Below are 72,089 nucleotides of genomic sequence, written 5' to 3'. Positions count from 1 at the left end.
CGGTTGTGTGTCCAAGTTCAGCTCAGGTCATCTCATGGCTTGTGAGTTTAAGCCCCATGTCAAGCTCTGTGCTGACAGCTCAAATCCTGGAGACTGCTTCAGATTCTGTGACTCCCCTCTCTCTGCCCCTCCCCACTTGAATTCTGTCTCTCTCTTTCAAAAATAAATATTAAAAAATTTTTTAATTTTTAAATATTTTTGTAGAAATGACAGGGATATAGTAAAGTCAATGAATCTTAAATCTCAATTAACTTGTACATATGCATACACCTTTATAACTCCCCAGAACAAAATCTAGAGTATTTCCAGCTCTCCAGAAGTCTCCTTGTACCCCTTTACGTAAGTATAACCTGAAGGATAACATCATTCTTTTACAGATTTTTAAAGCTCCAAGTAACCCAGACTACCAAACTCTCTGCCTTTTATTTTCTAAAAGGACTAAATTGATCAGACCTAGTTTTCTCTCATTTTGTCTTACCTCCAAATGTTCTGTGCAATGAAACATTTGATAAACTAACCTCTTCTGCAGAAAACCCACCAGCTTACCAGGTGTGCAAACAAGAATCGCTCTCTATGGCTGCCAGGGTCATTTTCCTTGGAAAGACTTCTCATGTTTGGAAGACATGTTGGCAGAACTCCAGTTCACAATCCAGCACATGTCATCAGCCCAGCAATTTCACATTTTTTTGCCAAAAGTTCCCCAATTTTGCCCTTGAACTGCTGTAGCTTCTTAACAGATATGTTACTGAGCAATTTGTGCAAATTAAATTTCGTTATCTTCTTAAAATGCAGTATTTTAACAAGTCCTCAATGTAAATTTTTTAAAAGGAGACTGCAGTTGGAAGGCAAGAATTTAATGGCAAATCTTTATGAAAAATGAGGAAATTTTAAAGTTACTCTTTAACTATCAATATCCTCATATATCCAATTTATTTTTAAGCAAGCTGCACCTATAGTGTGGATGGTAATAAATCATGTTCAGAATCCCAACACATCCCTTTAAAAGGCCAGGAGTGTGTGTTGGGAGAAGCACTTGAAATTTTACTCAAGGTGGTGAAATTTAACGACTCTATTAAATATTGAGAATTTAACCAAAAGAGTTAATGTGGCTAATTACCTGGGCAGACAAAAACTGGCCTGTCTAAAAGTAAATTAAAACTAAATGGTTTGAACTCCCATTTCTGACCAAGATGGAGTATGGGGATCAGATTTATGCTACCACCTGAAACAACCAGAAAACAGATAAGATATACAAAACTTATTTCAAGAAATTGAGTATAAAGGACAGTGAACCCCAAGAGACAGGAAACAAACAAGGTCAGCCCTATGATTGTCTCAGCTAACTGCCTGGAGAGTTTTCAGTCCATGGCACATATCTCTCTTGAGAACACAGGATGAGACCAGCAGATTCTCTGAGTTGAAAAGACAGAGATGAGAGTCTTAGAGACCAATGCAATTGAAGTCCACTGAACAGATGATCAGAGAAGGCAGAACTGAATACAGAGGGAGCCCAAGATAGAGGCAGAAGGTTCCACTTGAGTTTTTAGTTGAGTACTGATCAGTACATATGTGTGAAGAAACACCTAGAGATGAAAGCTACAATGTCTGAGAAGAAAATAACACTGGATGGGATTAACAGCAGATTAGATATGAAGAAAAAAAAACAGTAAACTTGGACACAGCAAAAGAAGTGATGCAAAATGAAATAGAAATAAAAAGAGAACAATGAGGACACCTGGGTCGCTCAGTTGGTTAAGCATCCGACTCTTGATCTTGGCTCAGGTCATGATCTCACGGTTTGTGAGTACAAGCCCCGCATCAGCTTCTGTGCTGACAGTGCAGAGGCTGCTTGGGCTTCTGTCTCTCCTTCTGTCTCTCTGGCCCTCTCCTGCTCACTCTCACTCTTTCAAATAAATAAACTTAAAAAAAAGAACAACGACAGTAAAGCAGAACATCAGTGAGCTGTGCAACATCTTCAAATGGCCTCGTCTATGTGTGAGGCAAATGCCCAGGGAAAGGAGATAAGGGGATACAGAAAAAAAAAATATTCAAATGGTAAAGCTGAAAGTCTCCTAAGTTTGATGAGAAATGGCAGATCTGAGCAGCTCAAAGAACCCAACCCCAGCAAACAAAAGGCAGATGACATCACAGTATATTATAATCAAATTACTCAAAATCACTGAGAAAGAGAAAATGTTAAAGGCATGAGAAAAAAAGAAAAAGAGAAGATATATACAGAGGGACAAAGATAAGGATGATGTAAATGTACAAAAAAGATAGCACAGCCTGACCAAGTAAGGTTTGCTCAGGAATACAAGGTTGGTTTAACATTGAAAAGTCAATGTATGTCACTATATTAGAAAACTAAGAAAAACCATATGTTCATCTTAATAGGTGCAGAGGAAAACATCTGACAAAATCCAACATCTGTCCCACTAAAAACTCCCAATGTAGCAGGAATAGAAGGGGATGTCCTTAACCTAATAAAAGGCATTTATCCAAAACCTACAGCTAATGTCATACTTCGTATTTAAAGACTAAATTCTTTCCACTTAGATATGAAAAAAGGCAAGGACATGTACTCTCATCATTTCTATTCAATATTGCATTTAGAAAATCTGATGAAATCTTTTAAAAATCTACTAAAACTAATAAGTAAGTTTACGAAGACTTTAGGACTTTAGGACATGTACTCTCATCATTTCTATTCAATATTGCATTTAGAAAATCTGATGAAATCTTTTAAAAATCTACTAAAACTAATAAGTAAGTTTACGAAGACTTTACCAAATCCATGTCTGAAAAGGAAGATTAGAAAGGAGGAATTACCAAGAGACATGGCAAAACTTTTGGAAGTGAAGAAGGTGTTCATTATCTTGATGCTGGTGCTGGATTCATGGATTTATACATTTGTCAAAACATTGAATTTCAGTATATGCAATTTATCGTATGTCAGTCATACCTCAATAAAGTTGTTTTTTAAAAAAATAAATTATGTTCCCTTGAGATATTTTCCATCTTCTTTGGGAATTTTGTCTTCAAACTCACTGCCAAACGACATCTATATGAAACAAGAGGTTGTACTCTGAATATAGAAACAGTATATTCAATATTTTATAATTCAGAGAAACACCAAGGCTAATTCTTTTTGTTTTAATTTTTTTTAACGTTTAATTATTTTTGAAAGAGAGAGAGACACGGAGTACAAGCAGGGGAGGGTCAGGGAGAGGGAAATACAGAATCCAAAGCAAGATCCAGGCTCTCAGCTGTTAGCACAGAGCACAATGCGAACTCGTAAACCATGAGATCATGACCTGAGCCGAAGTCAGATGTTCAACCAACTGAGCCATCCAAGTGCCCCTTTTTAAGGGTAATTTTCTATGAGGAAAATAATCGCTTATCCATAGTAGATAAGGAAGTCCTACTCTCTTATTGTGATTGCTCACAAATGTGTTTGTCTAAGAGAATCCATAAAGATTCACCCAATTTCACCAGTGTACTATGTTTTCTAAATGTTCTTGTCACTACATTCAACTGCAGATTACACGGATTACACGGACTTCTACTCTCTGTGTTACTCGAGTCTGGACTAGACCAACCTATTTCATGAGGCCCTAAATAATAATATGAATAAACCACTACTCAATGAAAATACAGATTCAAAGCACCAAAGAATTGTAAGTTTCAACTTCTCTAAACATCTCAGAATCCTACAGAGGTATTTCTGGGCTTCCCAATTCCCTCCTTCAAATGTTCCTTTATGAATATTTTCAAGTCCTTTTATAATGGTTTTTAAAAACCACATCTATTAAAATAGGCTGAATATACTGAGGATTACAAATGTTTTAATTTATGCTTGTGGGCAACTCATTTTTGTGCAATTCTCTAAATAAAAGCCCTCCTGCTGCCTCAGTTTAATTAAAGTGTGTCCTGAGTTTGCAGAGGCTCCCCGTGTACTTGAACTTGGTGTAAATGTGTTGTGGAAATGAAAGGTTGCTGTTCCGCACTGACCTTTTGTGACTTCAGGCCAGTGCACGTCCATCTACTTAAAAATGTACAAGTAAGTTCAAACCTACAGAACAAGGACACTGTGCTCTATTAAATGCTAGTGAGACCCAGGCAAATCAGTTTAGCATACCTTCCTGTTGTGAAATCCCAGCTGGCTGTGCAACAAGAGAATGTATAATATGCTTCATCAGGGTAAAAATATATTATGCAAAATTTTATATTCATTATATTTTAATGTGGTTCTTATCTATTTTATTTTTAATACTTTTTACTGTTCAGGTCAAATGATGGTTATTTAAGTGAGAAATGGATTGCTGATTGTAAACGGACTATTTGAATGAAAATCTGATGATGCAAATGACAAGATCAAAAATGCTCAAGATGAAACTTGGAACAAATCATGTTCTGTTAGCACCAGGTGAATTCTTAAGCTGATGTGAATCACACTGAAAACAGTATGTGAAAACAAACAGGTGCAAAAAAAGTGCTCTCATAGTCACTTGTAAATAAAAAATAATAAAACCATAGTATAGGTAGTATGAATTTATTCCTAAACATTGCAGGGAAGGAACCATTATTTTTTCATTTTTCTAAACTAAATTTCATCTGACTCCAAGCCATGCATAGTGAAATCTGCCATTTTCCCTATTGCTTCTTTGGCCACATTCTGTTGCCCTAAGTGCTGATATCTCTTGAGGTCTGGGCACTCATACTAAGAAGTTGAGCTGTGTCCCAGCTCATCTGCATATGGCCTTGACCAAAGGGGACTCCTAGATTCTGCTCCCAGAATCTGAAGCTTCCTGATAATGGTGCAGGCATGTTCTTGGCAGAACCAGAGATCCCGCCACCTCACAGAGCACTGAATGGCAGCAGGAAGCAAGTTCCCATCATGATGCCAGCCACATCCTTCCCCCTCTTACAGTTTCTCTTCTCCTAATACAGTCTACTCTAGAACCCACTTAGAAAGAGCCAAACTTTCAAAGACAACTGCTAGTTCTCCCTTGGGGCCAGAGAAACTCAGCACCACACAAAGTCTTCCTAGCTGCTACCAGGGTCCAAGTCTCCCATGTTCCGTGTGATGCCTGGGTTTGCTGAGGGAGACTGGAGGGGCTGCAGTGACCAGAATGGGAGGAGAGACTACCTTTCATTCTTTTTCAGATGCCTATGGGAGAAAGCCAGATGATTTTTCCATCCTCCATGTCATTCTCGAATGATAGTTATTTGTTATCAGGGCTCACCTTTAGAATTTTTGCAAAATAACCCTATAGCCATTCCTATCCAGTAAAAATGGAATTTTTAAGCAAAATCGCCTCAGCCTAAAAATAATTATTTAACCTTTACCATAAATCAAACCACTAACCCTTGTCAGAAATTTTATGAAAAAAGACAATAAAATGGTCTTCATTCAATGTAAATGACTGCTTTTCCATTTTTCTACATTTTCATGCATTTAAAAATTGTGTATATCTATTTTTGTAAGTTTTTTTTAATATATTAATTCTTGAGAGAGAGAGAAAGTGAGCCAGTGCATGAGCAGGGGAGGGGCAGAGAGAGAGAGGCAGAGACAGAATCCCAAGCAGGCGCCACTTTCAGTGCAGACCCTGATACAGGGCTCAACTCAAGAACCATGAGATCATGACCTGAGCTAAAATCAAGTTGGACACTTAACCAACTACCCCATATTTTTTAGATATATGAAAAAATAGAAAAATTGAAAGGCAGTAACTTACATAGAATGATATAGATAGATAGATGATAGATAGATAGATAGATAGATAGATAGATAGATAGATAGATAGATAGCTGTGTACATATGTATGTAATTTTCTTTCCTCTTTAGGAAATACAAGTGTTAAAACCAGCATTTTCTTCATAAAGTGTACCTTTTACACTTGGAACACTATCTCTTTCTGTCCTCTTTCACTCCTTTTTCAAATTTAAATTTTTTTTAAAATCTTCTAGTTATGTTTCTGCCCTCATTTTTATAGCCTGTGAATAACGTCATATTCTGTAAATGAATTTAGTCATTTCTGTTTTTCATAAGAGAATTCAGCCTGTTCTCATTTAAAATAACAATTAAGCATTGATTTTATTCTGTTCACCTTTCTTTACATTTTCCTTTTTTCTTTTAACTTCACTTTCTCAACTTGCAATCTTTGTTTCTTTGGACATTGAAGTGTCCTTTCTACTTCCCACAGTGATTATCTTCAAAATGCCAGCAGTCATTAACAAACACACATTTCTCTATTATAGGAAAGCTACTTACCACGTATTTCCCTTCCCAAAAAATTCTCTTCTTGCCATTCCAATAAAATGAGAGCTTCAGACATTTTATTTTTTAAAACCTATTTTAGACGGACTATTTCACATATAGGAAAACACATAGCTCTTTGGTGTACAGTTGCAGGAATTTTACACACGTATGTGGTCTGGGAACCACCACCAGGTCAAGATATTTCCATATTTCAGCAGCCCTGAAATTCCTTCAGGCCCCTTCTTAATCAATACCCACCATGTACCTACCAATGCAGTCACTGTCCTGATGATTCTTGAGCTTTTAATAAAAGCAATCCCATACTGTGTTCCTTTGTGCCTGGCTTCTTTTATTCAGCATTATGATTTTGAGATTCATAAAAACATCTGTCAGGAAATCACTCTTTTTATTATTGAGCATATTTCATTATATGAATAAACCACAATTCATTTATCCTTCTCCCACTGATGGACATTGGGTTGTTTCCAGTTTGAAGTTATTATTAATCACACTGTCACGAACATTCACATATGTGGTTTAGGTAGACACATGCCCTCATTTTTCTTAGGCACATATCTAGGTGTGGGATTTCTGGGTAATAGTGCATATTTAACTTTATTAAAAACTGCCAAATATTATAGTATGCTGTATGCTTATTTTAAAGTACCCAGGAGAGTATATCCTGAAAGTTCTCATTGTGAGAAAAAAAAAAAAAAAATGGTAACTATGTATGGTGTGGACTTACTGTGCTCATCAGTTTTCAATATATACAAATATTAATGCATTACACTGTATACCTGAAACTAATATACGCTATGTCAATTATACCTCAATTTAAAAAAATCTGCCAAGGGGTACCTGGATGCTTCAGTGGGTTAAGCATCAGACTCTTGTTTTCCACTCAGCTCATGAGCTCATGGTCGTGAGATCCAGTCCCGCCAGCTTGGGATTCTCTCTCTCCCTCTCCCTCTGCCCCTCCCCTGCTCACAAATGCTCTCTCTCTCTTAAAAACAACAACACACCTGCCAAAAGATTTTTCCAAAGTAGTTTTACCAATTTGCATGCTTATTAGTAATATATGAGAATTTCCATAATTCTTAATCTATTCCAACACTTGCTATTGATGGTCTCTTTAATTTTGGGCATCCCCATAAGTTTATAGTGACATCTCACTGTGTTTTAATTTGAATTTTCCTGACACTAGTGATGATGAACACCGTATGTTCTTTTATGACACACATTCAACTCTTTTGTCATTTTTAAAAATTAGTGTTTCTGTCTTACTGGGACTTTATGAGGATAAAATATTCATAGTATGTATATCTCTAAGACTGAGTAAAGAGGATACAAAAGAAACTCATTTAAAATCAGTTATAAAATGATTCCATGCAAAATAAAAGGGGAAATTTTTTAACATGCAATTTATAATAGAAATCTGAATAACCCATAAACATGAAAAGATGTTCCACCTTATTGAAAAGTTAGAAAATGCAAATTAAAACATTCATGAACCATCAGGAACTTTAATCAATTGGGCAAAAACCAAAAGTGTGAGAGAACTGAGGGTTAGTTAGGATAGTGAAAATTGGGAACCTTTATAAATTATAAATTGGAACCAATGCCTTGAAGATGCACTGGACAGTATCTAGAAAATATAAACATGCACATCATTAATATTTGACCATTTTGCTTCATGGTATATATACACTACAACACATGTAGAAAAGTGCTCAGTGTAGCCTTGTTTATACAGCGAGAATTTGGGAAAACGTGAATAATCAACAATAGAAAAAGGAACACAGAATTGTTCTAGAGCACTGGGGTAAACTACACATAGATATGTTTCACATGGACAAACCATGGGAATGTGATTTTGAATGAAGACAAGCGATACATGATCATTTACAGAGTGCTTTTATTTTATTTTATTTTATTTTAATTTATTTTATTTTATTTTGAGAGGGAGAGGGAGAGAGGGAAAAGGAGAGAGAGAGAGTGTGAGCACATGCAAGCAGGGAGAGGGACAGAGGGAGAGAGAGAATCCCAAGTAGGCTCACTAAGCGTGGAGACCGAAACAGGGCTCCATCCCACAAACTGTGAGATCACAATCTGAGCCAAAATCAAGTCGGACGTTTAACCAACTGAGCCGCCCAGGTGCCCCACAGAGAGCTTTTTGAAAGCATGATAAATTACACAGTATTGTTTAAAAGTGAGAAATAAGATATACATATTGTTCTAAAAAATCTGGTGCCTACACTAGCAACATCAGCATTTCCTGAAAAATGTTAGAAATGTAAATTCTTGGGGTGCCTGGCTGGCCCAGCCAGGAAAGCATGCAACTCTTGACCTTGGGGCTGTGAGTTCGAGCCCCACATTGGGTATGGCGATTACTTAAAATTAGACATGTAAATTATTGGGACCACCCTCAGACCTACTGAATCAGTATCTCTTGTGGGTGGGGCCAGCAATCTGTTTTAACAAGCCCTGAAGTAGATTCTGAGGCTTGCTGAAGCTTGGGAAATATAGATTATAGAACTACATTTTATTTTATTTTCAATGTTTTTAAGTTTACTTATTCTGAGAGAGAGAGACAGCATATGAACAGGGGAGGGGCAGAGAGAGAGAGAGAGAGAGAGAGAGAGAGAGAGAGAGAGAGAAGGAATCCCAAGCAGGCTCTGTACTGCCAGTGCAGAGCCCGATGCAGGGCTTGACCCAACAAACCAGGAGATCCTGACCTGAGCCAAAATCATGAGTTGGAAGCTTGACTGAGCCACCCAGGTGCACATGGACCTATTTTTTTTTTTTTAACATTTATTCATTTTTGAGAGACAGAGAAAGACAGAGGATGAGTGGGGAAGGGGCAGTGAGAGGGAAACACAGAATCCAAAGCAGGCTCCAGGCTCTGAGCTGTCAGCACAGAGCCCAATGTGGAACTCGAACCTATGGACTATGAGATCATGACCTGAGCTGAAGTCAGACATTTAACTGACCGAGCCACCCAGGTGCCCCAAACCTATATTTTACATAGATACCTATTTACTAAAAATAGTATAGATAGCCAGAGGAAATAAAAATATCCTGCCAGTGGTTGTCTTTGGAGTTGCTCAAATATCTGTAATGTCATGTATATAAATATAAAAATAAATCTGAAGCAAGAAGCATGAAACACTAACATCTGTTACTTATTAGTGGTGTGTATGAGGGTCTTTGTTAAGTTATTCTGCATCCTTCTGATTTTTTTGAACTTTTCAAAATAAAAAGGAGCTACAGAGAGCACAGGGTATGTGGTTACTGAATAGTGCAGGGATTTAATGTGTTAACCGAAACATCTTAGTTCTTTCTCCGTCTTCACATTTAATTAAGAATACCTTGAGATTGCAAGGCAAAATCTTTTAAAAACAAAAGAACCCATGATTTTGTAATCATTTACACTTGTTAAATTTACTGTATCAAACTTTTCGTGATTCTGCGCTCCAAACAAGGTAGAGAAATAAATCAGAAAGCAGAGTGGATACTAAATTATAATTGGCATCTATATAATCTCTATTTTAGCTCTTTAATGTGATCAGAACATTGCTATCATTGATGTAAGAAAAGTTAAAAAAGAAAATTAGAAAATACACTTATTTGAAACAAAATGTTACTTGTATTTGTTTTTATACTGGGATTGTGGAAGACTAGTATAAGCAAGGCTTCTCATTGTTTTTACAATGCTTTGCTTTGTGAGACAGTTTTACTTCTCTTTCTTCCTCCTGGGAGGGCTGCCCCTCAACCCCAGAAGATAGACACAGTGTTACTCAGTACTTCCAAATTTCCCAGCTACTCTTACTGAGGATTTTTCAAGTCTCACAATTCAGATTTTAGGATGTCTCCCTTAATGTTATCTTCTGCTACATGATGTTTCTGAAAAAAGAAAAGCCACTTCCTATCACTTAGAAGATATTTGCCCAAATAACTAAGCTTAGGATGAAATCTACTTCACTCATCAGTAATGGAGGCTAAGCCCATAGAGCCAGGCTACCTTTGGCTCTCTTTCATTCAACAGTGACTCTCTTGGTGTAGCACAAAAGTATAAAAACAGTCCTTGACCACAAAGGCTTAAATTCCAGTCAAGGGTGTAAGAAGTATCCATTTGCAGCATTGTGTACAAAAACAACAACAAAAAATAGCATTCTATATGGCAACCATAAAGTGCTAAATCACTTGGGATGATACTGAACAGACAGGGAATTTTAAGAGAAGTCAAGCAATGGTCGAAGGTATTGGCAGGAAGGTTCTGTGAAAGAAATGAGGTGTAGAAGTTAGACAGAATTGAAGAAAACTGGGCAATAGGAATAGTGGGGGAAGCAGGAGAATAGTGTGGCTGAGGGAAGAAGGCTGTAAGGTCAGCAGGGGGCAATGAATAGCAAAGATTGTTAAGGTGTGGGAGAGAAAGTAGACTCCAGTTATGGAGCTCTGAGAAACTTAAGAGGTGCACAGACTTGATGTACAGAACATCGTATGTTCCCTGATTAATAAAGATTTCATTTTTAAGTGTACTTAACCCACTTCACAAAAAATCTGGGAAATCATGCAGAAAAAGAAGATCGTTCTCCATTTATTATCCTCATCATGAACTAGTATTAATATTTTATTGCCTGTCTTTTTATTTCACAATATCTGTTTCCTTTTCATTTTTTTGAAAGTATAAAAATAATGCATGCTCATTCTAGGAAGTTTGCAAAAATGACCAAAAAATGTGGGAAATACCAGTTGATAGTTATGGATCATCAGCATTTACATTTTTAACTCATGTGAGCCTTGCAACAACCTCAGTATCTGTAATTTACAAAGGGATTAATATAGCACAGAGATGTTAAATAAGTAGTCTAAGATCACCCAGTACATATACAGTGCTGTCACAACTTGACCTCATGAATTATAGTGTCAGAGGCCATGTACCATTCCACTGGGCTCCACTGCCTATCTCTCTTCCAAAAATATGAGTTTGATTTCTGCGTTAGAATCCATGATATATACATACCAAGAATCTTTAAATATTTCCTTATTATAAGATACTGTGTCTAGCTGAAATATTTTCCTCTTGTAAATAATGCAACATTGAATATTTCTACACATAAATGTTTACAGGAGTGTTCAATTATCTCCCCAAGATACATTATTATAAGCCAAACTGCTAAGGCAGACATAGAAAAAAGTTGAGGCTTTTGTGTTGCTAAAATATTCCCCAAAATACCCATCTATGTTACTGGTACCACTCCCAATATGTAAGCAAGAAGAGACTTCTTTATATCTTTTCTATCTCTCAGAATTGTATGTTTAAACTTTTCATTTTGAGATAGTTGTAGATTTACATGCAGTTATAAGAAATAATACAGAAAAATTCCATGTACATTTTCCCCAATTTACTCCAGTGACATCTTGCAAAACTTTAGCACGATGTCACAACCAGGACATTACATTGATAGAGTCAAGATACAGAATGTTTCCATCACCAAAGGATGCCTCGTGTTGCCCCTTTATAGCCACACACACTTTCCTTTGTTCCAACCTCCTCATTTCCAGGTACGACTAACTTCTCCACTTCTATAACTTTGTCATTTAAGAATGTTATTTAAATGGAATCATACAGTATGTAACCTTTTAGACTTACCTCTTTTCAATGAACATAATTCTTTGGAGGTATCCAGTTTGTTGCATGTATCAATAGTTTGTTCATTTGTATTGCTGCTAATAATCCATAGTAACAACGTACTGTGGTTTGTTTAACCATTCACGCCCTGAAGGGAATCGGGGCTGCTTCCGGTTTGGGAGTATCATGAATAAAACTACTAAAAACATTTGCATTCATGTTTTCGTGTAAATATACATTTTCATTTCTCTGGGATAAATGCCCCCGAGAGAGCAACTATTGGGTCATACAGTAGTTATACATGTATTTTTATAAGAAACTGCCAGTTTTCCAGAGTGGCTGTACCACTTTACATGCTTATCGACAATGTATGAGTCATCCAGTTTCTCCTCATCCTCACCAGCATTTCTTAAACTAAGTACTTTTTATTTTAGCCATTCTGTAGGTTTGTTTACTCATTGTGGTATTAGTGAATCATGTGATTTTTTAAAATTTAAGTTAGTTAACATACAGTGTAGTATTGCTTTCAGAGGTAGAATTTAGTGATTCATCACTTACATATAACACCCAGTGCTCATCCCAACAAGTGCCCTCCTTAATGCCCATCACCCATTTAGCCCATCCCCCATCGAACACCGTCCAGCAACCCTCAGTTTGTTCTCTATATTTAAAAGTCTCTTATGGTTTGCCTCCCTGTTTGTGAATTATTTTTCCTTCCCTTCCCCTATTTTCATCTGTTGTGTTTCCTAAATTCCACATATGAGTGAAATCCTATTATATTTGTATTTCTCTGACTGACTTATTTCACTTAGTATATAATACACTCTCGTTCCACCAACGTTGTTACAAATGGCAAGATTTCATTCTTTTTGATCACCAAAAAATATTCCATTGTGTGTGTGTGTATGCACACATACACACACACACACATACATACCACATTTTCTTTATCCATTCATCAGTCGATGGACATTTGGGCTCTTTCCATAACTTTGCTATTATTGATAGTGCTGCTATAACCATTGGAGTACATGTGCCTCTTTGAAACAGCATTTTTGTATCTTTGGATAAATAAGTCATGTGATTTCTAATCTTTACTAACATAATACAAAAATGTGACTTCTCATTGTAATTTGGAGTTCCTTTTTTCCCATCTTCTCAAACTTTTTGACCATTTTTGTTTTTTCTATAAACTATATAGTTCATGTGCTTTTTAAATTTATTTTATGTATTTGTATACTAATCATATGAACCCTCCATTTTCAAATTATTTTCCTGATTTCACTGAAATTACTTGAGGAAGTGTTTTAGTTTTTTTTACAAAATGTATTCACAAACCATAATGACCACTATATTCCCAACAGGGTTTCTAAGTCTGCTTCAAATCTCAGTCAGGTCAGTTGATTAAACTGAATTGAATTGAAGCCTTTTATAATTTTGAATAGAATCTTCCCTGCATATTATGCATAAATTTACTCAATTTCTATTAGTAATACGCTTGGTATATTATTCACTGACACTAACACATTATTTGATACCAATGGGTTATCAGCTCTCTCTAAAACTAGTTGTTTTCTTCTTCCTCTCCTTCTTCTTCTCTTTTTTCTTGTTCTCCTTTTTCCTGTTTAGTATTTTATAGTCCTGAGTCAATTTCATGGTCTTGTAATGCAAGTGTCATACTTGGAAATGCAGCCATTTAAATCCACAAAATGTACATGGATTTCTGAAGAGAATAGGGATTATAGATAAAGTCAAAGGACCAACAGAGCTTGAAAACTGTGTACCTGTGTGTGTTCATTCTGGTTCAGCCATGGACTTCTCATTGACCTCAGAGAAGGCCTTCTCTGTGCCTTTTCCATTTCTTCTTCTGTAATAAGGGATCATATCATTTTCTTCCCTCTGGGTCTGATCCAAGAAAATTCACTGATGAGATAAAGGCAGTGGAAAGGTCAAGACAAAAGATAGCCTTCAGTCAGGAAGATGGTCATTTAAATTATCCACCCAGGAAATACTGGAGTATCAGATGGGAGGGGCAGATGTCGATATCTGAAGCAGAAAGCACAGGAGGCTGGTGCTGCAGGAGGCCCACCCAAGAACCATGGTACGCATTAACAGCCAATTACAATAACTCAGAACACCACCACGAAGGTCAGCCTCAGAAGTCTTAATAAAGCCTGAGATTATTCCAAAGGGTTGCTGTCCATACACACAATCAGCGTGCTCTCTAGATGAAACCAGATGAAAGAACTCCTGTTGACTTACAAAGGTGAAACCATCTAAGGTGGGGCTGTGCACTGAATCTACCGTTTGGAGTCAGAGAAAGGAAAACATTGTCAGGAAAGACCCCCATTCTCTCAGGAAGAAGCAAACACTTCCAGCAGGGTGAGATTCAGTGAAACATCCATCCCTCTGAAACACATTTACTTGTGGAAGGCAAGAATTTACCCATGGAAGACAAGTCCTTTTTCTCGGCTAGTGGAAGCCACCTTCCAGAGTATTCTAAGCAAGCCCAGAATCCTCACACCTCCAGGCTCCTGACATTTTAAGGCTCATGTAGGCCAGAAGTTAGCAAACTAAGGTCCACAAGCCAAAAGCAGCCTACCATGATGTTTTTGTATAGCCTGTGAGCTGAGAATGTCTTTCACATCTTTAAATGGTAGGGAAAAAAATCAAAGGATGAACAATATTCTGTGACACATGAAAATTATATGAAATTAAAATTTCAGTGTCCATTAATAATGTTTTATTAGGTTGCAGGCATTCTTATTCATTTAAATGTTGCCTGTGGCTGCTTTGGGGGTTACAACAGCAAAGTCAAGTAGTTGTAACAAAGACCATTTGGCCCCAAAGTCTCAAATACTTACTATCTGGCCCTAAACAGGAAAAAAAAAAAAGTTGGCTGATCCCTGATCTGGGCCATCCTCCCACACAATCCTTATATAGACCCAATAAACCATCATCTTGCTCTGTGCTTCATGCCTGTCATGGCAGGGAGCTCATCACTTCACAAGCCAGCCTGTAACTTTGACAGCAACAATCATCAAAATTATCATTATTGTGAACTCAAATCTCCAACCCTCTGGACCTAATTGTGCTCTATTAAAATGACCTAGAATAAGTCTACTCCCTTCATGCATGATGACAAAATGAAATGAGAAGAAAATTCTTCCTTGTTAAGGTGTTGTCAGCTGCTCAACAGCAGAAGAGTAAGGGAGGGAAGGAGCCAGTTACCTCAGAGACTCACCAAGTCCCACCAAGCATGCTCCTGGCCTTGGCTGCGCACAGGGGCCAAAGCTGTGGTCCTGAAGGAGCTAAATGAATTTCTTTTTTGTCAATATCAGGTTAGCCCCTGTGGAGCAGTCTGGCTGTGAACCTCGCCCCCTAATTCTCCCAATGGCACGTCTTGGGTAACTGAATCCCTACCATTTAGCCTTCTGTCCCCAGCCTTTTCACTCTTTGGCCTATAAACTTGTCTAAAGGAAGCAAGAAAAAGTATGTTAAGTTATAAGGTAATCTCAGGAATCATCTTGTCCAGTGCTGCTCAAAGAGAGGTCCGTGGACCAGCAATATCAGAATCACCTGAGAGCTTGTTAAAACTGCAGGATCTCGGGGCGCCTGGGTGGCGCAGTCGGTTAAGCGTCCGACTTCAGCCAGGTCACGATCTTGCAGTCGGTGAGTTCGAGCCCCGCGTCTGGCTCTGGGCTGATGGCTCAGAGCCTGGAGCCTGTTTCCGATTCTGTGTCTCCCTCTCTCTCTGCCCCTCCCCCGTTCATGCTCTGTCTCTCTCTGTCCCAAAAATAAATAAACGTTGAAAAAAAAAAACTGCAGGATCTCAGGCTCAATCAGACCTTGTGAATTAGAATCAGCATTTCCACAGGATCTCTAGGTGATTCATACGCATGGCAAAAGTGGAAAAGTATACAGCTAAATCTACAACCATCCTATAAATTGGGGGCCTCAGGTTTAAATTTAGTGCCTCAAATCTTTTGTCTGGTTCTCTTTTGCTCTTCTAAGTAGCATCCACAAATACCCAGGAGAAGTCGTGATCATGCCATCCAGCATGAAGTAACCCAGAAGGCTGCCTCATCCTGATTCTCTCTCTTTATTTAAAACCAGTACTCCTGGTGATCAAATGCTAGTCCATAATTAGCTAGCTCTGAGCTTAATCTCTTCATGTCTAATGTTAGTAAACCATTCAGCTAAAATACATACACATAAATTCTTAAGTAAATGTCTGTCTTTCAATGCCCTTCAAAGGGTGAATGGTTGAACAAATCATGGTACATCCATGCTAATCAAACCACTCAATAATAAAAAGGCACAAATTATTAATAAACAGAAAACCTTGGATAAACCTCAAGCAAGTCATGCTGAATGAAAACAGCCAATCTCAAAAAGATATATACTTCATGATTCAATTTATATAATATTCCTGAAATAACTTAATTAGAGCAATGGAGAACAGGTTAGTGGGTGATAGGGACTGGGTATGAGGGAGAGGCTGGGTATGGCTATAAAAGGATAACATGAGGGAGTCATAAGGGGATAAGAGTTTTTCTGTATTTTGATTATGGTGGTGGTTACATAGAGCTACCCTAGTGAGAAACTGCACAGAGTTAAACACACATATGCGTGTGCACACACACACAAGAACAAGCATTGCTGATGAACTCTGAATAAGCTTTGTGAATTATACCAATATTGATCTCCAGATTTTGATATCACACAACAGTTATGCAAGATGCAAACGCTGGGGAAGGCTGGATGAAGAGTGCACAGAATCTTCCTGTACATTTCTTAGCAACTTCCTGTGAATCTGTGATTACTCCACAATAAAATTAGCTTGAAAAGGGATAATTTCAAAAATGCATTAACAAACAGATGAATGAATGAGCAAATCAACAAAACAGAACATTATCCACAATAGGAGTGAGAGAGGCAGGTCCCTTTCAATTGGGAATGTTTTCTTTTTATTATTATTATTATTACAACATGTTACTAAGACTCCATCAGTTATAAATTCTGTCCTCTAATTTGGCTGGTTCTAACTAAACGTAGTTTTTGCATTTGGATAATGAGGAGACATTTTTAGCCTTCTGATAACTGTACCTAAGATATGATTATATAATAAATCAAATGTCAAAAATCTAGAAACATTTATTAAGGATAAATCTTGTCTTTCTGTAAAGGCACAGAAATACATCATGCCTCACACATTATACTCCTATCGAAGACATTTATTTGGGGCTGAAAGAATTAACAACACATTCATGGGACTATGAGGTCAATATTTTCATATGTAGGCCCTGCCCCCACCTCCTGGATCTCAGATTTTCTTCTTAACAGCCATCTCAGCTAAAATGAAAATGGACTCTGCAGTTGAACATAATAGCCACTTTTGCCCCTGCACATGTAATTGCTTGAATTTTAGTTTTAATTCTCCCTCTCTCTTGCTGTAATTATGAACACAATTAAGTGTCAGAGGTCAGAGCTGCTCAATTTTAAGAAGAGAGGAACAGCCAAGATGAACTCCTTTTCCTGCCTTCAAATACCAATTGCTAAAACACCTACAACTAACATTTTCATAGTGCAACTGATAACACACTTTCACTTAGAAATATCCATTTAGGGGCCAACTCAGACAATATGGAAAATGGTGTTAAAAACTACTAAAGTAGGAACAGAGAACTGCATGTACATTTTCCAATGAATCAGCAAAAGCCTAAGTACAACTGAGTACACTGACTCCAAGGAGAACTGGGACACTCCACCCCTTGCTAAAATCTCTCGTGCTGATGTTTTTGAACTCCTGACCATGGCCACCATCACTCTCCAAGAGAACTTGTATGTGTCCTGAGCTTGGGGAAAGGAAAGAGAGTTAAAGGTATGAACTAAGACTTGAATCTACCAAACAATCGTAAAAGGTAATGGCTTGAATTTGAGCCAGAGTCTACCCAGTGGGGGAGGGTGTCACATTAATTGGCTGCAAGACCTACCCATGGACCAGCCTCTTGGTTCTTTGTGACTCCTAGTTGATAAACTGAGTGCTTATGGAAATCAAACAGGGCAGAGTAGTTCCAAGGGCTCCAGAATCCTCAACAGGTATGTGCTTTGGGAAAAGCAACACTTATTCAAGGCTGCAGCAAAGAATATTGAAATGAGTCCAGAGCCAAACTAGAACCCAAATACAAAATTCAAAAGGACAAGCGGTAGTGTCACTAAATGAGAAGGGGCAAGAAGCAGAAAAAAAGCAAGACTGGGGCACATAGCCCCAAAATCAAGCATCGAGGTGCAGGTGTGTCCACCAGGAATGATTGGGGCATTACCTAGAGCAGATATTGTTTCTTGCAGCTGTCTTTTGTGGACCATGCAGAATGCAGGCAAGCTGGATAAGCTAAAAAGATCAGAAGGAGGGCAGACTGGAGAGATGTGAGTAGAGGGAAGGAAATAAGGTAGTTATTTTCCTCAGGCACCTTATATAGTACAGTGGAAAAGTTAGATGTATTCATCAGTAATTAAAAGACAAGCATATGGGCATATGGGAAGTTTCCTTACTAGAGAAATAAATAGTGGCCCATGGGAATATGGGAAAAAGAAAAGTTGGTTTTGATTCAGGGAATCTTAGAAGGCTTTGCTAGGGAAGAAGCATTTAAACTGGATTTTTATAGGTAGCATTTTAAGAAGCAGAGATGGGGAGAAAAATCCTGAGAGAGGGAAAAGCAAGTTCAAAAACAAGGAAGGTAAGAATATATGAAGTATCTTTGCAATGTATTATTTGAATATAAAGAGAGCAACTGACCTCATAGACCAGTAGGCCCAGAAAGATGAAGGGGAGACCAACTTAGACCACTTTGGGCCTTGCCTGATAGAGAAAGTTACCTACATGGTGGATATTGTGGGAAATGGGGAAGCAGAATGGAGCAGGCAAAAACGTCAATGAGCAGAACGTGTCAGAGAGACATTATGAGGTTCTTGACTAGAGGTATTTAAGAACCTGAAGAAGTGGAGGATGACTGGAGGCAAGTCAGTGGGAAAAGAGTCAGGGATAGTTTTGAGATTTCAAACCAGTATTACTGGAAGATGGTAATGTTGTTAAAAAATATATTGGTGGGGCGCCTGGGTGGCGCAGTCGGTTAAGCGTCTGACTTCAGCCAGGTCACGATCTCGCGGTCCGTGAGTTCGAGCCCCGCATTGGGCTCTGGGCTGATGGCTCAGAGCCTGGAGCCTGTTTCCGATTCTGTGTCTCCCTCTCTCTCTGCCCCTCCCCCGTTCATGCTCTGTCTCTCTCTGTCCCAAAAATAAATAAACGTTGAAAATATATATATATATATATTGGTACTAAGATATTATGAGATGGTTTTAAATATTTTTTTCCTTTGGTACTAGGATATTATGAGATGGTTTTAAATATTTTTTTCTTTTTGTCAAATGATTCATGTCAAAAATATACATTTCTGCCTACTTTGAAAATCATGTATGAGATTGTAACTTTAAAACATTTCTCATATTAATTTAGCTGAGTTCTTTACATTGAATTCAATAAAAGCAGAAACTGAGACAAGAATTTGGGTCCCAAGCACATGATTTACTGAGAGTGCTCTTGGGAGAAATCTGTGAGTAAAAGAAGGAATCAGTGGGATAAGGAAACTAGCTAAGCAAGACTGTGGGTTCTTCTGGAGTTCAACCTCAGGCTTGATCCCATGGGAATCTTTTGAACATGAATCGCATCACAGAGTTGGTCCCAATATTAAACAAAGGGATCAACTTTTTGTACCCCTGAATTCATCAGTCCTCGGCTTCAGAAAGTACTGGGCCAGTGAGATAAGCCTAATATCTTGGGTATGAAGGCTCCTAGTAGCTTAAAGCAATTCTCTAGAGAAGGGAGCAGGTGTGAGCCTTTAGTTAACATTCACAGCAGCTGGGCATGTGTGTACCATCCTAATACAAGGAACCTATGTGGGGTACCATCACTGCCCACTGCCTACAAGTTTGGTTGTCCGCCACAGATAACTAAATATATCCTAGGGTATTACAAATAAAGTATATTTTGATAACTCATTATTTCTTTAAATTTCCCTTGTCTCCCCTAATGAGGATGAGCTAAAAGAGAATACGTTCCAACTCACATCTCTAAGGGGGACATCTTGGACCAAGGTAGCAAGAATACTGCCAAGAGAGTGTCAAGCTCTCTGAAACTTCCTGTTTTTAACCCAACTTCTGTCTTCTCCACAGAGTGTCATGGTCAGAATATACTCTTGTCTGAATCTGAGTCATGATCTTTGTTGCCTGATAACATTTTAGCTTAACCATCCACTGATCTCAAATAACAGGAAGCATCTGAGCCCAGACATAGAATAAGAATTGAATAAGTGCCTAGGCTTTGGTGCTGAAATTCTGAATCAACCCAGACTATCTGTAAGAAGAACTTTTAGATGAGCTCTGTGTGGTTGATAAGCAAGAGTGAATGATTTTCAGGAAAAGTCAGGGTCATAGCTTCCTTGCTTGTAACAAAGAATCAATGAAGGCAGTAGTTGGATTTGATTACTTCACGAATTTGTGAGGTTTTTGGAACATGACCATAGAAAATAGTCTATGCAAGGATTGTTCATTAAATAAGAAAGTTTTAAAAAGTATTCTAAAGGAAAAAATGGGGTTATATCACAAGGACACAGGAACTAGTTTGAAGGAGCACTTGCTGGCCAAATCTAGGACAATTTGAGCACCAAAATATTTACGGAAGGTAATCTTTGAGTCTATACCAAAAATAGCTAGACAAATCAATAAATAAACAGGGGGAAAGGGAGGCTCTTGCTCAAAAAGAATGCTGATTACTGGCTGCAGATGCAGCATATGAACTATAGTTGGAATATCATTATTTTGCAACTATCATAACAAAGACAGGATCAGGCAAGAATTATCAAAGGATGCTAAATTCATGGAGAAATTTTGATGAGGAGCAAGATGGTTGCATGGTCTTAAGCATCTTTGACAAACTGTTTTACTAGTTGCAAATGAAGTATATTGACTATACTGTAAGGAAACTGGGAAACCCCTTGATGAAGAAAAGCTTGGACGATACTTTGGTTGATCAAAATCAACATGACTAATGAGGGGCTAAAGGACATAGTATGCCTCTGAATGTGATGTCTTGACAAGCACACAACATCCTCCATGCAGTATTCCAGCTGAGAATGTATAACCTCAATCTAGGGACAAAGAACTCTCAGAAATCCCCAAATAAAGGGGGATTTTATTTCATTAAAAGGAGGCACTTGAGTTATTCAAAACTGTCAATTTCATAACTGAAAAGACAGGCTGAGGAACAGTTCCAGATTAAGGAAAACTAAAGAGATATGACAGTCAGTTGAGCATCTGACTTTGGCTCAGGTCATGATCTCATGGTTCATGAGTTCGAGCCCTGCATTGGGCTCTGTGCTGACAGCTCAGAGCCTGGAACCTGATTCAGAATCTGTGTTTCCTTCTCTCTCTGCCCCTCCCCTGCTTGCACTCTGTCTCACTCTGTCTCTCAAAAATAAATAAATGTAAAAAAAAAATTAAAGAATGTCTTTATCCTTATGAAATCTATACTTAAGAATTTAGGGGTAAAGAGGCATAATATATGTAACGTACTCCCTAATGATTTACAAAAAATCGATTTATGTATATGTGTATGTATGCATATGCATATTTAGAAAGAGAGGAAAAATGACAAATAAACAAATTAAGTCAAAATGTCAACAAAAGATAAATCTGGGTATTCCTGCATCTTTTCTGTAGGTTTCCAGATAAAAAGTTATTTACAATTAAGATGTTTTTTAAAAAAAATAGGGGCAAATATATCGGTACCTCAGTACAAATATATCAATACCAAAATGATTCCCTGCCAGCTGAACAAAATGGAATCCATTCCAGCACACCATCAATGACCTGGCCCCTAGACCACTACTGATACTTCTAAAGTGGCTTCTTGCTTCTCAAATGCTCCCTCTCTGATCACTTGGCCCACCGCACATAAAATGATATGCCTAAAACAAGCACAGTTAAGTGCTGCCCCTCTCTGTTTTAAGGTCCCCTGTTGACTACCAATTACAGATCAAACTCCTTCTTGACCTTCAAAACCCTCCAAATATGACCCTAAATTGGTATTCCTTCCATATTTTCTACTATCTGTGACAAAATGTGGTGTAATAGAATATGAGGCTTAGGGTCAGAAAGACCCCAAGTTCTCACCCAACTCCAAAATGCATTGTGTGAGATCAGGAAAATTTGCCGACCTCTCTCAGGTGCAATTTCTTCATTTGCTCCCTGCCCCTAAAAGGAAATTATAATGCAGAATATATAGGATGATGATAAGGATGATTATATCACCATGCTTCATCACAGTCCCCCAAGTCTATAATAATTGCCATTCCTCAAGTCATTACAGAAGCTTCTTCTGACTGGAAGTCCTCGTCCTTGACTGTTTTCCTCTGTGAGAGCATTCTTTGATCAAATCTCAGTCTCGTATCTCCTATGGAGGCCTTCCATCTTCCCCACACATTTGCAATTGCTCTCCCTTCTGCATTCTCATAGCCCTTTGTTCATATCTCTATTTTAAATTCATGTTTTATTTTCCATCTTTGTCTTAGTATTGGACCAAAGGAGCTCTCAATAAGTGTGGTCTCAAAGCATGTGTGCCTTATGGAGTACTGGGGGATAATACTTACTATAAAGAATAGTAAATACACGTATATTATTATCTCCCATTTTGGATTACACAAATTCATTTAGAGTGGTGGCCATGTCTTCATGTATCCATCTGAATTCCCCACAGGGTACTCAGCAGAGTGGAATGGGGTTCTGTGCCCTCACTTTCATTGAAATAATAATAATGATAGTGATAATAATAGCTAAAACTTATTGAGCATTTACTAAGCTCCTGGTCCTATCTTGGGCACTCCAAACATATTAAAACATTTAATCCTCACAATGATTTCATGAGATACATACACTTTAGTACTAGTCTCATTTTCTAGATAGGGAAACTGAGCCCCAAAGAGGCTAAATAACCTGCCACAGCCAATAAAGCAGTGGAGCCAAGAATGAAGCCTAGAGAGCTGGGCTACAAAACTCATTCTCTTAACCATTACTCTGCACCATTTATCCTCGGAATATATTGGGATCTGAAGGACAGCAGGTTGCCACTGTGACAGCAAGGAGAATGTCTGTAAACAGGGAAGATTGTCACTAGAAGATACAATGCCACAGGGCAGCCACCCCACCTGGTCATTCTCAGGAGGACATGCTCTTTTATCTGGTGCCTTTTCAGCAATAATACCCTGCTTTCTTTTTTTTTTTTTTTTTTTTTTAATTTTTTTTTTTTTTCAACGTTTATTTATTTTGGGGACAGAGAGAGACAGAGCATGAACGGGGGAGGGGCAGAGAGAGAGGGAGACACAGAATCAGAAACAGGCTCCAGGCTCTGAGCTATCAGCCCAGAGCCCGACGCGGGGCTCGAACTCACGGACCGCGAGATCGTGACCTGGCTGAAGTCGGACGCTTAACCGACTGCGCCACCCAGGCGCCCCAATACCCTGCTTTCTTCTAGTGTCTTCCTTTTTCCTTCCCCCAGGCCAGCAGCCACTCTTTTACTATCAGTTTACCTTTGTGGGCTCCACATCCTGGATGCCTTACCACCCAGCCTCTTCCTCTATTAAATTTTTACTGTGACGATGATTTGTAACAACAACCCCCTAAATCTCAGTGGTTTACAACAACCAATGCCTACTCTTCTTATTCTTCTCTAAAGGTCAGCTGTGGTTTGGCTACTCTTGGTTGGGTTTACCTGGTTCGGGTGGGCTGGGCTGGACTCAGCTCCATGTGTTTTCGTAATTTTGAAACCAGATTAACACAAAGACAAGTTCTTCATAAGAGAAACAGTAGAGCAAAAGAGGCTAAACTAACTACAGAGCATATTTAAGTCCTGTGCACATGATACACCTGCTAGTCTCCATTGGCCAAAACAAGCTGTATGAACCCAAAATGAACAGGGCAGGGAGGCAAAATCACATGGCAAAGGAGCATGGAAATATAACTATGTTTTAGGAAAGAGTGAAAAAGTAAGAATAATAATCCTATCTACAGAACTCTCCAATGTCCCAGAGACAGCAAGGCAGGGGTTTCCCCACACAGAGAGCAGTAGGAACAGCACAAAGCATGGCTTACCCTTGGGCTCTGATGTGGACTCAGCCCCAGCAGTCATTTGGAAGTGGGTGGATGAGACCACACCATGAAGGATGGCCAGAGAGCATACTCATGTATAATGCACCTGCCTCAGAAAAATCACATTGCCCCAATCTGAACGAGTGGGGTATGATTATGCAGTCAACCAACAAATAGCTACTGAGCATGGAATTACATCAAGATGGTGTTTTGAGTCTCAAAGAGAAATGGTACATCAAGGGCCAATTGACCTCTCTAGGAAGACAGGACTAAAACACTTGCAACACATACTGAAGGAGCCAGTGTGTGATTAAGTTCTCAACCACATAGAGGAGCTCCTAGAGAAAAGGACAGTATTTTACAAGTGATAATTGCACAGCACAAAGCACACGCAGAGAAAGCCTTGGGGAGTTGAGAGCTTTGAAAGAGGACCTTGAATGTCCTATAGATAGAAAGAACAGATAGAAAATGTTAGATATGCATTTCCAGAGAGGATAACTGGATGAGTCAGGAGAGACGGGGGACAATAATAGTGTGGGATATTATAGGACTGTCATTTAAAAGAGTTTTAGAAAATCATATTCCAGGAACAAGAGAGGGATAAAGGAAAATGGCCTGAACTGACAAATCCTGTGGCTGCCTTGGTCTGAAAGAAATTCCTGAGCTGTCTTTTTGAGTTCAAGTTCTATTTTCTGTGTTATTTTTTACTATTTCAAGCCCGTTCACTTTCTAACTAAACTGTGTGGAAAGAAACAAAATTTAAATGATTCAACATATGTCACCCAGAACTACTGGGCCCTGCCGTTCTTTTTTAAAGACAACCCCCATGAGGGTTCTATTTTCAGCCGGAGCAGATTTCCATTTCAACCAGAGCTCCTTGGGGTGCTGCGTTTCCCTTCTCTCCTATTCAGTGTGGGAGCCAGTTGGGATTCTTTAAAAGACCCGCTGTGTTGCTGAGTGTCCTGGAAGAATGCAGCATTGCAGCAGATCTAGCTAAACCAATAAATCATGACCCGGACACACCAGCCATTGGGCCCTCCTGTTTATCACCAACAAAAGGAAATGCAGCGCCTTTTCTTTCTTCCTCTGTGCCAATGCAGCACCCCAGGGGTTATAACAGGAGGAGGAAGAATTAAAAGCTGAAAGCTAGATATTTTTCTAGCTTGAGTTAAAATGCTACTTTGGGATTATAAATGTCATTACAGAGACTTCTAGTACTCACCCAGATCTGGTTGTAGGAGCATGGGAAGATGAAATATCCCTACCCTGTTGCTGTGGGTGGTGATGTTCTGGCCAGTGGACAGAGATGCATGTGGAGCAGTGAAAGACCTCACATTTCTCTAGTGTCTCTTCCCATGACTGTTGAACAAGGAGGCTGCTTGCTCCTGACACTGCAGCTAATAGTTAGTGGTGCCCCATCAGCCTGGACTGCCACGTTACTGTCTGGAGAACAGTGGTCCTGAAGGATTTCTGGGACACTCAGAGGGCATTGCCTAAGCAAGAAATACACCACCTTTGCTGTATTTAGGCACTAAAATTCCAGAATTATCTGTTATCACAGTTTCACCTACCTCTGCTGACTGATAAATGCTAACCCGTATCTACAAGGGTCTAAAAGACAGTGACCTTGACTTAGGCTAGAAGATTTAAGACGAGGCAAAATAGAGCCCAGTGCAGCGGTATCTGGGCAGCATAAAGTAACCCCCAAGCTCCAGTGTGTGTTTTTCGTCCTAGGTGAATCCCTCACAATCTCATTTAGAACCTAATAGGTCTTAGTTTAGATACAATTCTAACACAGCTTCTTCTTTCTTTAAAGCTTTCTTTAAAGCTTTCTTTAAAGCACAAAGTCAGAAGGGAGGGTGTTCAGAGTTGGGCTTACAGCAACAAACAGAGAAAGCTGACAGTTTATCAGCTTGGGTATTTCTCTGGCACTCTTGGTCCCGAATTAGGTGAATTTACAAGTTCCCACAAATTTTCCTGGGACTTTCTGAAATGTCATTTAGTTTGTATCTTGGCAGATTGTTTAATATCTTCTCTGTGACCCACCACCCTGTGGTGCCAAACTTTACCTAATGAGGATACAGTGGGAAATATCACGAGCACGATGTTGTTGAGGAGAAGCCAGTGCAAACTCATTAACTTGGACACATACTCTGGCTTCTCACCACTGGCCTACAGCACTGGATCTGAGTGTAGACACAAAATGCATAAGGAACTATAAGGCATCAGGTTCTTATTATCAAAGAGCAGTGTGATTTGCAGAAGCAAACTCATTATAAAAATATGGACATTTTGCAACCCTGTTTAGTATTGCAAGCTTCACCTGTATTGGACATGGTCTCTTGAGGACCCTTTTCCAAGGTTAAGTTGACCTACAACTAGTAATACCAGGTGTACAGAACTATAGATCTTTGATTGCCATTTTCTCCTGCATACTTGACCACTGTTCATGGAGAGCAAAGTAGACAGGTGGTGCCCGAGGGAGATTTGCTGGAAGCTAACAAATCACATTTGTGCTATAACCATTAGATGTTTATATCTAGAACATCTAGATGTTCATAACCTACCTCTACAGGCCATCCAAATCCTATGGTTTACTATGCACCATGGGCATTTCTCCACATCTGAAGCCAAGCAAGGAGGGGGTGACTGGCAGAGAAACTGCTGAATTTAATTTTCTAATCAGTTATCTCCCTGAATAGATACCTTTCTTATGAAAGTGCCTTGAACTTTAAGAAGAGAGGCGCCCTATATTCTTGGCCAGCCTATCTTCCAGAATTGCATCTAGCCCATAAGCACTTGCTGGCATTTATGTTTAGTAACCAGGAGTTTGGAGTGATGTTCAAAAGAGGATACCTGAGGGTGATCTATGCCAGGTAACCAAGAATGACCTGCAGGAGGCCCCCACCTCAGTGGCACATGATGAAGCATCCTCAGTAAAGAGTCCCTATTGAGTTAGGAAACATTCACAAAGCAAGATTTCAATGGTGACCAATTCTTTCACAAATTGGGTGAAGTCAAAAGCCTCTCATTCTACCTATCACTGCCACAGGAATAATCAGAGCTCTGCAGTGGTCATTTACAAAGTGGGTTGTCAGACACAGTCCTTTGTGCGCACAGTTAAGAGCAATGAATTTGTGGACAGGGGTCCTTATCTCAGCTGTACCCTTCTCTATCACTCAGAGCAAATGGTCAGGCTGAAATGGTGGGACTAAATCGTGAGGGGAGGACACTAGCAACTATGGTCTGATTTTCCAGGGTGTGATTATACTAATGACAAATATATGGATAGTTTAGGGCTTGTCGTGATCTAGAATTAAATAATGACTTGCAAAATTTAGAAAATAAAGCAGTTAAGATGCTAGTCTCTCTGATCTACCCACTTTACAAGGGAATTTATTATTATTATTATTATTATTATTATTATTATTATTATTTTAGAGACATGGAGCTAAAACCAGATAAGTTCTTACTGTAGTAACTGAGGTCACAGTCATCTGTGCGTTGCAAACTTAAGAATGCATATAATTTGATCAAGGAAACCACATTTGCTCACTTTCAAGGAACTTCCTCCTAATACGTGACAGTTAACCATTAAAAATTAGCCACTTTAGTCTCATATGGCAGAGATTTTTCTTATTTCTGAGGAGCCATGAAATGAAGGATTTAATAACTGTATTTTTGTCCTCTCAAAGCTTTAAAAGTAGAATTATCTCCTATTTCTGCTCCTAAAGGTACAATACGGAGGCCTGTCATTTGCTGGTAAAAACGTTGGAAAGAAGAATGATCCGGGGGCAGTGGGTACTATTTCAACATGGTACTTTTCTTTCAGAAAACTAGAGCAATTGAGGGACAGGTAAGCACAAAGAGGATTAGTTGGTATTTCACTAATGGAATGTTGTTAAAGACCTATTGTTTCTTCCCTGTTTGAGGGATTCTGATATAACACTCATGGAAGAAGACAGGTAGAGTGAGTGTGAATGTTAAGTTTGTGTATAAGATGGATGGTGGAAGTGTTGGAATACTTCCTAAAATCATTCTGCGTGACTATGTACATCTATCAACCTAAAGCTCATCCTTACCCACACACCTGGCAGCACTGTAACTCATATCAGAATATTTGAGTATTTCCACTAGTCTCAATAGGTCTATTTACAGTCTCATTGTTAGCAAAAACTCACCTTCTATACGGGACTGTCAGAAATGAGAGGCCCTAGACCATTGTTGTCCATGATCTAATGTCCTCATCATACTGGAGCTCTGACCTTTCACTGTTCTAGTTTGGCCATCTCCCTGAACTTGGGGCCCATGGGTGGACATCAGGGAATCTGTGAACACTGAAAACTCCATGAAAACGTGTGTGAGGTTGTGTGTGTGTGTGTGTGTGTGTGTGTGTGTGTATGCGTGCGCGCGCATGTTTCTTACAAGAAGGTCCATAGCTTCCAACTGTGTCTTAGAGTAGTTCTGTAATGCTCACTCCAAAGAAAGGAGAGAAACACTGGCCACAGAAGGAATGTATTCTATAGTGTATACCCAGCTCAACAACACATTTACCCTTTCTGTCCTCTCAAAGCCTCTGTGAGGATACAGGCTCATCTTGGTCCCATTCCACATTCCCCTCTGTTTCTTCTCTTTCCTTCACATTTTCTCCTCCCCCTTGAAGCATCCTTAGCCCCCAGTGAATCACATCTGGTTGCTCTCTGATGAAATTATTCCCTCATGGGTGTTAACTGCAGAACATATTATGTCTCCCACACTCTTTTGCTCTATGTTTAAAAAAAAGAAAAGAAAAGAAAAAAGAAAAAAAGAGTGAGAGTTCACACCAAAGGAATGAATGTAACAGAATTTCAGACACTGTGGTCTCTAGACTGAAATTACTTAAGGGTCCTTCCCAGCACCTTTCCAATCCCACCAGCAAGTGACAATACTGTGCTGCTTCCCTGTGTGACTGATTCCAGACAAGTCATTTCCTAAACTACAGGAAGTCAGCAAAAGGACACAATTCTGGTGCAACAGAAGATGTAGCAGCCAAACTTGCTGACAGAGTAAATAAGAGTTGGCCGATTTTCATGTTAATTTGTAATCTGATCATGTGGCCTTATCTCTAAATTGTACAATTACACCTTTTTAGTAACCTCAAAGAACCTATATCAATGTCCTGTCTACAAAGAGAAAAGGGCAGAGTATGGCCAGAATCCCTTATCTTGCTTTTCCTAAAATGTAGAACAGAATCTTCCAAAAGAGAGTCCAGGCATGGGTCTCCCTCACTCCAGGACAGAGCAGTCTGTAGCCTCCAAGTCCCTTCTTCCCACCCCCTGGGAAGAGGAAGAAGCCCCCACATTATCCTCCCGCTGATCCATCCCAGCATGCTCATGGGAGAATCTGGAGCTCCTCTAGCACCCTCTCCCCTCCAGTTCCTCAAAAACATACCCCACAATCCAAAGGGTACTCCCAAATATGTACAGACACCAGCACCTTCCTCCTGGAGAAGAGACTGTAGTCAATTATCTGTTGACAGTTCTGAGAAACTGTCTATGTTTAATAATGCTTAACTAAGCCTGCAAAAAAGGATCACTTTAGAACCTCCCTGCAGCTTCTTCAAGTCTCCTGTGACAATCCTGAAACCTAATCATCTTCCATATTTTGCCTACTTTTCTGAGCAATAGTGGGTGTGCGTGTGTGTCTCTTTTCCATTATCATTAATGGGAATTGGGAGCACTTAAGAGGCAAGCCTTTCCCTAGAGATGTAATTTCATGCATTAAGATATCAAAACATGAGAGAATACACATAGATATGTGGTGGATTCATACAATTGGCTCCATTAACACTAATGGGAATGAGGCCCGTGTCTCCCTGCCACACTGACGGGACAGATATAGAAGAGCTGGCGCCTCAGGAGGCCCAGGCTTGATGACTGACCTCACCCTTGCATGTAGTTTCCTTTGTTTTCAAAACCAGCTGGAAAAATACAGCAGAGGCCTCTGATTGACTATAGATACCAGGTCCTCACCCTGGCAGCAGACAGTCTATGAGGTATGGCTTTAAAGGAACGCATGAGACGGACTCTATAAGCCACACAAACATCAGTCATTTATGGTCACATTATTCAAAGAACAGACAAAGCAAATTAAGGATATATGTTTTCCTAGTGTTAGAAAAGGAGACAGCAGGCCCAAAATGGAGTCACTTATGCTAAACCCCACCAAGACTTAAAACCTAACTGCAGCTTCAGCTTCTCCCAGAAATATGATCTTTAACCAGCCAACCTGGAATTTCTTTGTCAACACAAAGATGTAATCCACTGATAGACTCCTTCCATTCCCAGTAGGAGGGCAACCTTGCCAAAAACAAAGCATTCTTCACTAATAATTTCGTTTCCCACTCTGTCCCTGCCTTTAAACACCTTTCCCTTTCTTTAGCTCTTTGGAACTCCTTTCTATTGCTAGATGGGATGCTGCCTGATTCATGAATCATTCAATAAAGCCAATCAGATATTTAGAATTGAATTTTTGTTATTTAACTCTAGAAGTGAGATGCAAAATCCTGAACCTCAAAGACCTACACCTGCTGCAGACTCAAACTACCAACAGGACCAGGTACTCCCTGATGGACTCACTTTCCACATCATTCCACTCCAAGCCTTGTCTGCCTTCTCTCTTTTAGGGTAATATTTGCACTTGCCTTTCCTTTGATGTCTTCTCTCTGTCATACTTACTGACATTCTCTCCCCATTGAGTGTTTTGTATATCCAACATTTACTTGATTACAAAATCCTAGACCCTTTAAAACATAAAATTGCGTGGAGGTATATCATCTTAAGGAAGGTGACGATATGGTCAAATTATTCACTAAAATCCATTAGTTAGTGAGAAATAAATATCAAGTGTCCAGCAAAAGCAAAACAGCAAAGTGTAGCCATTAAAACCTTAGAGTTAGACATTCCTGAGTTCCAATCAAATGTTTAATGTGTAATCTTGACCAAGTCATTTAATCTCTCCTGTTTTCACATCTGTTAAAACAAAACAAAACAAAACAAAACAAAACAAAACAAAACAAAACATGTCTACTTCATAGGATTGTTGGTAAGCTTTGGATCAGTAATCTATGGCCATAATAATGCCGCATAAAATAATATGCACAAAACCTCAGTGACTTAAAATAAACATGTGCTTTTGCTTAATAATCTATGGGTTGGCTGGGAGGCTCTGCAGATCTGCCTTGGGTTTGGCTGATTTGGGCTTACTTGCTTATGCATATTTGATGAAGTGGTTGTTTAGTCAGGTCTGCCTAATCAAGGATGACCTTAGTTGGGATGGCTCATCTGTGCTTCATGTGGTCTCTCATTGTCCAGCTATACCCTACACCTGTTCTCCTGCTGGCAGGGGTCAAAGAGAGAGGGTGGCAGTGAACATGGCCTCCTAAGGCTTGGAACTGTCACACAATCACTTCCACTGCACCTTATTAGTCCAAGTAAGTCACATGTTCAAACTCAAACTCAAGGAGTGAGGAAATAGATTCTATCTCTTGATAGGCATTGCTATGATGTCATTTTGCAAAGGGTGTGGTAAAAGAAGAATAGATGACTGTGGTCATTTTCCAGTCAGTCTTCCACAAAGCTAAATGAATTTGTAAAGGGCTTAGCACAACACTACCACACAGCAAATTGCTTAATAAAATACATCAATTGTTAAAACCATTATAACCATACTATAATTCCTAGTTATTAATGATACAGTATTTTTTCTGACACATTCTATGCATCTCTTCACATTCTCTTCATGCCAACCTCTTCCAGATTCATAAGCAATTGCTCTGGTCTTAATTAGTGCACAAACCATCAATTCTGCTTGGGCCTTAGTGGCCTGACTGCAAGTTGCTTTCCATAGGAAAGTCATCAGGCCCTCTCTACAGCTGAAAGTTTGGTTTGTCTCATGACATCTGGACTAATGTAAAATGTCACACTGTGAGGCATGGGGTCTGTCACCCTGAGGAGCTGGTAAAGCAGCTGGATGAACAAACTGTGGTGTGGAAGAGCCAGTCCTCTATGGGGTCACCTTTGACCAGTGGAAAATAGGACACAGGAAGGAGCAAACAAATAAATGTCCTCTCCTTATCCTCTCATGGACTGTTCCATGAGCAGAATCTTTATAAATCCTGTCCAGAGACATTGTGTGGGGCTGAGCAAACATACCTGCCAGACAACATACTGTATCTACTCACAGATAGATCATCATGAAGCAGTGACTAGTAAAGCATCCTATTATCTTGTTTTCCACACTTCTGCCTCACTTTATTTTGTCTTCACCCTCCAGTCCTGTGTCTGCATCTCCCAAATAAAGCATTGGCACTTAATCCTTGCCTCAGGCTCTGTTTCCATGCAACTCTAAGATAAGTACATTTATTATATATCTTGTGCATATATTACATTTATATGTTATAAATGGTTTAAGGATAAATAATAATGTACCAATATTTGTCTAATGATGAAAGCCTATAGGAATAAAGCATAAAGGCATAACTTGTAACACATGTTACAAGTAACATGTGTTCAGTCCACTCATGAGGAGAACTCAGATCCTTTTTGTGATTAAATAATAAGGTTGCTGTGAACAGCTTGGACGGCAGACATTAAAGTAAGGATTTGGAGGGAAAAAATTGCTTTAGTGTCACAGTTAGTATTAGTTTTAAATTGGATATAAGTTATGTTGCTGGAGGTGTTTTACAGAGCAGGTTGGATGGGTGGAATGAGTGAAAGGACTGGCCAAGAAATCTGTGGACTACTCCCACACAAAACCCAGAATCCAGAGAACCAAGGGCTTTATCTTATAAGAGTCTGCATTTCCCAAATAGGACCAATTATTCTCCTTCCATCCCTTCCTTTAATGCATTCTCCTTCCTTCCCTACATTGGGACAGAATGTCTAAAGAATTTCCCCAAATGGAGAGATAAAAAAAAAAAAAAAATAAGAAAAACAAAACTTCTCAGACTACAAAAATGAACTAATAGAGGAAGGAGGCTCTCTCCTGCCGCTATCCCCAGGTTCTACAGATTCTTGTAAGAGATATTCAGAGAGCATCAATATCTTGGATATCTGATAAGAGACAGTTCTTCTTAAATTGAAGGGGCTGAGGTGGGGTGGACATTATCAGAGTCATGATACTGTAAAGTTGTCTGTTAAATTATACTTTAGTTGGCATGACCTCCTCAGTTTACTGGGAGAAACTGTAAGATGGTGTTCAGAACATGACTTTGAGGAGTCAAATCTGAGTTCAAATGTGGGTTGCCACCCTCATCGACCTTCTGGCAAGGTTAAACAAGTTGTGTCATCGATCTTTCTTTTCTTGGTCTTAGAGTTGGTAATAACATCCTTTTAAACTAGTGTCTTAGGTGAGTTAACCCTGAGATGAGAACTCATATCAAGGGATTTTTTAAGGAATTGCTCTCAGAAAAGGCTGATGAAGGAATGAGGGAAGCTGGTCCAAAAGGGAGAAGCCAGGTGAGGAGGGAGAATGTTCAGGTAAATTCCCAACTTCAGCCTGATCCCAAGGGGAGCTCTGCAGTATAAAATGTACCCCAGAGTTTGTGCTACTTCAGAGCAAATGAGCTGAGCTTCCATATTTTAGTACCAATCAGTAAGAACCACCTCCTCATTCATAAAATGGGAATCATATCCATGTTACTGGGCTAATTGCATTCCAAATTCTACATGTATAAGAACTCTTAGCAATATGCCTAGTGCGAGATGAGAACATGACATGTAGTGGGTTGTTTCTAATAATGATTGTCATTATTTTTTTAAGTGTATTTATTTTAAGAGAGAGAGCACAAGCAGATGAGGGGCAGAGTGAAGGAGAGACAGAATCCCAAGCAGGTTCTGTGCCACGAGCACAGAGCCCAATGTGGGGCTTAAACTCACAAACTGTGAAATCATGACCTGAGTGGAGGTCGAGTTGAACACTTAACTGACTGAGCCCCCCAGGGGCCCCAGTGATTGTCATTATTATTGAAGAAATTGAGCAAGTTGCTAAAGCATCACACATCTAGCCAGAGCAGAGCCTTGAGAGAGGAAGAAAGAACCATGTGTTTGGTTCTTTCCTTCTGACTCTCCGAGGAGTCACAGAAACTCTAAGCTGCATGCTTACACTCCAGATCACTTGGTACCGGGTATCTTCTTCTGGGTGGTTCTACTCTCAAGTCAATTAGAATTAAAGTGAAGAGTTAGAAATGAAAGTGATTCTGCCATGTGTTTGTTAGTGCTGTTCTGAAAATCTGAACAGAAAAGGTCAGACAATTCAAAATGTATTTGTTCATGTGGGTGCATTCACATGGAAGCAAAGTTTAACTGGGAACGTTTCACCTTGACCAGTGTGAGATGTTCATTTGGAAGCAGAGCCTTGTCATCTCTCATGAAGTCTCTAAAACATGCCTAGCACATGGTAAAAAGAATATATATCATGTGAAAAAATCCACATTCTTTCCTGAAACTATTAAGCACTTTTCTATCTTTCTTAATCCTCATTCTGGGTACTACGCTTCAAATAAAGAATACCCATGTGCCTCTTACTGAAATAATATTCTCAAGCTCTTCAGGTCATTCTGCCTGCATGCCATGGCCAGAAGAGCTGAGAGTTCATATCTCCCAGAAAGAAACTTTTACTGATGCCTTTTGAACAGTGCTGAACTGTGAAACCCCAGCTCCCTTGTCACGATGTAGGACAAACTATGGAGCTCCCTTTGGGGTCAGGCTGAGCTGGGGATTCACATGAAGTTTCTCCATCTCCATTTGGCTTCTTAGTGTTTCCTATCAAGCTTCCCTCACTCTTTCACCAGGCTTTTCTGGGAGCAGTTCCTTAACAAATCACTCTGAAGCGAATCTTTGTCTAACAGTCAGCTTCTGGAGTCCTAACCTAAGACACTGATAACAAAAAGGATTTTATTGGGGCGCCTGGGTGGCTCAGTTGGTTAAGTGTCTGACTTCGGCTCAGGTCATGATCTCATAGCTTGTGGGTCCGAGCCCCGTGTCAGGCTCTGTGCTGAAAGCTCGGAGCCTGGAGCCTGCTTTGGATTCTGTGTCTCCCTCTCTCTCTGCCCCTCCCCCACTCACACTTTGTCTCTCTCTCTCTCAAAAAAATAAATAAACAATAACAAAAAGATTTTCTTAACGAACATAAGGCCAAAGCAAGCTAGCAACATGGCATAATAAAAATTAACATTTACTGCATGACTCATTTATCAGGAATGTAAAGCAATCTATGGGTTACAGTATCTATGGGCTATGTTTGCAGATAAAGAATAAATTATAAAATAAGTACTAATAAAAGATAAAAGTTAAGTAATATGTTTATAACCACACAGCTAGTTAGTGACCAAGTACATCTTCATTCAAACTGATTGATAATAAAGCCTAGGCTCTTAACCAGTCACCACCTTTGAACCCTTGAACTTGAAATGGAGAAAATGTGAAAGAAGATCCTTTAGCTCTTATTCCAAGAGGCATCCATTTCAACGTCTGGATTAATCAACCAAGGAAATTCTGTCTTTGTTTTCAGATTCTCAGCTAGGTCAGCTTTGTGAATGTTTCTGGATTTTGCATCATATTCCATGGAGGAAAGTGTGGACTGATATTTCACTTGCATTTTTATGCTTGTGTTACTTAGATCTTCTTAGAGACCCCGTTGAGTCCCAGTGCTAGCTGCCAGTGCCAGTGATTTCTCCATCAGGGAGTGGGGTTTAAAATTATCACTGACAACAAAGGCTCATCCGCTAGAAATGTAATATCCCTGAAATCTGACCTTCTTGAAGTTCAAAAGATAGTACCACTAAATTGAAAAGAAACCTTCAATGTAGGGTTGATCTTACGGACTATAATGAGGACCAGAGTTTCGATCTGCTCCCCAAGTGTGTGGCAATAAGGAAGGAAAGAAAGAAAAACAAAGAAGTGGAGATGAAGCTAATTCAGTGGAATTCAGTACAACAAATGTATTGAAGGTCTTCTGCCCTCACTTACTTCATTATACTGGGGCAGCACCCCTGCCGTCTCCTTTTCAAACTCTGCCATAACTCCTACAACCACATTCAGCACAGCAACAATACTTCACAGCAATTCTAAGGATAACAGTCCCTTGGTATTTCTCTACCACTAATAAAATCTATGTGGAAACTTTAAAGCTAATGGTCATAAAGAGTAGCGACACAGATGCATAGCCAAAGAGAAAAGAGCCAGGGACTTAGGACATTTCATTATTTCCTTGCTCTTTCCCTCCTGCCATGTATTAACCTAAACAGCAGCAGATAGTAGATCATGGGACACCTACATGTTGGGGTGGGTCCTCAAACATCTTGAACCATGTGAAAGATACCATATAAGGTGCCAGCATCTTCTCTCCTACAAGAAGCTTGGAGTCTAGACTGGAGGCTAACACTTTTGAATTGATTGATACAGCATGAAATAAGTAGATTCTATTCATGATTGTGTGGGTTTAGTAGATGAAGAAATCATTTAGAGCCAGGCTGATCAAGGCAAACATTGGGAAGTAAGTTCATTTTGAACAGCAGTTAGCTGTGGGAAGGCTAAGAGGACTAGAAAAGGCATCCCAGGCTCAGAGTCTGCATGAGCAAAGGTGTGACAGAAAAAATTTAGAAGACATATCAGATACATAATGGATCCATATGCAATAAAGAGTTTGAAACAAAAATTTGAAATATTTGAACTAGGCTAAACTGCCTTCCAAATATTTTTGTAATGTCAAATGCTTCCCTTATTAAAAATCCACTGATTATTGCTTGACAAACTATAGTACTAATCTAGTTCTGTATAACAAACCACCACAGACCCAGTGATTTATGACAACAACCATTTTGTTTACTCATAATTCAGGGGATAAGCAATTTGGGCTGGACTCAAACGAGTGGTCTTCTGTTGGTCTAGTCTGAGGTCACTCATACAACTTTTGTCATTCTGGCAGCTCATCTGGGGTTAAGTGGTCTTGATGGCTTTGGATACATGTTCCTATTTTGGAGACCATCTTAAACCATGGATTCATTCATGCTGAGGGCATGAACTCCACCTACCGCACTCTCTGCATCCCCCCAGACTCTGCACTAGGTGGAATCTGTCTCATGGACTCTGCCCTTCCATCAGGGTCACAGTGAAGATTCTGATAAATGATATTGAGAGAGCTAAGGGTTATGGATCTGAAGCCAAAACGTTTACCATTCTTTTACCATAGGGAAGGAATTCTGAGCAATATTTCAAATTTGGAGGTAAATCTATGATATTTATCCAACTAAAAAAAAATCACCCACTTCCATGAACATTCTGGAATGGTTAGATAGAGAGATGGTAAACCCATCTTGTTCAGTGCTCTACAATAAGACATGGAAGGAGTCTATGGTATCAGGAAAACATAGCTATGATGAGCCTGAGTGGTGACATTCTTTACTCGGTGGGGAGAAAACAAATCTGTGTACTCCTAGTATATGTCTGCAGGCTCTGGCATAGATCTGGAAAGGAAATATTTCTCCCTTTGGTCTAAAACACAAGACACATAGCAACTAGCAACTCCTTTTCTCCTTAACACCTGCATAGGGATTTGTCATACCTGCAAGTAATATTTATTTTCATTTACTTTTGGTATTGAAAATCCAGCTCCTTAACCTTCTGATATTTGAGAAAAAAATATCATTTAGTGGCCTGAAACAGCATCTAACTAAATGGTGTCCAAAAAGATGGAAAAATTTCATCTTCTTTCTAAAAATATCCCAGAGAGGCTTTTACACAGGGAGAATACATTTGTTGCAATACTCTGCCTACAGCAGCTGTCCCAAAGGGTAGGCAAGGTTCTCAAAGTACTTCAGAAATGTTAATGCATTTATTCCTCAAACATCCCTAATTAATATATAAAGAGCAAGAATTTATTACCTTTTTTTTTTTTTTAAAAAAGAGCCACATTAGCATCTGTCCATATCCCCGTTGTCCCTAACCCTGTGGTGCACATTGACCTGACATCCAAATGTCACCATTTGCATCTCTTTGCCCAAGGGCTTCTCTTGACACCACATTTCTCTGGCCTTATGCACAGCAGGCTGAAACAACTGGAGAATTAACAGTCCCCAGGAGCAGCCATCAACTAATGCCTGACAAAAATTAAAAATCGGTATGCAGTACCATCCCTCTACAACAACCTCTACCCTCTGGTGAGATGAGTCTGAGCTCCATGTTCTACAATGGCTCCAGGGTACCCAGTGGGATGGAGCTCCAGTTACCCACAGCGACACTAAAATTGAGCATCTCCCTTGAATCATCTGCCTTGCTGTCCTGGTGCTTCCTGGAGTTGCCTTCTAACTAAATCACTTAAACTCCAATCTTTGTCTCATGTTCTGCTTCTGGGGGAAACAAACCAAGACAAACAGTGATGCATAGAGTAAAACTGTTTGCTTTTAATTAAATCAGATCTAATCTTCAGGTCTGGGATCTAGAATTGCTTCCATAAGACCTTCCTCTTCTTTCTATATTTAGAATTGTGAGAGGCACCTGAGTGGCTCAGTTGGCTGGGCATCAGACTCTTTATTTCAGCTCAGGTCATTATCTCAGGGTCATGGGGCCAAGCCCTGAATTGGACTCCATGAGCATGGAGCCTGCTTGGGATATTTTCTCTCCCTCTCTGTCTCTCTCTCTCCCCCCTCCTCCACTTGTGCTCTCTCTCTCTCAAAAAGAAAAAAAAAAAGAATTGTGAGGTTTATAAATTAGAAGAAAAGACCACAGGACATTTTATTCCAAACTCCTCATTCTACATATGAGGAAACTGGAGGTCAGAGAGGTGAAGAACTTGCTTCTTGGGGTAAAGCAGAGCACCTTTCGTTCCCAGAACAGCACTGTCCATACTAAACCACCCCACATTGGTTGTTCTGAGAGCATCTATCTTTCCTTACTGAATATGATGCAATCGAAATAATATAGTCCAGTAAGGTAGAGAGCAAACTTGCAGATAGCACAATAAAAAAAAAAAAAAAAAAAAAAAAAAGGCTGGAATAAGAAATAGAGAGCAAAACTGGAGATATAGGCTTTGAGTTATGGAATGAATAAGTCATTGGACAAAAGATACAGCATAAGGAATATAATCAATGGAACTGTGATAGCCTTGTATGGTAACAGATGGTAGCAACACTTGTGGTGAGCACAGCATAACATCTAGACTTGTCAAATCACTATGTTGTACACCCAAACCTGCTGTAATATTGTATGTCAACCATACTCCTATAAAAAGTAAATAATAAATAAAAATAAATTTTAGGGGGTGCCTGTGTAGCTCAGTCAGTTAGGCATCTGACTTCAGCTCAGGTCATGATCTCCTGGTTTGTGAGTTGGAGACCCGTGTCGGGTCAGAGCCTGGAGCTTGCTTCTGATTTTGTGTCTCCCTCTCTCTGCCCCTCCCCTGCTTGTTCTCTCTCTCTCTCTCTCTCTCTTTCTCTCTCTCTCTCTCAAAAATGATTAATGGTTAAAAAAAAAAGTTTTTTAAATAAATTTTTAAAAATAGGGAAAGAGTAAAGAAAGAAAAAACAGGTTAGCCTAGCAATGAAAGGTTAAATAGAGTGCAGTGGTTCTCAGTTTTGAACAGACATTGGAATTACTTGAGGTGCTCTTAAAAATGTGGAGGCCTGGATCCATTCCCCCAGAGATCCTGATTTAACTGATTTGGTGTGCACCTTTGGCACTGGGACTTTAAAAAAGCAATGCTCAGTTGACTCTACTGTGCAGCCAAGATGGAGAACCACTGGTCTGGCATACCAAAATTCTTCCATCACTGAAATAAGAAATCATATTGCTTTAGGTAGGGACTCTCAGCAGTCAGAAGAGGTTCCAAGGATATTAAAAAATGAAGAATTAACAAAAGAAGGTGTAAAAATATTTTACACATGTATTTTAAAGGTTTGCATTTAATCAGCTAACATTTATAGAGAGTACTGTGCAGTATAATTATATATTAACTACAGTGCGTGTTGTAGGGCAAATAATGGCCCCAAAGATGTCTGCATCAAAATCCCCAGGACCTGTGAATATGCTGCCTTACTGATAACTGAGATTTCAAAAATATGATTAAGTTAAGGTTCCATAAATGGGGAGATTATCTTGGATTACCCAGGTAAACCCAATGTAATCACAATAGTCCTTACGAAAGGGAGGCAAGAGGGTCAGAGTCCGAGAAGAAGCGAGGCTAGAAGCAGAGGCTGGAGTAACTGGCAGTGGCTGGAAGGGGGCCAGGCACCAAGGAATGAAGGTGACCTCTAGAAGCTGAAGAAGACAAGTGACAGATTCTCCCCCAGAGATCCCAGAAGAGAAACATCCCTGCCAACACCTTGATATAAGCCCACCTAAGATCCATTTTCAGACTCCAACCTCCAGAACCATGATAATAAATTTGTGCTGTTTTAAGCCACTAGGTATGTAGTAAATGGTTGCACTAGCAGCAGGAAACTAATACAGGGCTGCTGGTGTGAGCTAGTCATGATACACACTTTAAGGTTTTGTGATAAACATTTCTTTCACTCCCATACCCACCATCCCTGTGGATAATGTAACCTAAAGATAAGAATGAAAGCCTAAAACTGGAGCCCTTTGTGACTGTGCAGTCCAAGCCATAGGACTCTCTTGGCCCCAGTGACCAGCGCTGGCTCCAAGGACATATGATACTGCTGCAGATGACATCAAATAGGACACAGGCTAACATCTGCCTAAATATGATGCCCAACACAGAGAATTAGGGATTCTGAAGAATCATTTGTTCACCTTTTTAAATCTATTCTTCTATTCATCCATTTATTTATCCACTCAACCAACACCATTTGGCTCCTGCTATTATGCTGGGCAGAGGTGTGATCTAGTATAGTTAGGATTTCCAGAGAAAACGCAGTTAAACTTATTTCAGAAAAACAACAAATGATAATATATATATATAAATATAGAATGTTAATATGTTAATATTAATATTATAATATTGTTTGTTTACTTGAAATTCAACTTTACCTGGATGTCCTATATCTTTATTTGCTAAATCTATACAATCCTGAGGTTAGCAGTTCTCAGCCAGAGTTCCAATAATTTGTGGCCACACTTTGTGAATGACCTGTGCTTATAAAAACTTAGAACCTGATTCTAACTGAATTTATTCTGGCATGCTGCCTCATGCCAGAGAGAGAAGAGTGGACTTTTTGTCAGAATAAAAAGAAGAAGGCAATGCACACAACACTTTGGCACCCCCTGGGAGATGAAAGCTGCCATGCTTTTTGAAAGGTAGAAAATAAGGGAAGAACATGACTGATCCAGTGTGTATTACAAGGACTCATAGACTATCTTTTAAATTCTGCCCTGTCATTCACTAACTGTGTGACTTAAGGGAAGTTATATCTTCTCTGAACTTTGGGGGTTCTTTTCCTATAAAATTAGAACATTATATAATTTCTAGGTCATTTGATCCATCAACTAATATTTATTCTTGATCGAACAACTAATATTTACCTGCTATGTGTCAAGCCTCATTCTAGCTGCTAGAGATACTATGTCGAACAGGCCAAAGTCCTTGTTCTCAAGAAACTTATATTTCTTTGGTTATATAATGATTAAAGAAACTATCCCAGCACTGAAGCACACAGTCGGTGTTCAACAAATGTTATGGAATGACTGCTTTGATTTATGATAACTTAACACCTTATCCTCAAGAGGCTTACTCTCACGTAAACAGGTTAGCCTTGCCTGCCTTGTTTGCTCAAAGGCTTAGGAAATGCTATTTGGGAAAAACTGTTTTCATCTTGAGCAGCACAGGGTGTCAGAGAACAGATTTCATTAGGTTCTGTACTTCCTCTGTGAGAGAAGTTTCCAAGAAGCAGTTCATGACAGGAAAAAGTACAGTGGATTCTATGCTGGGTTTGCCTGTAAGTCAGAAGGCCCATGCGGGGGATGTTGCAACTTTTGCAGCTTTGGTAACCCATATGGAGATGGGGACAAGCAGGAGTCATAGGCATCTATGTGTTTACATTCAATTTCATGTATTCAAGTAACATTTATTAAAGTAATTTCCATGCACAATGGAGGTAACCTTCAGTTTTCAAAGCTGACTGCAGTTCACACTGCTTATATGCAAAAATCTGGCAGCAGCAACTGTGCTCTGAGATTATATAAGAAAGAAATATCTGATGGAATCCACAGTATTTTTTTTCATGTTGTGAAATATAATTTCCCTAATCTGTATGTGTGCCTAGGAAAGTATAAATAGGAAAGACATTTATCACAGCATAGAAAGTCATCTATTTATTCAACAACTATTCACTGGATGGCCTTTATTAAGCATAGTACTGAGAAGAGAAGAGAAGAGAAGAGAAGAGAAGAGAAGAGAAGAGAAGAGAAGAGAAGAGAAGAAAAGTCATGTAAGACCTTGCTACTGAAAGTGTGATCAATCTGTGGACAATTAGCATCACCAGCTATGAGTTCTTCAGAAAGGCAGGATCTTGGGTTCTACCCAGACCTACTAAACTAGCATCTACATTTAATAAGGTCCCAGGGTGATTCAAATGTACATTATATTTTGAGAAACCCTGATGTATGATACCATCATGATGACCCAGAGAGGATGCTGCTATAGAGACAGAATTTATATACAATATCAAGAAATAAGGAGAGGGACGCTCGGGTGACTTAGTCAGTTAAGCTTCTAACTCTTGATTTCAGCTCAGGTCATGATTTCACGGTTCATGAGTTCAAGCTGATAGCACAGAGCCTGCCTGGGATTCTCTGTCTCTGTCTCTCTCTATGCCCTTCCCCTGCTTGCTCTCTCTCTCTCTCTCTCTCTCTCAAAAATAAATAAACATTTAAAAAAGAAAAAGAAATGATGGGAATAGCTGTATGATTTTTCTCAAATTAAAATCCAAATCTGCAACGCCGTTCTCTTTCTTTTTTCTCACATGTCATTTCAAACTTTTTTTTTTCTTTTACCACAAACAACAGTGGTAAACGGATTCAAAACTATATTATTCCCGTCTGTATGTATTTATTTCCTGGGTTTCATTTCTTCCTTGTGAATTCTTAACTTTGGGTATGCAAATTCTCTATTCATCTTGTTTTTGAATAATGCAGCCTCACTAATACATGAATGCTTTTTGCCATTAGCTTCAAATATTCATGCCATAGTTGGTATCAGATTAACAGGTAAAAAAATGACTCCAAAATCAATTATATCCAGGTTTGCAGTATTTTTTATATCTGCAGTAAAGTTTAGTATATCTCCTTCTCTGTGAATGTACATTGATTTTTTGTAAATTGAAACACGATGCTCATACAAAAAATTATAACCCTTTTATTTATTTTTAAATGTTTATTTATTTTGAGAGAGTGCACATGTGTGCGCACACGCAAGCAGGGGAGGGGCAGAGAGAGAAGGAGAGAGACTCCCAAGCAGGTTCCACACTGTCAGTGTGAGCCTGATGCAGGGCTCGATCTCACCAACCACAAGATCATGACCTGAGCCAAAATCAAGATTCAGGTGGTTAGCTGACTGAGCCACCCAGGTGCCCCAATTATAATCCATTTAAATACAATTCAGTGGTTTCAAGCATATTCACGAGGCTGTACAACCATCACTTCATTTCCGGAACATTTTCATCTCCCCATAAAGAAACCCTATACCCATTAACAGTCACTGTCCATTTTTCTTTCCCACTGCTCCTGTTCACCACTAATTTATTTTCTGTCTTTATGGATCTCCCCATTTTGGACATTTCATATGGCCTAAAGTGTCTGGTTTCTTTCACTCATGTTTTCAAGGTTCATCCATTTTGTCCCATGTCTCAATTCTTTATTCCTTTGTACGGTTGAGTAACATTGCATTGTGTAGATGTCCTAAACTTGTTTATCCATTCATTTATAGATATTTAGTTGCATCTGCTTTTTGGCTACTATGAGGAAAGCTGCCATGCACATTCATTTACTAGTATTTGTGTGAATTGATGTCATCAATTCTCTTCTGCATGTACCTAGGAATGAAATTGCTGGGCCATATGGTAACTCTATGTGTACCATTTTGAGGAACTGCCAAACTGTTTTCCACAGCAGCTACACCACTTTAGCTTCCCAGCAGCAGTGAGTGATGGCTCTAATTTCTCCACATCCTTGCCAACACTTGTTCTTGTCTGTGTTTTTTTTATTATAGACATGCTGTTTGCTGTGAAATGGTATTTCATTGTGGTCTTCATTTGCATTTCCTTAATGACTAATGATGTTGAAAATCTCTTCATGTGTTCGGTGGCCAAGTGCAAATCTTCTTAGGAGAAAATGTCTACTCAAACCGTTTGCCCATATTGGGCTTTTTGTTGTTGTTTTGCAGAATTCTTGATATATCCTAGCTACCAGACCCTTTACAAATTATTTGTCAATATTTTCTGCCATTCTGTGGGATACTTTGTCACTCTACTGATGATGCCCTGTGGAGCACAGGTTTTTTTGTTTGTTTCCTTGTTTGTTTTAATGTAGTCTAGTTCATCTATCTTTTCTTTGGCTGGTTGGGTTTCAAAAGTGTCGTATCTAAGAAACTGTTGCCTTATCCAAGGTCATGAAGATTTACACTTATATTGTTCTTTAAGAGTTTTGAAATCTTAGTTCTTATTTAAGGTCTTCAACGCATTTTGAGTTAAGTTTAGTTTACGGTGTGAAGTAGGGCTCAGGCTGCACTAGCACCACTTTTTAAAAACATCAATTTTTGAATTGCTTTGGCACCTTTAACAAAAATCAGTTGACTGTAAATGTATGTAAAATGTGTTTTATTTCTAGACTCTTAATTCTATTCCACTTATCTGTATGTCTACCTTTATGCCATTACCACACAGTCTTGATTATTACACTTTGTATTAAATTTTGAATTGGAAAGTGTGAGTCCTCCAACTTTGTTCTTTTTCAAGAGAGTTTTGGCTCTGCTGGATCCCTTGAATTCCCGTATGACTTTTAGGATCAGCTTGGGAAATACTGCCATCTTGACATGTGAAGTCTTCCTATTCATGAACATGAATCATTGTTATATTTATGTAAGTATTCTTTCATTTCCTTCAATGATGCTTTTAAGTTTTCCTATGGTTGCCCAGGGGATTATAAATAACATCTTAACTGATAACAATCTAGTTACTTTAGCACGAGTTTAATTTCAATAGTATGCTGAAACTTTGTTCCTATACTGCTTGATTCTCCACTTGTTCCTCTGTGTCATTACTGTCATATAAATTACAACTTTATGTTCCATGTGCTCATCAACACAGATTTATGGTTGTTCATGTATGCAGATATCCTTTAAATCAGAGAGGAGAAAAAAAGAGTTATAAACCAAAATACATTTTTACTGTCTTATGTATTTACTTATATAGTCACCTTTACTGGTAGTTACTATTTTTAATGTGGATTTGGTTTAATGTTCTTTTATTTCCACTTAAAAGATTTTCTTTAGTAATTTTCTGTTGGTCTCCTAATGACAAATTCTCTGTTTTTATTTATCCTGCAATATCTCTTTTTCCACCTTCTTTTTGAAAAATGCTTAGGCTAAATACAGAATTCTTGGCTCAACTGGTTGAAAAGACTTTTGGGACATTACATATATCATCTTGCTGCCATCTGGTCTCCATGGCTTCTGATGGGAAATCAACTGTCAATCTTATTGATGATCCCTTATATGGAATGAATTTATTTTCTCTTGCTGCTTTCAAGACTTTGTTTTTGTCTTTCAACAGTTTGTTTATGGTGTGTCTAGGTGTGAATATGAGTTTATTCCACTTGAAGTTTGTTGAGTTTCTTGTATATTCAGAATAATATTTCTCATCAAATTTAGGAAAATTGGGACGATTATATATTTAATAGTCTTCCCTGTTGGCTCTCTCTTCTCCTTGTGGAACTTCAATTATGACTATGTTGACATGCGTATACGTCTCTGCTCATTTTTCTTCATTTTTATCTGTTCCTCAGTGTATATAACCTCAATTACTTTATGTTCAATTGTGCTGAATTTTCTGCCTGCTCAAATCTACTATTATGTTCCTCTAGTAAATTTTAATTTTAGTTAGTGTACTTTTCAATTCTAGAATTGCTACTTAGTCCTTTTAGTTAATTTCTGTCTCCTTACTGATATTTGCTACTTGGTGAGACATCATTCTTATGCACTCCAATAGATTATATTTTATTTGACTATAATTAAAATAAATGATTTCAAGTCTTTGTCTAGTAAGTCTAATACATGAGCTTCCTCAGAGACAGTCTCTATTGACAGCTCTTTTTCCTGTTAATGTACCATACCTTCTTGGGTTTGTTTTTTTTTTTCTTGTAAGCCTCATTATTTATTGGAAATTGAACATTTAAAAAATAACATGGAAACTCTGGAAATTAGACTTTCATCACATCCTATGTTTTGCTATTACTACTGAGTTTTGTTTTGTGACTGGGTGTGTGGTTGGTGGTGGTGGTGATGCCTGTGGTAATGGTTTTGTTGGTTTAATGGCTTTCCTGAATTAACTCTGTTAAGTCCCTATTCTTTTATACTTGTGGTCACTGAAGTCTCTGCCTAGTTAACATCATGGTCAGCTAATTACTGGACAGATTTTTATAAGTATATAAAACCAATAAGTCTACCAAGCTTTGTTGAGGGGCTCTGTGTATCTGCTGGGGAACACCGTTAGTACTTAGCCAGTATTTGACAATTCTACCTTATGTTTCACTTCCTGCTGACAACGAACCTCAAGGTAGGCCACAGTTGAGAACTTAACGCCTTCTCAGATATTTCCTGAACATACACACATCCCTGTGCATGCACATAAACTTTATATCCTTGTGATTGTGTATGTGAGCTTTTTAAAACCCCTATAGATATCTCCTTTCCCAGCTTTTCCTTTAAAACTTTTTGGTTAGCCTGTGGTTTTCTCCATAGTCTGTTATTTACTGCTTCAGACAGACACAAAGGCAAGCAGTTTAATTCTAATTGTTTTTGACAAATTCTGCCAGGTTAAAGGATTTTTTTCCATTATAGGAGGTCCAAGTCAAGGCAAATAAAGACTGTCTTGCAAGCAGGGTCTTTCAGGGAACGACTAGATAGGTCAAATAATGATAATCTATGGGAATGAAGTTTAAAGGAGCTTCAACTCTGTTTCTCTTCTAGTTGCTACCAGGCTGCCATATTTAACTATGGGCATAGGCTCTAGGTTTTCAAGGCAACCAGCTACCACATAGTTTACGGGTAGAAAGAGAGCAACAGGACAAGTTAAAATGCCCTAAGAATAAGGCTCACTGTTTTTACTGAGAGCCAACCATTGTTACTGAATAAATACTTCCCATATAACTAAAAGCCTTTTGTTCATTTTCAGAGTTATAAAAATGTTGATTCTATTTAATACCAATATTTTTGTAGATTTTATGGAAGAGAGAATTTTCAGAGATCCTGCCATTTTTGCTGACACCAATGCCATTAATAATTTTAGAGTAAAAATGCATAAAATGTAAAATATTGGTCTGAGGGGAAATTAGAAAGTCTTAAAATTTCATCTTGTTTTATTGTTCAATACCTCCCATGAGGAAACAATATGTTATCTGTGTAATATTATAACTTTGTGAACATTGTGCATATTCATTTTCCTGAGAATTTTGTGAAGGCATAAAATGGTCGATATTATATTAAACATAAACAGGAAGATGTTTTCTGAAGATGCCTATTTCTCAGAATGGCAGCTGTACGTTGGAGACAGGGACTAGCTATTTAGGATAAATAAATTGCTTCAGGCCTAGACTTAGAATTCAAGAAATGTGGTAAAATAAGCCTTGACTTAGGTGTTTCATGTTTAAGATAGGGCCTGGAATTTGGTGAACTATTGCAGGAGGTAAGAGTAGAATTTCCCATTGTGGAGTGGTAGCCCCAAGGAGCAAGCCAGCTAGGGTGAAATCAGTACTTGTTGTTAACCAGACTACTTGTGATACCAATATTGACTGTGTTTATTTTCCTTGTATTACCATTGAAGGTGAGATCCTTTTCTGAAAGCTAGATAAGAATGTGTATTCAGGAGAAATCTAGACTTAACCTGATCCCACCTTAAAAAAAAAAATGGACCAAAATCAGCATTTTTTGTATTTCTGATCATGTGCAACATCATTAAACGTCCTTAGAGTCAAAGCTTATCATCAGAGGCCACAGGCATAATTTTGCTTAGGCTGCATAGTCATGAAAGGTTTCAATGTCAGACTTTCAATCTTACCTTTAGATTATATTATCTATATGGTCACTGGGTCAGAGGATAAGCACTACAGGAGTGAAGAAATATATAAGATATTGTTGCTTAAAGTGCAGTCTGTGGACAATTAGCATCACCATCTTATGAGAGATTTTCACATACATAGAATTTAAGGCATCACACTAGACCTACTGAACCAGAATATACATTTAAACAAGATCTCCTGGTGATTCATGTGCACATTAAAGTCTGAGAAGTACTGCCATAGATAATCTAGCCATGGATTGTTGAAATTTGATTGTATACACTCCATTAAACAAGGCCTTGGGGAATTTAAAAGGTTGTTTTTGATCTTTCTAGCTACTCTGCTCCTTTCAATTGCAAAAGCAACAGGGCAGCTAAAATATTTTAACCTCAATGTGGCCTCTTATAAGTTATTAGCTGAGCTATATTAAATATCATTCTATATAACGTTGCAGTAAAATTTCTATGGTGAGAAACAGAGAAAAGTCATGCTTTTTCCCCCAAGAAAGTTGATTTATGAATCCTAGAGAAATTCCATAGTTAAGTCATTTTATGTACTGAACAGGGTCTACACCAAGAAAGCTACTTCTTGAAAGAACTGCCAAATACCATTCTTACATATTTAATGGGCAGAGGTGAAAATGATGATAAGGAACAGTCCTACTTTGTTGCAGAACTGAACTTTCCAAAATTTATTGAATATATGAATTGTCACATTATATGAGAAATTCAGTAGTAGGTTGTCCAGGTGTCTTGGGAGGAAAAGCCCTGTAAGATAAGGAAGATCAATGGAAATCAGGAGCATCTTAAATCAAGTTCGCTAAAAGCAGAGCCTGAAATGGGGATTCAGATGTATGGGATATATTGCAGGAGGCTTCTCCGGTGAAGGGGAGTAAGGGAAGCAGGATGGGCAGGGAAAGCACATGAGCAATGTGGTATGAGCTGATGTGGTATCTAACTTCAACCTGATTCCACAAGGAGCTCTGGAGTATGAATTTCACCACAGAGCCCCCTCTAAGGCCAGGAAACTAGCCTGTCCCTAAGTCAGTCAGTCATTGACTGCCTCTTGAGGATAGACATGACCTCCTTGGCTAAGGGCAAGTCCCCAGAGCAGGAGTCCTCATGACAGCCAACAGAGATAGTGGCTCCTTTCTTGAGGACAGCTTGGAGGCGCATCACCAGGGCTTCAAAGGAATCATACTGGGAATGAACCGTGACTCTAAAACATCCATATTATTACCCATGAATACAAAGCTCAGTATGATCTCACAGCCTCAGAGGAGACAAAAAACAGATCTTGATATAGGGCATATTTTCCATTCATCCATATTTATTTAATCTGTATAATTTTAGCATGTATGGTGTGCATAGTGCTAAGCTGGGCCCTGTATGTTTTTTTAAGTTTTCAATATATAGTGTCTTATTTTGGGTTCTACTTTAAATGCAAACCCTGAAACAAGGACTTGGGTACAGGTAATATGTCTAGAAAGTAACTTCAGGAAGCACAAAAGAGGGTTAGGAAAAATGAGAGAGGGAATGAAGAAAAGGTTCACTCCAAAATAAATTGTGAACTGTTTGTAGCAAAAAGCTCTTGTATAGCATATCACCACCTCGGGCAAATGGGGTTCAGCCCCATTGGTGACTTTTTGAGGAATGACTTAGAATAGTGCCACCAATTCCCATCCCTTGTTTTAAAAGGACTGTTTCTGGAGGTGTGATCTCCACAGCACAGCCTGGCTACCATGACTTTAGGCTGTACATAATGTGACTAGAAAGAAAAAAAGGGATCAGTTTAGACTTAATCAAAGTTTCATACACGAAGTAAGAATGCTCCAACTGAGGCAGATGAAAGGCTAAGGAATACAAGTAGAAGAAAGGGAATTTGAACTTGACCTGCAGAGAATGAGGTGTTATGAAGATTAATATAGGCACAGTAGACAATAAAAGCACTGACTTATCATGATCATTGTGGCAGAAGACTGTAGCAAGATTAGCAAGCATGCAGTCATTCAACAAATATGCATTTAGCACCAACTGTATGCACAACCTTCACAGCATCAGGGTCAGAGAGACAGCGCCCTAGAACTCATCCAGTGTGGTCCTCCAGCCTGAGTTAAGTCAAGACTAAGCAGCATTCCTCCAAAAGCAAATATCAGCCCTCAAATGTGGTACCAAGTTGCCCTCTCCCAAGGTTCAGGGAGACCGCCTAGCTGACTCAGGTTGAGCCTGTGGGGTCCTGGGCACATCTGAGGGAATTTCTCCTACATATGGTGGGCGGGTTGGTTGCTAACCCAAAGCTCAGGAGGCCAAGGTTCTAGGTCATGCTCTGCCAATGAACTTCACAAGCTTTACCCCTGTCTGGGACTCCATTTCTTTTTCTCTAAAAATAAAGCAACCCGACTTGGGGATGTCTGCAGCCTTCTCCTATAAAATTCTGCTCTGATGAAACCCCAACCCTCATTTTATGGAATGAGTACCTGGCTGATTTGCCACCCCCTCAAAATCCTGCCACACCTGCAACATGTTCTTCCAGAAAGGTCCAGCAATGCTTTTGGTCCTGCCTTTAAATTAGCATGGCAAAGTCATTCCTCATATTAAAGGTCATTTGCCCATTTGCAAGGTTCATAAAGCAACAACATTCTTTTTTATTTGTTTGAAATTAGCCACCTTGTATTTCCCTTAAATAAAAATCTAGTGGAAATTCTTCACCTCATCAATTTTCATAACTCAGGTGCAAACTCAGGCATGCCTTCCTTTTGTGCAGAAAAGCTCTTCTGTGATGTGTTTTGGGTTTCTTTCTACATGAACAAATATCTCTAAATAAAGTTCTACAACATTTATTATTTTCCACTATATAATATTTTTAAAGAAAAAAAAAAGAAACACTTGTGAGATGTGCTGATTGATAACAGAATAGACCATGCCTATGGAAAGCCTTTCTATTCACAATATAGAGCCACTACAAAGCCAGGGAGGTGGTGGCTTACATAAACCTTAGCCATAGGATACAGGAATAAATAAAATACCATCCCAGATCTATAAAATGACAATAAATGTCAGTGCTCATAAGTATTCCCAAATCCGCATGGTCAGCTGCAGAATCTCAACATGCCAGGTGTTCCACCTCCAAGTCCAAACAGAGATCTAAGCTGTGCTTCTCTGAATAAACCCATCTGAGAGCATCAAGAGCACATGCTGTCCTTGAATTCTGGAGTAAGTTGGCAAATGCAAGTTCAATCAAAGGCAATAATGTAACAAGTGTTCCAAGTGTAATAATAATAAATTTCTACAGCCAAATTAATAGGACATGCAAGACCTAAAACCTAAGTGGGAATTAAAACTGCTCTTTTAAATGGAAAAAAAAAATCAAACTGTGTAGAAAAGAGGCATCACATTAGTCACACACGCTAGAAAGGTCTAGATTCCCAAGGACAAGGGGCATTTTTTTTTCATTCCACTAAGAAAATAAGTGTTCATGGCTAATGTTGCAGCACCAAGTTGCACTAAGTGAAAAATTTCATTTGGTTGCTATTTTTGATAAAGAAACTGTGAATGTTCAGCAAGGGCTGGACTCCAGAGGGATCACATCAGAAATGTCATGTGTTTATAAGAACTTAAGAGAAGGAAAGAATGTATCTGTCAGCCTTGGATATGCAGCCGTGATGCCTTAAATACTGTGCATATAACAACTCTGGAAAACATTTTCGTTTTGCCCTTTGGGACTTGAAGGAATAACTGCAAAAAAAAAAACAAAAACAAAGGGACGGTCCATTTTACATATCTGAACTCTCTAGCAGCCACATTATTCAAAATCCTAAGTTTCATAAAAAGATTGCCTTGATAGAAACTTTAAAGGCCATTTAGTTCAAGTCCCCATCTATGTGGGAATATCTGATGGGTGTTTATTCTCAGCTTGGACACTTCAGGCAGGGAGGGAGATGGGGTCTTTGTTCACATCTCAGTGTCCTGCAAAGCCATGACTGCCTTATCTCCTTGCTTTTCTCCTTCCTTCCTTCCTTCCTTCCTTCCTTCCTTCCTTCCTTCCTTCCTTCCCTCTCTTCCCTCCCTTCCCTGCCTCTTTCTTCCTTCTTTCTTCTGTGCCTCCTTCCCTCCTCTCTTCTTTCTTTCCCTCTCTCCCTCCTCCCTCCCTCCTCCCTTCCTTCTTTTCTTCCTTACTCCCTCCCTCTAACCCCACTCTCTTTCCTCATTCCCTCCCTCCTCTTTCCTCTTCCACCTCCCTTCCTCTTTCCTTCCTTCACCATTTTCTTTTCCCTCCTTCTTTCTCTCCTTCTTTCCATCACCCCTCTTTATCCTTTTCCCTTCCTTCTATCCCCATCTCCCTTTCTTCCTTTTTAAGAAACAGCCCTGATTTTGAGAAGTTTCACCTTCTGTCGTGCTAAAAATCCATTCTCTCTCGATGTCCTCATTTGTGTACAGTTCTCAGCCTCAGAACCCAACAGAGTGACTCTGTTTGGCCTACAGGACCCTTTCTTTCCAAATTCTACAAAAAACCCCCATGCTTCTCCTTTCCCAGGTTCCAAATCTCTACAAAATTCACATGTATGGTTTATGAACTGGAAACCAGTTAGGGAAGGAACAAAATTTTTAATGCTTATATATTAGCTACGTTTTTATGATTTTGTTACTTTACTGTCAGGATGTCAGGAGAACTAGCCAGGTAATAATAATACAGTAGTCAAAATTATTGCACATTTACTATGTGCCCAGATAATGTACAATGTATTTACAGGGACTATCTTACAGAATTCTCTCCTCTTGCAAGAACGCTATTTATCAGCCTTTTTGTACAGAGAAACATGCCCAGGGTGAGCCAGCTAAGAAATGACAGTGTGGGTTATTGAGCCTCTATTAACCTCCTAACCTAGTGTTCTCAACCACTACACAGTCCTGACTTCACATGTGTGCAGTATTTAGTTTCCAAAAAAGGCATTAAAGCCAACTTCTAATTTTTCCCAGTTTTATAGTTAGCATCCCCAGGAGTGCCAGAAGCCCTGTTCCCACTTGTGAGCTCTGCATGCCTTAGACAGAGGTACTCAGCAGCCACAAAACCCACCGGGCTATGTCTTGCTACCTCACCCTAGTCAAGGCTGCTCCCTTGTCCTGGACCACCCTCCTCATGCCTCTCTCCATGCCATGTCAGCACCCTGCCTTTCAGGCAGACCTGTGTGCGTCCAGCCTGCCCCATCATCAACCCTGGAGATCACGTCCTGCCCGCCCTTGCCTCTCACTCAGCTCAAGAAACACCCTGGCTCTGTTTGAGGTTCTTATGTGGGAGACTTCTCACCTCCACCAGATTATGAGAGCTGCCAGGGCAGAATCCAGGCACACAATAGGCCCTCAGCTCATGCATGCTGGACACGTTGATCAATGCATCTCCTTCCCTAGCATCTCCACTGAAGGCTAAGGTGCCCTTTCTCTCCTGAGCTACACACACAGCTCCAATTTCTCAAAGGAGCATGAGCATACCTCAAGTCCCAAAATCCTTGGTTGCTCGTCTGCTTTACAGCATCACTCAAACTTTGACTTTCTTCCAGTAGCCTGCATAGAAAGAGGGATTTCGTAAGCGGCCAACAGTATATTTTGTGCTCAAAATCCTCATTCACACAAGACCAGAAAAGAAAAACAAAAACAAAAACAAAAACCCATACTAGCCCCTAGAGTGTCTCAGCTTCCAAAAGAGTTGTTATTAGAAAATTGCCCTTGACTGAGACCCTGGAGAGGAGCTAGTGCTTCCCGTGGCACATGCAACCGTGAGCAAAGAGCCCCCGAAGCATTGGGGCATAATTTTCTCTCTTAATAAAAGATTAATTCCCATGTAAAAGGCTGCATGGGGACCATCATTACTTGCTGGCAGGGCCGTTCCATTTCCCTGTGCCGTCTCTGACCTGTTCTAGAAAGCTGTATAATGTGCTGTCGGGGGCGTCATTCCAGAGATGGAGGAATGCAAATGAAACCAAGGAAGAGGTTGTGCAGACCTAGATTGAGACACCAAAGTTCTGCCCTCAGCTCTGACATTCCCATTTCCATTAATTGGTTTTCACTTCCACTTACCAGACCATCTCAAAGAGGCCTTCTCATTCTCTGTGCCATGATCAGAGTGTTATAAACACACCTCCGCATGCTCTCCCTTCTGCCTGCTCACTCCCCTACTTTATAATTGGGCCAATTTCTGGTGGTGGCGGTAGCTGATACTTCTTGAACACTTTCGAAGAGATGGGCCCTGTGCTTGGAACATTACTGTGAGTTATAGCTTTTAATACTCTTAAATCCTGAGAGAGGCACCTGTATTATTATTGTGAATATATAACCAGTAATATTATATGTCATTATACATAATCAAATTAATGTTTATAAAATGTACAATGGAATGTGTGATTAAAAAATAATCATCTCGGGGCGCCTGGGTGGCGCAGTCGGTTAAGCGTCCGACTTCAGCCAGGTCACGATCTCGTGGTCCGTGAGTTCGAGTCCCGTGTCAGGCTCTGGGCTGATGGCTCAGAGCCTGGAGCCTGCTTCCGATTCTGTGTCTCCCTCTCTCTCTGCCCTTCCCCCGTTCATGCTCTGTTTCTCTCTGTCCCAAAAATAAATAAACGTTGAAAAAAAAAATAATAATCATCTCTATTGTGCATCTTAGGTTGGAAAGATCATCCTGGGTCCCTCAGCTAATAAGTAATAAGCATTTCATTTAAGTCTAAGCTTTTCTAACTTTTTTAAGTTCTTGCATTTAATTAGTCTGGTATACTACCTGTCTGTTTATCCTTCAAGGCCATGTTCAAATATTACCCTCTACATGAAGAGCCTTTTTGGTGGCAACAAAGGCGAGTGGCTTTTCTACCCTCCCTATCACACTTTTACATATATAACAGTAAATCTGAGTCTCATCAAGGCCTATTTCAAAATAGTGACAAAATCAGATGAAATATTAGTCCCATATCAAGAAATTGTAGAAAAGAAGGAAAAACCTTTTTGCAGGCTCTTAAGAAGATACCAAAGTTAGGTTACATTCATTAAACCTAACGCCAAGGCAAAATATCTTAAATTTGTCATATAGTTCCCACCCACCCCCACCTGTTCTATGGTAGTTCTTCCCTTGCCCCTGTATAACAAACTTAGCAGGCCCCATGACGTGTCTGGTCACAATTTTATCATCAAAATTCCTCATCACTTTAAATCATAATAGTAATTAAAATGCCTAATCCCTGTAACTGCAAAGGCCTACATGTAGAAAGGAGGGGAGATATTCAGAAGTTTCTTTTCCTGTCCAGCTCCTCCTTCTACAGCTCTCTAAGCTTGATGTCTTACTTTTCTAGAATTAGGGCATGGGAAGTTTATACTAGACTGAAACCCTTGTAAGGTGCCTTTGTATTTTCCAATAAACAAGAGCAATGCATACTGTATATATTACATAAAATAGTCATCATTATATTACATAACAATATATAATATAGAAATATGTAATATTAGATTTCACTAGTATTTTTTAAAATTTAAAACAGCACACAGAAGAAATAACAGCCATCCATAATTCCACCACCCCAAATGACCTCTGTCCACATTTTGATGTACATCATTGATTACTTCTCCTTCGTCCATAGGTTTACACATTGCATGTGTATGTTTAAAGAAGATACTTTCTCTAGATGGTCTTTTTGAAATCTTAGCAATGATCTTTCTCTGTCCTAAGATTCTTGAGTGTGATAAGTACAAAGAAATCATAAATCACCTGTTGATAACTAGTGTAACATTTTTGCCTTCCACAAGCGGTCATGTGGACAGGTTAAGGGCCTAGACCTCAGAGCTAGACTCCTTGGGGTCATTACAAATATCTCCCCCCTTCCCCAACTTAGTAACAGAGTACCATTCAGTAAATGAAATCAATTAATGTTTCTATGTATATAGAACAGGTAGTATACCAGACTAATTAAATGCAAGAACTTAAAAAAGTTAGAAAAGCTTAGACTTAAATGAAATGCTGATTACTTATTAGCTGAGGGACCCAGGATGATCTTTCCAACCTAAGATGCACAATAGAGATGATTATTTTTTAATCACACATTCCATTGTACATTTTATAAACATTAATTTTATTAATTAAAATAAAACTGATTAATTTAATCCATTTTCTGATCTGTAAAAGTGGGGACTGTTATAGTAACTGTCCTCATTTTCATTGTTAGTTGTGACACATAAAATATATAAATGATCGTGTCTGTTTAATATTGTTTGAAGAGTGTCCAGCAAATGTAAAGTTCTCTATAACTGTTAGCTATTTAGACAAGGATGATGATGCTGATGCCAACATAATTACACAGTAGGAAACACAGTTCTCGAGAAGCTCCTAATTAGTGAGATGAAATGAGTATCCCCGTTGAGCGCTAATCTATTGTCTTAATTCTTTTAAAAAGTCACAATAGGTTTTAATAAACAAGGTGGAACTTAGTAGGATTTAAATTCATTTGAGTCTGATGTTTGATATATATGTGTTATTTTTCCTTGCAGTGGTTTTCCATTTATCAGGGGTTTTCTGGGTCTTCTTCATGTCCCCTAAAATCTAACTAGATGACAGTAAATTGCCCTTGTCCTAATAAACTAACCCTCAGAGAAGAGAAGCTACACATGAACCTCATTGGTGCTACCAGCACTGCAGTCCACGCACACTCTCGCTAAACTCGTCTCTGATCCGAGCATCAGAAAAAAAGGGTAAGCCTGAAAAACCAGCATCATCCCCTCCTCCCTAATCACCTGCCAGTGGAGTGGATCCCCAGAGACTGGTGTGATTGGAACATCTCTTCTAAAGCTGAGAGGCCCAAGAAGGACTGGGGCAGGCAGTAGAGGCTAAGAATTAAGAAGTGAGAATTCTTCAGGTATCAGCTGGCAGGATGTGGTGCAGAGGGGGGCGGGGGGATGTATCAGGAGCCCTGAGACACAGTTAATGATCATGAGCCTGGATGTTTCTATAATGTTGGTCTGAGCATTTGCATGTTTTTTCTTTCCCTTGGTTATTTCCTTCTGTTCACTGGGTTTGGCTTTTGAAACATGATTAGAAGTTTTTAAGGACTGTTTTTAAGAGCATTCCACAGACTATCATCCACATGGACTTAGAACAGCCAGGGTCCTGCAAGTGGCTCCTGGAGACACCGACATGCAGGTAGTCCCTCTAAGTTAGTGGTTCTCTATCTTGGCTGCATAGTGAAAACTACCCAGGAAGCTTTTAAAAAGCCCAACACCCAGGCTTCACCAAAACCAATTTCAATCAGAAATAGAGAAGACGAGACCCAGGCATCAGCATTTGTCAAAAGCTCCCTGGCTTCTTTCAATTAGCAACCAAGGTTGAGAACCCATGCAGTTGGCTATAGCTAAAGAGTCTTGCTCTGTCCAGACCAGTGCATTGTTTTCTATGTACTGAAACCCTAGATCTTAGATTAGGCCCTTGATCACAAGAGGAATCAGTGAGATATGGGAGGATTGCAGAACTGGTTTCATGGCCTGAAGGTTCTGGCCATGCTCTGTCCCAGCTCTGTCACTAACTCAGCTATGTGGGTTTCGATCAGTTACCAAGCCTCATTATCCTTTGTCCATTCAGTGGGAATCATAATATTAATTTTGTAAAGGTTTTGCAAAGATTAAAGGGATGAGATGAAAAGTGCTAGCACGATGCCTGGAATATGATATGTGTTCAATAATTAATACGTGTTGTAGTCATTATTTGCTAAATAACCTGAAATTTTAGAAATAAAAGCATGTGTTACTGACGGGGACAGTAATACCATTGTCACATACACAGGATAGCACATTTGAAAAGAATATATGTTCACACTACTGATTTATTTAATGTTAACACCTGTCTTTAAATTCATAAGTACTCATGATTATAGATATCAGTGTTGTAAATGGAGGAGGTATTTCCTATGCAGGATGTGATGCAGAAAGGGAATTGAAATTCAGTGGATGCATTCATTGTGTCTGCTGAAGGCCTCTAAGCGATGTGGAGACATTATTGTATCCATCTTGGCAGGTATCCAGTGGAGTAGATAAGAATATGTGCTATCATCCAAGGACAGATCAACTAAGTGGCCCAAGAACTCCTGGAGTCATAAAATCATAAAATGTTTAACTTGCAAGAGATTATATAGTCCAATGACTTTAAAATATATATACTCTTAGCAGCAGAACACTTTCCTCAATAGAAATCTTAACTGTTAATGTCCAATATTTGTGAGTAAAATTCTGTTAAAGTGAGGCTTACCTACTTCACCCTGAAGGGTTGTTTGGAGTTCTAGTGATTCCAAAGAATACACTTTGAAATTCACTGACTGACTTGCAAGCAATTATAGTAGACTGTTACTTTGATAGCATTCAGCACAACTCCCCTCTTGGTGTTTTCGCTCTTGTGTATTCTCTTCCAGCACTGAGTATGGACTTGGCCATATGACTAGCCATGACCAGCAAGACATTAGCAAGCATGATACAAGCAGATATGGTCCTGCTTCATGGTGTACTCACTCTTTGAACCAGTTGCCAGGATGCAGTAAAGCTTGAGCTAGTCTACTACATGAGACTATGTGAAAAGAGAGACCATGAGGAAGAGAATTAACCAGATATATGAGTGAAGTCCTCTGGATCTTGCAGCCCCAATGTAACCTCTAAACAAATGCAGTCTCATGAGAAATTCTGAGTGAGACCAGCAATTGAACCACCAACCCAAGCCCAGATTATAGAATCACAAGGAGATAAAACGATTGTTGCTTTTAACCACTAAGTTTTAGGGTGAATGGCTACATAGCAACAGGCAACTGAAAAGTTATTTGCTAGAGCCCCTATTATATCGGTATCATCTATCCCTGTGCCTTGCATTAAAAAAGTGCTTTAATAATAAATACTGAACTAACCTGATTAACCAGCAAGTAGAATAACCATAAATATAATCAAAGTTTTTCATTCTGAACTCAAAACCTGTCCTAATTTACCTGATCCTGTATCAGCGGAACAGAACCCCTAAACTCTAGATACCCAATCTAAATTCCTTAACATTCACTATATTTTGAGGTAGAAAGTGCTATTTTGGTCCCTAAGACCGAAGTCTCAATTCACAGCAGCTAAGAACAGGATGCTTCTAAACAAGGAAATAAGATACCACAATGTCCACGGACTTGTCTTAAAGGAGAGAGCCTCTCTCAAAACTTACATGCTCTTATTTTAGATAAAGTTCTCTTTTAATGTGGTTTTCTGAAATTCTGGCCCATAATTGATTGGATGGAGGAGACATTTGAAGCAAGTATATTAAAACTTCAATAACAGATAAGAAGAAAATAGGAAAACTCCTTAAAAATACGGATAAAAGTATTCAACAATATTTTAAGAGTCTGGGGCTATTTGGTCTACACCAAGTAGGGTATTAACAACCCTACTCACCATATGAAGTATCACAATCGTGTAATATGCCAGAAGGACTAATTAGGTATCAATGGTCTTGAGATAACAATAAAGGTTTAATATATTCTGCTTGATAATTAGTATACCTTCCAACTTGCACAATACTGTAGTGTACATATGGTTGTCAATCTGCTATCTGTCTTTTTGGGAAAATTATCACTTCTACATTCCACAGCATTTCTATTTGTTCCATATGGTTCTGGTGGAGCTGAACTCCATGACCCTTAGAAAAAAAGTCCTAAACCCATTTCTGTCCAAATAGTGTATTTCCTTCCATAGGCCACAGCAACTGGTTCAGGGATGGGCATGTTCCCAAGCCTGCTTCTTTAGTTTTCCCCATGATTTTTTCCCAGAGTTATACAGAAAACTGTCTCTTTCCCCTGGATCTTAAGCTCTAACGAAGCCCTGAGCCCTGGTAGGTGGTAGGAATGGAGGTGTGCTCACTAAAGCCAACTCTCTTCCACATGCAGAGAGCCTTTCTTAGAACAAAGCTAAAAAGAAGTAAGAATTGCCAAGAAATTAGAGGAAAGCTCAGTGATGACTGAGCTCCTAAATCTAACTCCTGCCTCATGCTGTGAGCATCCTAGAGAGATGAGCTTTTACAAGTCACCTTTTTGCTTAAGTCGATTGCAATTTTCTCTTGGACACAAGAGACTCTGGAATAATAAACCCATTTGACAGTTTCTAAAATGCTTTCACGTTTATCACCCATTGGTCCCTAATGGTAATCTGCAAAGTGATCAGGGCAGTTGGATGATCCCCCACTTTATCAGTAATGAAAATGCACCTCCCGTGGATGACCTTGCATCATCTACACAGCCAGTCAGATGTGGAGCCTGGCTGAAAAATGAGGTTCTCTGACTTTTTAGTCCAGGAAATTCCCCATTTTACTCATGTCGCAAAATTATTTTCTACAAACCTGTATTGATTAAATATTTTCAGGGATTAAAGCGGTAGAAATTCAGTTCTGTGGAATGCATCATTTCCCATTCTCAGTGGGGAACGGAAGCATCACTACCAGGGAGAGTATCTGAGAGGCTGCACCGTCTTTGGCACCTAGGCAACATTCAGGGATGACTCACAGTAGGAAAACAGGCTCAGAAAGTTTTAGGTTGGGTTGCTTGAATGCAGATCCCAAGATGGGGATTCTTGTGCAAGTGACTTAGTGCGGGTAAGCTTACATAAAAAGGCTAGCTAGAGAGGGATGCAGGATAGGGTCAGAGAAGGAGCCAAGGAAGGATGTGATGTCAGCGGGTGTCTGGCCTCAGCCTGATACCACTAGGAGTCTGGAGCAAAAATGGCACCAGAGTTACCTGTCCCCCACTGAGGCAAGGGGAACCAGTTTTGTGCCCTGATATCAGCCAGTCATTGGCTCTGGGCTGCCCCCATGCTGGGTTAAGGGACAAAACCTCCAAGCATTTCTGGGCAAAGCAGCTCCTCTCAACTGAGCCTATTCTCTTGAAAAGAAGCCTGGGAGCAACTCAGTACTCTTAACAAACAATACCTGTAGTAGCTGAACCCTGAGTTATGGAGAAAATTTTAGGGTGGGGCACCAGTGTGTGCTAAGAAGCCTAGGAAGGGCTCAGCCTGAAACAACACTTCTTCCCATAAGTTCCATGTGAAATATCTTATGCCACACAGAGTTTTGTTGGAATTCATCATATCTATGAGTGCCCAATCCAAGACACCTCGAAGCAGAGCTTTTGTGACAGAGGCTCTGACCTATATGGTTTGCCTTCACAATGGATCTTTGACTCCGGTCCCAGTGTCTCATCACTGCTACCATCACCATCCACACCTGGTAGTTATATACTATGCTTTCAAATCAGCAGACCACAGATCAGGTTTCTATAAGTGCCCAGAAAGTTAGGTGGCTACTGGTGGATTTATTCCTTCTCTTTCCCCAAAGAGCATGGCAAGGAAGTTTATTTGTTCTTAGAATTTGAGAGAATTACCAGGGCTGTGAATTGTACCACATAATATTGGGCTAAAAAAATTCACTTTTCTTTATTTGTCAGAATTAAATAAACCCCATTCTCCTGCCTGACTGATGAAAAAGTCCATCCATTGTTAAAGTTTAGTTTTCAAAAGATGACAGAATAATGCTTAGGCAAATATAAAATGAATACACGTTGAAGATTTATTCAAGTCATTAATTACTGAGAGAAACAGTAAGGTGTTAAAACCAACCCAAAGAGCATTTGAAAAGATAGGTATTAATATCCCAGTTAATAAAGGTGGGCTAGGATAGGCTACCTGGCATAGACACAAAAACGGTGAATGTCCAATGGGGTGATAAGCCACCACCTTTGAGGTGATCTGTTCCACTGAATGGAAATAATTTGCATTTCTACTGAAAAATATTTGTGAGATAGCATGTAGCTTCACTGAGTCTGGGACCTCATATCAGTAGCAAACTGCAGGTTAAAGAATATGCATTTGCCTAACCCCTGGATGGGCCTGTGCCTCTGTATGACACTGAAAAAGCAAGCCTTTCAAATTATATCCAAATTTTGAGTAATTTTTATTAATAATCATCATTACTGAGTCTCTCTCTGCTGATTGACTCATGCAAAAATCATGGGTCTTTTAGAAGCCAGGAAACAGAGAAAAGGCCAGGCCTTTGTCCCACTGGGATATCATCTTTACCAGTGTCCTTCTGTGACCTAATCTTGTTTTCAGGCCTCTGCCTTGGACTGCCTCATATGAGGGACAGACCCTAGGATAATCCCCAATGACAACCACCTTCTGGTACCCCTGCCTTTGTATAATTTCCCCTTGAGTGTGGGTAGAATCCATACCTTGACTCTAGCCAACAGAATATTGCAAAGGTGAAGTGATTCTGCAGATACAAATAAGCTTACAAGCCAATTGATTCTGAGTAAAGAGAAGTTTTCTAGGATGGGCCTCAATTAATCAGTTGAGCCTGAATTAATCAGAGTCCTTAAAAGGGAGACTGAGTCTGTCACATAAGCTGCTTCCTCTTATATTCTAGAAGACATGAATGCAGCAGACTTGTCACTAGTCAAGGGAACTGGTGAGTATTTAAATAGCATTACATCTGGGACCATGATGTAACTTTCTTCCTGTCATTTTGGAATACCTCTGCCATGACCTGGGCTCTCAGGCCATTAAACGGTTTCCTAGAAAATGGGAAAACATGCAAATCAATCAAAACCCGATTCCTTTTCTCATTTTCACAAATGTAATCAGTGTTACCCAGGTTTATCAGAAGGCTGAGGGTGAGGCTAAGGTGTGTGTTACTTTATTCTATTAGGGCATATAACACCAGGAAAGAGGAGAAAGAAGCAGAAAGAGTTGAGAATGAAGGAAGGAGATCTGATAAGAAGTCACTGCCAGTAGGGAAACTACGTACCCAGTCTTGGACCTGCACCTTTGAAGTCCATACTGGTTACATCCCAGAGCTGGAATGTGATGGTGGCTGGGTACAGTGAGAAAGGACGATTCATGGAACCAGTGGCTCCCCTCCCCAATAGTCCAAAGGCCTGCTTCCAGAGGAAGGCTGGTGGGGAAGGACAGTGTCAGTCCTCCCACGGTGGCACCACTTCCAACAGCCAACAGTGGAGAAACCGGAGAGAATGTGACTCTCATGCTTTCTCCTTTCTGCCTTTTTCAACAGGTTGAGTGTCCTAACTTCCCAGAGACTGACTGTATTTCATCTATGCCCTAATTCTTTGTAAGAATTTAGCAGCACTCTTATCTTAAAAAGAAAGAAAAGGGGAAAAATGAGGAAAGTCAGCATTTCCCTTGCCTTTTCCAAATAACAGAGCTGAGCTGAGCTTCTCTGGCCCTGTGATCTTCCAGGACATTTCAGTCTCCATGAAAAATCTCTACTCCAGGATCTAGGGTCAGAACCATTTCCTGTGAATCCAGGTGGGGGAGATTCGCCCCAATCATGGTGTAAAGAGAAGCATAATCTTCTTTCCAGAAAGAAGTTCTATACAGACAAGGAATACAAGGCAGTTCAATTACATTATAATTGACTCTAATTGGCCCTCCCACGGGCTGTTAAATTCTTATCTGCAGCCTGGTAGCACATTAGAATGCTGTTAACACCTCTGTCCTACCCGGAAGAGCACAATAGAAATGTAAAAAAAAAAAAAAAAAAAAAAGAAAAGAAAAAAAAAAAAACAAAACACTAAGCAGCTGAGCTTGGAAAAAGAAAGTTCTGTTGAGGTCAATAAAATGGCAGCCATTTTAGAAGCAGTTGCAAAGAGCTCTCAGGGGGGACTGTGACACTTCTAACTGCCTTCTAACTGCAGAGAAGGAAAAAAAAAAGTTCTTTAGGGATTATTATCAAGCACTAAGAGAGCTTCTTAAATTAATGTACCTTCCAAGAAACTTCTCTACTTCCTTCATTTGTTCAGTATGCACAGACTCCAGGCAGGTGCTGGGCACTCTGTTAGGCGTGGAGATACAGAGTGCAGATGACATATGTAGAGCCCAGCATAGGAGAGAAGGTTTGGTTAAGAGGACACCAGGACCCAATGATTGCTTAAGGTTGGTGAGAAGGTGTGTGTGCAGAGAACCAAGTTGGTGTGCTCCAGGCAGTGGGAAGAACAAGGGAGAAGGGCTACATTCAGAATGGACACAGCAGGAATGAGCTCCTGGAAAACAGGGAAGCAATCCCCCCCCACCACACTTCTGTCTTCCAGAACGGCCTACTGCAAAGAAGCACTTCCTCCATAAAACTTAGAGAAAACTCAAGATGACCTCCTTGTTTGCCTAGACAAGGCCAGACACAGACCCTCCAAACTTCCCCTCCTGAAAATAGCTGTCTTCAAGGTAAACACCCTCTGATCTATTGTCGTGTCCTGCCCCTGCCCTTCATCCCATGTCCCTCACACCCAGCTCTTCCTAGCCTTGTTCACTCTTCTCTATACAAGAAAAGGCCTTTTCTGCTTAATTCTTGAGATGCTGGCAGATTTTATGGACAGAACCTTCTCCCCACTGCAACAGCCCTTCTCCCCCTACCTTGCAATTATCCTTTAGAATAAAGCCTCCCCTTGCTAAGTCCTGATTTATTTTCTATTTGACACAAATGAGCATCGGTACTAGTGGTTCTTAATACTGACAGCAGTTCTTAAACTTGAGTTGAATTAGAATCCCCTGGAAGCAAGCCTTCTTATAACACAGGATGTTGGGCCATAGCTTCTGATTCAGTAGGTCCTGGGTGGGCCCTAGAATTTGCGTTTCTAACAAGCCTCTAGGGGATGCTGATGCTGCTCACCCAGCACCTCGCTTTAAGAACCACTGATATAGAACCAGACAGGGAGAGGCAAGGGACACTGTCACCAGAGAATTAGGTAGAGGCCACAACATGAAGGACCACAGAGTTCACACTTTGAGGTCAGGCACTGTTGAAGGATGGAAACAGGAAGGCACCTAATCACACCTGCCTCTTTGGAAAATCCCTCTGTCTGAAGCTGGAAGAACAAATTGGAAGGGGTGAGAACCAGAGCAGCAGGCCTCTGAAGAAGCTGCTGCATGATCCTGGTGAGAAGGGATGGTGGCCTGGGCTGAGGTGTGGTGGAGAGCTAATGACTGGAGAGAAGCAAAGTCAAGTGGTATTTGGGCCAATGAGGAGAGAAGGGAATCCCTCATGGTCCCTGGCTTTGCAGCAGTAAATGGGACCCCATTACTAAGAAAAGAAAGCTTGGAAGGGAAAACTGAGGCTGTTGTCATCTGGAGTTCAGTCTGTTGGAGAGACCTGTTGTGAAGTTGTCCACTATGCAACTGGAGAGAGGGTTCTAGAATGTCAAAGTCTGGTCAAAGAGAGGACACAGAGCAAGAAGAAAAAGAAGCATGGATGGAAGCCTAGGGAAAAGCAGGCAGAGGACTAACCTTATAGCCAGTCCTCCAGGGTCCCCACCAGTGCTTGTCTCAGTCCTTCCTCAACAGTCTTCTAATGCTCATATTCCTCTCACAGTTACATGGGACGCAACTGCCTTTCCTCCACTAGACTACAACTGGAGAACACTGCTATGCATTAGTTTTGCCAGATGTCCCACAAGGATTCTGATGTCAATTCCAATGTGTGTGCATGTGGACACGGCGGGGGGTGGGGGGGGGGGCGGGGGCCCATACCACCAACCAATTCTCTGACACCAGCTGTATATCCTCCCATTCAACTCAATTCTGACACATCTACCCAGAGATAGCATCAGATTCCACAGTGTAAGGGCTCAGTGCCACAAGACTGCCACCTACCCTAACTTCAGATACCAACTGCAAGTCCCGGTTGTTACCTGGACTTCTGACAAACTGGCTAGAAATCAGAGGTTCCCACAAACACCTTCTTGGGTTTGATTAACATGCTAGAGTAGCTCACAAAATTCAGGAAACCGGTTTACTCACAAGATTACAAGTTTACTACAAAGGATATTAAATGAATCACTAACTAGCCAGGTCAAGAGATACAAACGGCAAGGTCCCAAACAAAGGAGCTTCTGTCCTTGTGGAGTTTGGGGCCTGGTTCAGTGGCACGTGGAAGTGTTCCAGTTACCCACCCTGGAAGGTCTCCAAACCCTCTCTTTTTGGGTTTTTATACTGGCTTCATTACATAGACAAGATGGCTAAATCACTGACCATTGGTGATTGATTCAGCCTCCAGACTCTCTCCTTTCCCAAGATGTCATGGGGTGGGACTGAAAGTTGCAACCCTCTAATCACATGGTTGGCTCCACTGACAACAAGCTCCCATCCTTAGGTGCTTTCCCAAAGTCACCATTTTAACATGACAAAAGACACATTTATTGCTCTCCTCATTTAGGAAATTCCAAAGGTTTTAGGAGCTCTGTGCCAGAAATGGAACAAAGACCATATTTTTTTTATGGTAAGTCATAATATCATATCCCATCTAGTGTTTCTTTTTCTTGGAGAAAGTATTTGACATAATCAACCATATTAATTTGTCAGTGTTTATTTTTAAGATAAAGAAAGAAAGCAAATGACAAATATCAGAAATGACTTCTCTCCTCATTCCTTTCGTCTAGCATCAGTAAACAGATTGAAAAGTGACAGATGATAGACTGACCCAAGGATGAAGACACTGCCCAGCAAGCCCAAACCAGGCATGCAAATGGAGAATTCACACTTGCAAATGGTGCTCAAGATCCACCATATTGATTTCTTTAAAGGAAATAAAATGTAGCACTGTGCCCCAGAAACTGTTTGTCATATGGTTGTGCATATTTATAGAGAGACTGTTATATTTTTAGTTGTAGGAAGGTGGGTTTTTTCTCAGTTTCTATGGTAAATCACTTGTAAAGTCTGCATTTGTATGATTAAAGTAATAATGTTGAATTGGCCAATTTACCCAAGTAGGAAATGCACCAAATTGCCAGGATTTAAAATACATGCACCTTTTTACAAGCATAACCACACTAATAGAACAAAATGGAAGACCTTTTTTTTTTTTTAATTTACCATCTTCAGACATGAAGTGAAAGTCCCCAAATTCTACTTGCCTCGTGATTAAAGTCCCCAAATTCCACTTACCTCACAACTGTATGGTTCCCTGGGGTAGTGAGTCTATATGCACTCAGCTTGGGAGAGTGGGAAACAGGATCCCTCCCATCATGACTCAGCTCATTTTAAACCCAGGCTGTCTACTATGCAGCCCACAAGCCACATATGCTTACTGAACACCTGAAGTGTGGGGAGTCCAAATTAAGAGGTGATGTAAGTGTCAAATACACACTGAATTAGGAAGAATGTTTTTGACATGTGGGGTTGAATAAAATATATAATTGTTAAAAATCTTGTCACTGTGTGTTAGTTTACTAGAGCTGCTGTTAACAAACTACCACTAACTGAGCAGTTTAAACAATTAAGATTCACTGTTTCATAGTTGTAGAGGTTAGAATTCCAAGATCAAGGTGTTGGCTATATTGGTTCCTTTAGGGGGCTGTGAAGGAAGAATGGTCTGTCCACGCCTTCCTCTTTGACTTGCAAACAGCTGACTTCTCGCTGAGGTCCCTTCACGTCATCTTCCTTCAATGCCTGTGTCCAAACTTCTAATTTTTGTAAGGACAACTGTCATACTGGATCAGTGCCCACTCTAATGACCTCATTCTAATTTGATAACCTCTTTAAATAACCTATCTCCAAATAAAGTCACATTCTGAGGTACTGGGGTTAGGACTCCAATATACTTTTTTTGGCGAAGACATAATTCAACCCATAACACACTGTTTATTCTTCCTTTTGTTAAAAAGTAGCTTTTAGAAAATGTAAAATTACATATGTGGCCTCATTATTTTTCTAGTGGACAGCACTGCTCTGGAATTACTTCTCTCCCCACCCCCCCACCCCCCCCCACCCCCCACCCCCAGTCTGGTGGCAGAGAGAAACTGCGGAAGAAAGGCAATTATGAGCTTTCCTGAGATGCCAATCATCTGAAAGCTTACCACCCTACTGAATGACCGGATCATGGTTACCAGAATTCTGTGAGAAGTCTGAATCAAAGGTGACATTGGAATGCCATCACACTGAGAATTAACAGCAGTTTTTTTTTTATTACTTTTATTCTGTCGGAGTTGGCTACAGAGAGTGGAGCTCACTTCATTCATTTATCCATTGATTCACTCACCCATCTATCTTTCCATTTAGTCACCCATTCCCTTATTCATATTACATTTCATTCTTTCAGAGGCCCACAGTTGGTGCTTCCGGAATATCTTAAATATCTTCTTGACTAAAGTACAGTTTGGTCACAGCAGCTGAGGAAGATAGATTTAAAATTTTTTTTAATGTTTATTTATTTTTGAGAAAGAGACAGAGTGTGAGTGGGGAGGGGCAGAGAGAGAGAGGGAGACACAGAATCTGGGAAACAGGCTCCAGGCTCTGAGCTGTCAGAGCCCAACGTGGGGCTTGAACTCAGGAATGGCGAGATCATGATGTGAGCTGAAGTCGGATGCCCAACCAACTGAGCCACCCAGGCACCCCTGAGGAAGATAGATTTTAAATAGGAGGGTAGACAGCAATTTGAGCAGAGGAAAGATTAAAAAAAAAGGAGGTCAGGATGTAGGGATGTATGAGAGCAAGAGACAGAGACCAATAATCAGGTTCTATCTAAGAGTTTCCTCCTCCTATTTCTTATGAAACGGTTAGATATTTTTTTGAGGAAAGTCTGCCCAGAAGTTAGATGTGAACTCTTCTCACTATGCATTGTTCCTGTCAGCACTTCTTGGCACCTCATTAGCATTCAAGGCCTGTGGGAATTTTTGCTTTGCAACCAGTGAAAAGGAAAAGAAAAAAAATAACAGCATTGAATTACTGGTTAGGAGAGAGCTGTTACCAATTCCTGTTCTTTTTCACCAAGTCAGGGAGCAAAATTATTCTAATTTCACAAAGGCCTGGGAGCCAGGCATGATAGTAATGGGGTTCAGGACATGCTACCCCAAAATATGGCACCTTGGCACACTGAATATTTTTAGCTGAAGGAGTTTGAGAAAATAGCAGAAGCAGGAAGGTCACTGTGACTCTTCATCCCAACTTCTGTCCTGAAACTGGTCATAAAACCTTCATGTGAAAGGTGCTCTCCCTATGCCCAGAGGAAAGGAACATCCTTATCTCCTAAGACAAAGAGACACAAAGAAGAATCTAAACAGACCAGCCTTGCTAAATCTCCCTCAGTTTACTATGCTATTTCTATAGGACTATCTACTCTTCATCAGACCTAACACAAAAATGCTCCAGTTTTACTGTTTCTTCAGGTCTTCATTTCTTTATCTTGTCACGTAAGTTCTCGTGTCACATAAAACTTAAATAAGTTTGTATGCTTTTCTTCTGCTAATCTGTCTTTGTCAGTTTAATTTTCACACCTAGCCAGGAACCCTCAGAGGGTTAAGGAAAACTTTTTCCTCCCCTCCAATAGATTCTTGAAAGTAAGGAAGTCTGACTTTCTTTGTGCCTGAATTGACGATAAGTTGTCTCCTGTGCAAAAATCACATGTGGGCTCTTTCCCTGGATGCACAGAATGAAGTCTTTTTAACAAGGTTCTGTTGAGTTGTTTGCATTTCCTAAAAGAACCCCTTGGAGACTGAGTTACTCAGAACTAAAATTAACTGCAGCCCCTCGCTTCCTAGATTCATAATAACCCTGTGCAGCAAAGGGAGACGTTGGTAGGCATCCTAATCTCACTGGATTGACCTCTTTACCATTCTCCTTATCACTATGGCAGAGCACATTTCCTTCCTAGGGACAAGAGGCAAAACTATTCCAAGTCGGCAGAATTGCCTGGAGGAGATAAGACTGTATTGCATTAACCTTCCCACCCAATATGCTCCCAGCTCCAAGAGGAGGGAAAACAAGACTCAAATTAATTTGGGTTATTACTGACATACTTAGGGTGTCTCACAGATTTCAGTCTGATTCTCCTCTCCCAGGTTTGGACATCTCCAGAAAAACTTTCTCTGGGACAAAGGGGCAGGTAGGTCATGCAGATTATTTCAGACTATCTAAGATAAAGGAGACAAATGTATCTTGCAGTAACTGTCCACCACATGACTTTCTCAAATGCTTACATGAAAGCATTGTAAAGGTAGACCACAACCAGAGGTCCTAAATAGACCATGGAAGGACTCGGCAGAGATAGTTGGTCACACACAAATGCCACACTGGTACCTAGTAAAGCTGAATTAGCCATAAATCATTTGGGCAATAATATATTTACCTTGTGCATGGTGAATTAATATCAGAGAAAGGACATACTATCTCCCAAACCAGAAACAGGAAAAAACAGAATGACTGCCTTATGCTTTTCCCTGTATTATCATAATGTAACTGGCATACTGAAAAGCCATCAATCTAGCCACTTTGTACTACTGCTGATCATTTCTTGCTGTAGTTCATTGAGATCTATCTTGCTAACATATCCTTGTTCCAGGCCTCCTTTGTAAGTGAGAACTGTACTTTTTACAGTTGGATTCCTGCCAATTCCTGTTTAGGATCACATGTGGTAGCTTCATATTTCATTTAATTGATAAATTAAATTTAATTAATGACCTCTGTGCATCTACACCATTTATCTTGTAGCTTTCTAGCCCCTCCCACTCTCTCCCTGGGTTTGGCCACGTGACTTACACAGGCCAATGGGAAGTTAGCAAAGTGCTTGCCCATTTCTGCTTCCTCCCTGCTTCTCTGTAGTTTCCTGTGATAACAGGCACACATACAGGTTGGCCTGGCAGACAGAGGTGAGAGACCCTGGTCACATTTGGGGAAGAGACTTGACTCATGTTAGCAAAGGCCCCCCATCAACCTGCCAGTATACCTCAGAAAATGAGCAACCCCAACTCAAAGACAGCAAATCTCTCAGTCAACCCACCGATTTGTGAGAATTTAAAAAAAAAAAAAAAGATTAATGCTTTAAGACACTGAGTTTGGGGTGATTATAATGCAGCATTATCGTAACATAGGTAAGAGAAAGGAAAGGTGATAAATGAATATTTGATTTGTTTTGTTTTGCCAAATAAGAATTAATAATACATTTTGCTAAATGAGAACAAATACCTCTTGCTATTGCAGAAATAATTTACCATTTGACAATTCTATGCCCTGTGCCAAAATCTGACATTCCCTAAAACTTGGCTTGGAGGCTGGGAATATTGAGGGGAACTGTCCCACCCCTCCCCTGAGTTCTGTAGGTGTCCAGGCAGGAGGCTGTCCCCTGGGCCTTGGAGTATGGCAGGATCAATTTCTTCCCTCCTGCAGAAAGCAGGGTCTCCTCTCTTGGATTTCTGATAGCCCCATCTCAAGCTAATCCCATGCGGGCTGCAAGAAATCAAGTTTGTATGCTTGATATTGTATTAATTGTTTTCCTCTAAAGCTATAATAAATTTGCCTTTCTCTTGTCTTTGAAATAAAGTGCAGCTGTGAAGCTTTTAAGCTGAAAGAACGTTGATCATCCAATCAAACAATTTTCCTACTTGCAGAAGGATCTTTCCCAAAAGAAAATACCTGGGCACTGGTAATTCATTTTCCTTAAAGGCAAAAAGCAGAGCTTCCCTGTTTGAGGCTGGTTAAGGGGAGAAGAGTGAAGAAAACCTCTCTCCTAAAGTTCTTCTCTTTCCTTCCCTCACATCCCCAGAGGAGCCTTATGGCACCACAGACACCCCTGGATTAGAGCTTCTCAAACTTTAACAAGTATAGGCATAGCCTGGAGTCTTGTTCAAATTCAGATTCAGTATCTCTGGATTGGGGCCCGAGATTCTGAATTTCTCACAAGCTCTGAGGTGATGTAATCAGCAGACACA

This window comes from Leopardus geoffroyi, chromosome A3 (assembly GCF_018350155.1).
Source record: "Leopardus geoffroyi isolate Oge1 chromosome A3, O.geoffroyi_Oge1_pat1.0, whole genome shotgun sequence".
Classification (NCBI taxonomy): Eukaryota; Metazoa; Chordata; class Mammalia; order Carnivora; family Felidae; genus Leopardus; species Leopardus geoffroyi.
The sequence above is the reverse complement of the archived record's forward strand: the minus strand, read 5'-3'. Positions refer to the sequence as shown.